We start from the raw sequence: 63518 nt of genomic DNA, 5'->3' as shown, positions 1-63518 counted from the left end.
CCAGGCTCGCCACGTTCCACAAACTCGTCGGCCCCACATCCCCGGCCACCAGCCACAAAACTTTTGCGACCATTTGCTGAAAGTGCAAGATCTGGAGATAAATCGACAACAAAATGCTCCGGCAGCGGGAGCTTTTCATTCGAAGGGGCTTCATTGACTGTTGCGGGAGAAGGAATACCACGGCTCCTTTGTGCCTCTCGTGGCCCACCTCCCTTCAGAATATCGGAATCGAACTTGCGGATTCCCGTCGGTGCTGGGCTCCTTACCTTTCCTGTGCGAATTTCTCCGTGGAGCGAAATAAATCAACCTAAAATCCACTTGTCATCAGAGAAACTTTTTGCCCCGGCTCGCCGTACGCTGCGGGACGCACGGAAGCCGGAACGGAAGGACGACGACGATGACGACGACGAGTTGGACCGGACGGGAGAGACTGCAAAGACATCGACGAGTAATTTATTTCATAAGCCATCATATCGATTCCCTCTCACTTCGGTTTGATTGATACCGACAGGATTTGGATCTTGACGGTCGCTGTCGTCTACGGCCGTACACTTGTCTCTCGGCTGCTCGGGCGAAACACTCCAAACGAAACTCCTCCAAAACTTCCAAATGAATTATTGCCTTCCGCCGAGCATTATCGTACCGGAGCATCCCACCAGGGTATCACCTTGACGCGGCCACTATAATGGTGCCCACCTTTCAATATTCAAGGTGAGTAGGTAAAATAAAAGCGACGAATTCAATGGCGATGGCGTCCGTGGGCAGCATGCTGTATCGGGCTGCTGAGATTCATCGGCGAGCTTTTGCTACTGCGGAAATGGAACCAATTACCGACACGTGTCAAAGCTGTCGAAGTCTCTCCAACACTTTAAGTGACCTTATCGTCACTGCAAGCCAATATCTTGGAATATTATGTAGCGAAATTAGTCCCACACACACACACGGGGCGAAATCTTACTGAAGAAAGAAGTCAGGACAGCTACAAAATTGCACCCCGAATCCTCTATTCTACATATAAATGGCATAGCAGGCGAATGGGGATTGCATTCAGGGCTGGTGCTGCCAAACAAGACCTGCAGCATCCCGTTTCTACGGTTAGTGGAAAATAACAATCATGGTTCAGCTTCTGTCAGCATAATCCACTTAAATCATACTCCGTCATCAGCAGCAGCACCAGCAGCAACAGCAGAAGCAGCAAAAACCTACACATCTGAATTGCATTGCTTCTCAGCTCATCCCGATTCCCCCCTGCTCAACATGCTCTCTCGCTCTCTCGCTCTCTCTCTCTCGCTCTCGTTCATATCTCCGGCAATGCACCGGGAGCGGACTAACGAAGGGTGACGCTAATTTCCGGCCATCCAAACCAGCCACCATTCCCAACCGCCTGTGTCTGTCGCGCGCTCGGCCAAATCCGGCATCTGAACAGCCTATCACAGCTTCCAGCGTAAGTAAAAAAAAAAACCCCACTCAAGAACACGAAGACTACAAGAAAATGCCGTTGTATTCAAACCGTTCGTTTGGGGCGCGTCCCGGCCTCGACAGCCCCGGTGAAGGTGAATAATTCTCTCCGCTTTTACATTCACATGCAGCCACGGTTTGCAGCACACGGGTTTTGCCGTGCGCCCGTCGAGTGGGCACTTGAACTGATTGCATAAACCAACGATACAACAGTTGTACAACAAGCGTATCTTTGCTGCAGGCCTCCGGCGATGCCAGCCCCGCGTGCCTGTGTCCTCCGGCTGTCCGCCGGGTAAAAGCCACAATAGTAATGCTTGAATGTGAACCAAGAAACATCCGGATGCAGAAAGGCAGGCCGACCGAAGCGAACAAGAAGAAGCAGTACGGTGTCGGATTTTGCCTATCTTACAAACATGCCACGCTGTGCACACGCCATGCACTTTATCAGCACGATCCAGCTGGGATTTTGTACATGCAAGCGGGAAGATCGAGCATTTCCTTTTTTTTCTATTTCTTCGCCCGTCTTAGGCATCCTCAAACGCAAACGAAACATCTTGCCAGACGAGAGGTGCTACTTCTACGTATGCCCACGGCCATGTGTGACGCTGCCGCTGCATACCACACGGCCACTGATTACATGCATAAGAGCAGATCTGAATAGGTGTATCGTGTGATGCTTGCCTCACTTCTTGCGTTAAATTTGCTGCAAAGCAGGTTTACAACGATGCAAAACTACGGAAAACCGAGAGCGGGACCACGGGCAGCAAGAAAAATGGTGCATGGCCAAATCCTAGGGCAGCTAAAACGGAAGGCTTTTAATCCTGTCATCCGTGTTTGCGCTACCTGTAAGCTTATCGTTTGATGGTTGTTGGGACACTGTTTTCCATCGCTTTTGATTCTTTGGCCTGGCAACAAGATTGCAAAACGCGTGCGAGTTCGTTATGAAAGCTTTAAAACCCCATCAACATCATTATCCAAATTCCGAGACCTTATTAATCCTGGTTCGGGTGTGGATTCCCGTCCCACCTTAATTCCCTTGACCTAAAGGCCTACAGCTCGAGCGGTGTTGAAGCGTCGTGTGTGTACGTTTTTTTTCTCACATGCCAGTGAATAATTAAATCACAATTACCACACGCTTAGCTTAAACCCTCGCTGTAAGCTACCGTTTTATGATGTTTAAACTTCCCACCTGATGGCAAGGTGGGCGAGATCGGTCCTCGTGGACCGTGCAAGCTCGCTTCACTGCCTTCCGAGTCGAGTCGAGCCGAGCTGGGGTAATAGTTCAAGTAGCAGAACAGCGCCAGCATTGCTGGTGACCAATGGCAACGATTCTGCCCCCGGTGTGTCGTTAGCGGCTGCACCAACATTAGTATTCAACAAGCGTTGCCGAATCAGCTAAAGTACCTTGACCAAACCCGCCATACCCGGCTTATCTTTGGGTCGGCGAAAAGGTGACCACCAGGACAGTAAACACCGCCATCTGTCTGTCTGTCCGTCCCTGCAGTGGGTCTCCTCTTCTGGTTGGATCCTTCCTGCTAGAGCCACTTGGTTGCTGGGTAATTATCAATTTGCAATCAAGGTGCTTTGGGAAGAGTCGTAAAATTAAATGACATTAGTATCTCTCAACGTGCGTGTGAGTCGTAACATCAGGCTGCGTATGTGTGCGAAGGACGAACGATGGCGTACGCGTGTATGCGTGTGTGTGTGTGTGTGTGTGTATTTTTCTCATTTCGTAATGCTTTTAATATGAATTCCCGTTTTTAAAGCGAAGTCTGTGTTAAACGAGCGGCCCGCTTTTTCCTACCATTATTGCCTATTAAAGCTGCTGATTGATCCACACACCTTTAAGCTTAACTTTAACTCGTTTCTAATGGATTGTACATGTTCATACAAAACAGCCCAATTCCAACGCACAGACTGAGAGAGAGAGAGAGAGAGAGAGAGAGAGAGAGAGATAAGCGACTTACTTGAAGGCTTCATTTACGAGGCGCATTGTTACACTCCACACAATTCTGCTGTACGCTACACGATGACTACAGTACACCGACAACAATGTTTAATTAATGCATCAAATGTCAGAAGCGCCGGTTCGCGACTAGAATTCATCGCACCGAACCGTGCGTTGCGCTGCTCATAACCATGTCGTCGTTTTAAAAACTCATCCCCAAACTAACCGCACCGTGGGGTGGGCCGCGTGTCTATCCGGGCGAGATAATGTACATTTTCCACTTCATTTTCATCATGCACGGGTACCATGTTGTTCAAGATTCCCGCCAACGGTACACTCTTGGCCGTAGTTTGTGAAAAATATGAAAACACCCATCCTACGGCTGCTGCTGCTACTGCTGATGATGATGATGATATGGGCCCTTGCATCTGGTGTAGCGGGTTTACTGGCATGACATCCGCGATGGGAACCTCTTTTTTATGTTGTCACTCTCGTAGCGTCGCTCAAGCGTTGCTCCGTCTCTAAACAAGGACAGGCCGCGCGAAGGATAAAGATGAATTTTGATTTTTATTTTGTTGCATACGATTTTCTGCTGATGTGACCATCATACGCCTCGTTGGGCACCGTTCGTTAGCAATTCCAATGCACTATGGATACGGTTCCGCTGAAGGGAGTACCGCTCGACAAGCAGCATTCAACTTTGACGTTTGATATGCGATCCTAGATGCGTGATGCCTGTCTCAAGCACACGGGTTTTCGGGCCGATGGATACCACAGTGGACAGTGGATACCTGCGAGCATTAAACGCGTGCACAAAAGACTCGACTCTGGAAGTCTTGCCACTCTGCGGGACCCCTTCAGCCCTGTCAGAAGACTACGCATCTTATCGCACTATGCTTCTAACGAAAGCTTGTTACAGCAAATTATTATCAACCTTCATTAGATGCTAGTTGCATTGCTTCCATTGCCCAAACGCAGTAATAGAACAGCTCCTGCGACACATCACAACTTCATCGAAATGAAGGCAAACATTATGTGTACCCCAGCCGAACGAACCTGATCCATATTCATCTGCCGGGTACTACTTTAAGCCGATGATTCCATCACATTTTCCGGCATGGATTATCATACATCCATTCTAGCACATTCTGCCGTTCGCTGGGCATTCATGACGTATGACATTCAATCGTAATGCCGGACACACGTTCGAGCGACGCTTCCGATTTTGATACGGGTGTTTTATTTTTTGGGATGACTACCCAAGACCCACAGCAATATGTCACCCGTGCGCAAGATGAATATTCGGTTAGTGTAACGAATACGGTAGACATTTCTGCACGAAACTCTTTTCTACCTACATAAGCTAGCTGGTATCTACCATGTTTAATAAATTGTTCAGAAAAAAAATAATTCAGAATTCAGTCCATCACAGTGTGTCTAAGCTTTATTCTCAACTCAACTGATCTCAACTCAACTGACATCTTGCCTTATGTAAATCTTTCCAATGCTTTACTATTCATTCTAAAACTTTGTTTGTTCTCTGTGAAAATTGGAATAACTTCGTGTAAAATGCATTTTTGCTAGACCATTCAGACCAGTTTTGGTTGTCCTTTTACTTTTCTTTTCCAATGAAGTTTCCTCAAATAGGCAGCTTTCAGCAGACTTTTTTCCTTTGAAAGCTTTCGGAGCTTTTCTCATAAGCTTCCAGCTTGTTGCGTCCCGTTCAAAGCTTTGCGTAAAAGCGTGCCACACCTTTGACTCTCGAACAACAGCCCATAAACTCGTGATACAGAGATATGTTGGCCCCCGAAACGCCCAAATAACCTCGAAACAACAGCTCACAATCATTGCAACGACAGCAAGCGCGGTTTGTGCATCAACCACTGATAATGGTTATTCAATGCGGCGACACATTTATTTTGCTCGTTTCGTTCATACACACACCATCATCAATCTCAGATGCCCGTCGTCGAGCTGATAAAGGTGCGAATGGCCGCGTTGCCCAGGTTGGTGTAGATAGCAGCTAGCGGGCCACCACATTTAGTCGATCCCCACGACACGATTCCGATCTGACGGCCACCGGAAACAAGCGGACCGCCACTATCACCGTTACACGAGTCCTTGCCAAACTCTCCGGCACAGATCATTCTGCAAAAATGGACGTACATCAGTAGTTAGCATACCGGTGGCTTACCGCTCGATAAGACACTGTGGCTCGGTCGAAGATACGCACTGTGGTGTCACCTGAACGCCGCTCCACTGTTCCATGCACTCCTCCTTATCTACGATGGGAATTTCCACTCCGGCCAGTGTCGTCGACTGCTTCGCCTCATCGCTCTGCAAGGTGTAAATAGTGGTGGTACTCGCGTTCGTGTGGTGTCTACTACTCGCTCATGACCTACCTGACGACCCCATCCGGTAACGATAGCGCGAACTCCAGCCATTGGCTCATAGCCCAGCGGGACCAATCCAATAAAGCCCATGTTAGGTCCAATGAAGTAAGAATCCACACGAATCACGGCCACGTCGTTGTCCATCGTGCTCGGGTTGTACATCGGGTGAATGATGATTTGGGATGCATTGTAGATACGGCCACCAATCGACTGATTGCTGGCTCCAGCTCGTAGCGAGATCTTGAAGCCAAATAGCTCGAATTAGTTCTGTTCTCCACCGACACGCGCCATACGCACTCTGCACAAAACTTACTGTTTTGGGATCCGGATTGGGGTACAGGCAATGGGCAGCAGTCAGCGACCAGACGCTCGATATGATCGATGCACCGCAGATGTGGTAGTCGTAATTGCGCAGCGACAACTGGTACGAGTGCGTCTCGATACTTACCGACGTTCCGCCGACGATCTTCTTCAGCGAACCGACACCTGCCACCTGACGGTCGTCGATCTGCTGTGCACCTTCCGGCAGCATGCGTCGGTCGAACCGCTTGCTTTCTACATTGTTTGCACTGACCACGGCAACTGCCACCGCACAAATTACTACAACAATCTTCATCACTGCACCGACGGACCCAACCGTTTGCTATAAGTGTTACCAGTCCCTCGGGTCCACATATTTATAGGTCATGCACGCCGGATGAACGAGATGCATTTTTTTCGCTGACGCTAACCATACCCGTCTACTCAATCATTGTACGCCCGCTGTCTTACAGCGACTCCTGCCAATTTCTTTAGTTGACACTATCATACTGCAATCAGGCGCCTGTCACCGGTACAAGTATCGCATTGCGAACTATACGCACATCGACACATGCAACAACCACTACATGGTTTCCGCGCTCGCGTCTAGCTCAGTGTAAACACACAGGACACAGCATGATAAAAGAAGGCAACGGCCACGTCAAGCAGAATAAACGCACGCCTGGAAGAGGATGTCGTGAGATCAGTGCAGTTACTCCGCGAGTGTCTTATTGTGGTGAGGTGCTAGCTATCGTTGTTACTTTATTCGGAGTAAACACATTGGAAATTACCGTTAGCAATAGAAAATGATTTATTTTTGCAGCATTTCGGCACATTCCAATTCCAAAAAGTCTTAGCCAGTCCTCCGATAGAGTTAAACACCAGCAAAGTCCGAAATGAAGCTGCGAATAGTTGGGAATGCAACTCGCGCGTACACACCAGGAGGCGATCCAACACAGTTCGGATCTCCCCACGAGACAATACCGATTTGCCGTCCTCCCACAACGAGTGGGCCACCGCTGTCACCGTTGCACGCATCACGACCGGCTTCACTGGCGCAAATCATGCTGAAAGAAAGAGTTGAAACAAGATCCATAAGCCATTGTCCATGCGCGCCACACTGCTCGCCTTAAACTTACTCCGGAGTGACCCATCCGCTAGGCCAGCCACCAGAACCGGAACATTCCGCTTCAGAAACGATCGGAATATCAACACGTTGCAGAATGACCGGCGAGTTTCCGGTACTCTGGAAGAGAAATAGGATGTTAAAGCATGCGGCTTGACCCGTTTCTTGTGCGGTTTGCTTACATCGAGACCCCATCCGCTGACAACTGCTCGAGATCCTGGCGCATGCGTCGCTCCGGACGGATCCATAGCAATCGGGACAATGTTCGCTCCGCTCAGGTCCGCCACCGTACGCAACACGCACACGTCGAACTCAATCGTCCAATCGTCATAGTTCGGGTGGTTGATGATTTCCTCCACATCGAACAGTACGCCTCCTGCTGTACGATCGGCAGTGCCGCCCCGCAGTTGCACCGAGCTTGCAGCCGGCAGCGGGAAAGTGCAGTGCGCAGCAGACAGAGCCCAGCGGGCAGCAATGACGGAAGCTCCACAGAAATGGCCGCCAAACCGACGCAGCGAAAGCTGGTACGGATAGTCGGCAATGTTGGCATCGACTCCTCCGACCACCCGCCCAAGGAATGGGGGCTGCTCAGGCATACCCAAGCTATGGTATGCACCTGGCATGTGCCGATGGGTGTATCCTAGCGCATTGGCTAGAACCGACGCGAATACCACTATCAGACAGAGTAGCTGCTTCATCCTCAGTGCTGTCGACCAAAGTGACTGTGACACAATCGAGTGGAAGGATTGCTTTTATAGGGTGAACCCTTAGCGTTTATCGACGCTAGACGTATTACTCCCCTATTTAAGGCGCTGGTATTATCAACATAACAAAGTGAAGATAACAGTGGATCAGATTCGGCTCAGACGTATTCTAGTACTTCCCAAATCAAATTTCCAACGTACATTCCAGTAAACAGTTTCCTAGAAACCCCCTTCATTTCCCTATCTGTTGCCCGGAAAATTGATATTGATGGCATCTAAGTATCAGCAGGACTTAAACACGCACTGCAATGCATTGCTGTATTCGTAGTACAGTTGATCTGATATAATATACTTCAGCTTAGAGTTCCTTACACTATGATTGTGCACAAATTATTATGAGATTAAGTATATATCATGTATCGCATTGTTATAGCTGCTCTAAATACTGATACTGAATGCGAATGATGAAGAGTACATCAGTAGAGGTCTTTAAACCTACATAATATGGGTCATGGATCGTTCGGTGTCGGTTCACCTACACGGAGCCTCTCTTACATAAGGTCGATTATCTTGCTAAACAGAGCATATGAGGCACAAACCTTGACCGATAAAGGCAGTTTGGTCACAAAGAAAAAAAACAGTCAACATCGATTTGTTTGTCGGACTACCTTTATTCTTCTGGTCGTTAGATATTGTCTCAAAAGAAAACAGTTAGGTCACAACATGATTGGATTAAAGACATAATAATGACGCACTACTTTCAGCAATTTTAGGCAATATAATGCAGTTGTTTCGTTTGATAAGAGCAAGGCCGAAGAGCCATAAAACCATAAACTGTGTCACTGTGTTTAACTTCAATGTCATCTAGAAGATTTAAAGCTTACATAATCCGTTCCCCAGTTGGGAGTTCTGTGGAGTAAGCCGGCGCGACCACGCAGGTCGTTGAGCAGAAGAAGCAGAAGAGGAAGACTGTTGTAGGACTCCACTAATTTATAGCCCGATCGATGTAAACATCCGAATAAATTCCGATTAAAGCGATCTAGTAACTCTGGCGCGAATAGGTTTTCTTTCTTGTTCATTTTTACATAGCGAGACAAACTCTTATGTTATATACAAGAATCTCAAAACTTTAATCCGAAACTTAATCTCCAGTCAAATCTCTTTAAACACCGGTAACCTGGTTGATCCAGTTGCGGATCAGTGGGAAGGCGACACGAGCAAACACTCCCGGGAAGGTAGCGACGCACTGAGAATCGCCCCACGAGACAATACCGATTTGCTGTCCGCCCACAACCAGAGGGCCACCGCTATCACCGTTGCATGCATCACGGCCGGGTTCGCTGGCGCAGATCATGCTGTAAGTAGATTGTGCATTGTTTAGTCAATTGTTCACCCGACACGCACCGGGCGCAGGAACACTTACTCATCGGTAACCCATCCTGGATTCCAGGCCGAGACACACTGAGCCTGATCAACCACAGGAATGTCGATACGGCGGAGAATTTGTGGGAGTACTCGGTTATCCTGGAAAATGGAGAATGGGAACAAACGATCGTTAACGTTAAGCCTCAATCGTGGCAATCTTCCATCACGGGTCACTTACATCAAGACCCCAGCCGCTGAGGACGGCACGGGAACCGGCAGCATGACTGGCACCAGCAGGATCCAGAGCAATCGGAGCAATGTTCAGGCCAACCAGATCGGCGGTGGTACGCAGGACGCACACATCGTTACGCAGATTCCAGTCATCGTAGTCCGGGTGGTTGATGATCTCCTCCACGGTGAAGATAACTCCTCCTGAGGTGCGGTTCGAGCTGCCGCCCTGCAGAGTGATTGCGGTCGGTGCCGGCAGTGGGAACGTGCAGTGAGCGGCGGACAGGGCCCACCGGGTCGCGATCACGGACGCACCGCAGCTGTGCGAGACACGGCGCAGCGACAGCTGGTACGGGTAGTTGGCAATGTCGGCCTCAACACCGCCGACGATTCTTCCCTGGTATGGCGGACTCGCCGGCATGCCCTTGGTGTGGAACTCTCCCGGCATGCGACGGTTGTACTGCAGCCAAACCTCCTCTTCGGTCAACGCCGCTACGGCGGCCACGCACAATGCCAACACTACGATCGCTTTCATGGTTGTCTTTCAACACGAACTACTGTCCTCTGGGACCATTTCTTTTTCTTTTATACCCAAAAGCTCGCCCTCCGCAATCAGCTGGAGTACGATAATAAATTCACCCAACAATTGCCTTTTACCTCGCACTATCACTCCGAGGTGTCCTTATCAAGAACCCCATTACGTGCGATTAACAGTTATCGGAAGTGCTTAGCAAAAACAGCGTCTCACGTTGCTCAATCTTTTTGCCATTGATCAGACATCGATTTCAAAACACAAGCCCAACCACAAACGTTCGCACGCTTCTCCACCATGCCGATCCTTGCTTCACGCCACTGAGGTAATCGTTAAGCCAGCTTTCCGGTTAGCTTCGGGCTGCGGTAATACTATGAATGGATTATTCACGTCCATCAGCACGTCAATAACCAGTATGGGAGCTTATCATGCTATTACGTTGGCAGACTTAGGGGTTACTGCAACCCTAGCCACTTTGTACTGGAAAAGCTTTCAGACAGGTTCGACCCACTACACGTATTAAACGAGTTTGACAATCCTGGATTCAGCACCCATTGCCAAAATCATCTGAAGGCATCTGTTCTAGCGACCAACTGTCCAAAGAAATGCGCACACTTACAAATGTATCTCTGGAAGGTGCTTAACCCTGAGCATAACATATATTATTCTACCACAAAAAAGACACGTGCCTTAACTTCGTGGAATATCGTTCATGATGAGATGGCGAAGCGGATATACTAAGCTTGAACACTCTTTAGGAGATCTAGTATTTTTGGGCGATCTTCACCTGACCGTTCTGATCATCATGTTTTGCTTTATTGTCCACATCACTAACAGCCAGTTGACTTTCGAAACGCACCAAAAGCATTCGTCTGCGTTGCAACATGAAGTTGAATAAACTCGAAAACATTTCCGATTCCGTGCCCTTCGCTCCAACAAACAACCAACGCTTGTGCTAGGGCTAGTTTGATCAGCGTCATCGTCCAAAATCTGTTTCCTTTTGGAATAATAACAAACATTCCTAGCAACGCGGAAGACTTTACCGTTTAGGTCTCCTCACGTACATCAAAACGGCGTACAGCTGTTCTAACACGGAATGTGTTTTTGTCATCAGCCTTCCGAGCTTCTATATTTTTCGCATCCCACCGATCTAGCTGATCAGTTTAGTGCCATTTGTCGAAAAAGATGGTGTCGTTCAAGATGGGGCCATTGTCACTGTTGCTGCTAGCGCTGTGTGTCGCCGGAGTGTGGAGTGATGAGGAGCAGTCGGCATGGGCCTCTCGGCAGAGGCGTGTGCGGATGGACTCGGGCAAAAATAAGGAGAAAAAATTCAGTGGCCGCATCGTCGGTGGTACGGAGCTGACGGAACCCTTGCCATACCTGCTGTCGTTGCGAGACAGTGGCAACCACATCTGCGGGGCATCGATTATCTCTGCCAAGCATGCACTGTCCGCTGCCCACTGTCAATCACCGCCGTCCGATGTCGAAAGGGTTAGTACCGCGTGGTAGCAGGACCCGGGTGGAACAACTCATACCCTTTGCTGTCGTCTCACTCCATTACAGCTGTCGCTTCTCGCCGGAACCGTTGAGCGGACGGACGATGCAAACGGCATTGTGTTCCTGGTGGAGAAGGTGACCACCCATGCTGGATTCGTGCAAAAGACTTACCTCAACGATGTTGCCATCATACGCATCACCACCTCCTTCCTGGATCATCCCAGCCTCGCCATCATTCCCATCGCTACCGAAGCCTACAAACTGCGCGTGAACAGCATTGCTACCGTCAGCGGATGGGGTCTTACTGCTCAGGATTCCAACCTGGCGCCCACGCTGCGTACGGTTAACATTCCCATTACCAGCTTTTCGAAGTGCGTCAACAAGTGGCGCCCCGTACGGATAGTTCGAACGTAAGTGATCTGCGATGCGAAAGCGCACCATGTGGCGATCCTCTTGTAAACCCCCTCCTTTGCCTTGCTTGCAGCGCCATCTGTGCCGGACATCCGGGACGCGATTCGTGCAACGGAGACAGCGGTGGCCCACTCGTCCAGGACGGTGTACAAATCGGGCTAGTGTCCTGGGGTGCCGATCGGTGCGGTAGCGAATATCCGGGCGTTTACACCTACATCGGTAACGACAATATCCGCAAGTTCATCAGAGAGAATAGCGATGTGTAAGTTGCGCCGGGCTCTGACGCGCGCTGCTTGTAAAGGCTTCAATAAATATAATGGGTTTTAATGGGCACGAGTTTAGCGTCAAACTTTACATTCCGAACACGAGCACCATGTGTCAGTCCGGTACACGTGGCGCTCTGAGTTCACCTTGTAGCGCAGGGTACATTTCGCTACCAGTGCTATTGTCGCAGGTACTTTACATTTGTGTAAACAACTGAGAGCAGCATCGAGTGAACGACGACGATTCGTTGTTCCGTTAGAAACAACATCAACATAGTAATTATAAGTTAAGAAATGAATCTTATTTTCTAAATCAAGGACCTTCGGTACAGCTTCTTGTTGCTCGTCAGTGCAAACTGTTACAATACATACGTGCTGGACACATTCGTGTGCTCCATTTGTTAAACAGAGTTAGTGCCTTGTGTCTCGTTGTTATGAACAGAGCTGGGAGAATTTCTGAGAGTTGCAGGTGCGGCAGCTGTGGGCCAATTGAGCAAACTGTAGCTTCCCTTCTTTAAAAACCTTCTAAAGAGTGTAAAATCGTTAATATTACATTATCTGTACCGGTGTGTTGGTGTTAAGGTATAAACTCATACTCATCACACTCTTCAGTGGCACTTCCATCTACTAACTCACACCAGACACTTTGTGATGTTCAGTAGTAGAGAGTGCGATAGAAAACAATGTTTGATTGAATTGAAACCTTCAACCGAAAGCCATTTAATGTTTGTTTATTTTGTACTGTTCTGGGGAAACATGAAAGTAACATGAATTCCACCGTCCACCACTCGCCTAGCCTGTCTCCCTCGTGCCTCTCTATTTCCCTGCCGCAGACGCTCGCCAGTAAGACCTACGGTTCCTCGGTCGGTACAGGCAGGTACTGGTTAATAAAGTTGGCAATATCTCTCGCTGGTATCGCTGTGTACACTCCCGGGAACGAGCTTCCACATTGAGTTGCGCCCCAGGACACTATGCCGTACAGTTTGTTGTTGCACACCAAGGGTCCTCCACTGTCACCGTTGCAGGCGTCCCGTCGTGGTTCTCCGGCGCACACCATCCTGCGAACAGTTTCAATACAAAGCCATTAGGCCCGGCCCGCGCTGACAGGACCAAGAGCCATCAACTTACGAGTTCGTAACAGGCGACGGACTCCACTTGCGACGGCATTCGGTATACGGCACCAGTGGAATGCGCACCATGCGCAAGATCTCCGGCAGAGCACTGGTGTACATGTTGGAAACTCCCCAGCCCGACACCATGCAGTACACCGGATGGAAGTTGGACGCAAAAATGAACGAAGTGTGAAATGCGATCGGGCTCACATTATCAATCCCGCTGAATGTCCCGTCGATCCGCAGCAATGCGACATCGTTATGGTAGGTGCTTGGATTGAACGTTGGGTGTACAATGATTTCGTTGACCACAAACGTTACGCCTTCCTCGGTGTCCGTCCGATTACTAGTGCCTCCCTTCAGTGTGATCTACAATGCAACGGACAAGTATTAGCGATGGGACGCAAAGCAACCGAAGCGCTCTCTATAGTTTACCACATACAAACTCGGGAGAAGAGTCAGCTGCCACACAGTGGGCCGCAGTTATGGCAAAGACCGTGTCCACAACCGCTGCTCCGCAAATGTGATAGCCATAGCGCCGCACCGACAGTTGAAACGGAACGGCACTAATGTCCGCCTCGAAGCCGCCGACGATCCGGCCCGACATTCGGGGCTCGGACGTTGGGACGTTTCGGCGCACCTGCATCGAGCGCCATAGTTGTAACTGCACACTGTCAGCGAATGTACCGGTTACGCATGAAAGCAAACCTACCACTAATAACAGCCCCATGCGTTGCGTTTACAAGAGCCTTCACCAAAGCACTGGGCCGAACTGGTTACGCGTGTACGTAACGGCCGTGTGGGGAAGGACAAAAAAGGCAACAGAAACCCTCGTGCGGCATTTCTTCACCAAGCTAAATCAGCATAACAACTGTGCAAACTTTTGAGCTGCGCACCGTTTTGCGGCCACCAGCACTGGGAAGATATTGAAATTGAAGTCCGCACATGCCAGCCTACCGTTGTGGACATTGAGCTACACGTTTAGAGCGTTGATCTTCCTGATCGTCAGCCTCAGTGATTGCCGGTTTTTAAGATCCGATAAACTGGAAGAAGTCTAGAACAGTCCGAGTTTTCCTGCAATGTTTGTAAAGCCTTTCATACTGGAATATTCAAACTGCTCTGCTTCGTACCTCTCCTTAGGAGCAGTATTAATCACAGCAATTCGAAAAAGAATTTCTTGGCGGAGAAATACTCGATATCGATTGTTCATACGGTAACAGCTCATCCCAAAATTTTGCTTTATTTTTCCTCAGAATTCTTCAAATGCAAATCTACGTCCCAGCAAAAAAGAAAAGTATGCTTAATTTTGAATCTCTTTTTCTTATCATATCCCCCCCCCCCCCACACCTTGTTCCTTCCGGAGTTCTCCCCGCTCCCTACCTCCCAGAATGTGATACGCTCGGGTTAAACCAAAACACTGGTAAGCAAGGTTCAAAACATATTTTTTCTTAACACCTTACTTCCATCGTCATCGAAATCAAAGATATTGCGCTAAAAAGCTTTGAACTTTTGCGGAAGCCACGCTCACATAAACGCCGGGATATTCGCTGCCACACGAAGCCGATCCCCAGGACACCATTCCGATCAGCACGAAGTAATTGTTAGACGGGACCGCCAGTGCACCACCGCTGTCACCCGTACAAGCGTCCTTTCCCTTCGAGCCGGCGCATATCATACTGCGAACACAGAGAGGACAATCGTTAGTTTGAGTTGTGCTAACCGCAGCCAGGAAAGTTAACAAAACCCTACTTCTCCGTGATCGCCGCAGCACTCCATAGCGATTGACACGTGCTGGTACTAACGATGGGGATTGCTACGGCGCGCAACGAAGGGGACAGTGATCCTCCGGACGATGTGCGACCCCAGCCAGTGACGGTGGGCAAGACCCGATCGGGGACAGTATACCCGACAGGGGCCAGCGGTATGGCCGCAATGTTCGTGTTGGGAGTGAACGCTGTCTTCACCCGCAGCACAGCCACATCGAAATCGAACGTGTCCGGATCATATTCCGGATGGATGAAGTTATTCGACACAACGAAGACTCTGCCACCGGTCGTGCGGCTAGTACTGCCTCCGTAGATGGTCACCTACAATTGGATAGAGAGAGGTGCGATTGATCCTACGGTAGGCCCTCTTTTGGGATTGAGCGAAAGCGTGCACACTCTACTTACGCCTGTTAACGATTTAAACGAGTACGTGCAGTGAGCGCTGGTGGCGGCGTGGAACGTCGAAATGACGGACACGGAGCAAATATGATTGGAGTAGCGGCGCAAGGACGCCACGAATGGATACCGCGCAATAGACACTGTGGAACCGCCGACGATACGCCCATTCTGCAGTCTGTTCTCCACGTCGAAGAAAAACTCGAAGAAGTTCCTTCGCGACTGTTGCCCAACCGACAGTCCAACTGCACAGAGCAAGCCCAAGGACAAGAAAACTGCCCGCATCTTACCTACTCTAGATCTTGGCCAGATCCAACTGATACCGTGTCGCGGTCTGTTCACGGCAAAAGCCTTCTTGCGCCGTCACATCCAGCATCCAGAGTGGAGCCCGCCGACGGCAGACAAACTGTCAGCTGAGTAAACGCGGGTGGATAAAACACTCCAAAAAGGCGAAATGCGCTGCAATACGTGGTAATAATTTGCCATACGCTGTGCTTGAACAGGGTAGTCGAGTTTTGCACTTGCTGCGATAGCGACTCGGTCCCGGTCTGCCCTGGCTGGCGGTTTCCTGTGCACGATCGCTTCCTCGATCCAGAGGTTGTAAGACACGATCTCTGCAGAATCGAAATGCTATCGAAACATCCCGATAACGACCGACAGAAAGTGTCCTCTGCACACTGACAATGACGAATGATACCATCTTTACATCGCGTTTTCTCGGCAGCAGCAAAAACAATTCCAATGTTTTCGGGTTCTAGGTGATATCGCAGGGCCCGTGCTGCGTTGCACGAGCGAAGGGTGGCGAAAACCCTCGGCACTGCTAATGCGTTTTACCAACAGGCTCCCAGCAGTTTACCAACCAGAAAAAAACAGGCCTAAGCGCACCGCAAAAAGGAACACATGCTGTCACTGATATGACGTCAAAAATAGTCCTCCACCGCTGCACCGAACGGTGAAGCAGCAGTTCTATCTGCCGCAGTCTCGCACTGTTTTACGACGCTTTCAAAATAACCCCGAGCGGTTGTAAATCCGTGACGGGGTGAGATTTCCCCAAAAATAACGACCGTTTACAGGAGCTGGTTTTGCCACCCGATAAGGGCCGCGTGATCCACAGCGTACGGCAAGACAATTTTATCTTATGTTTTTTACCGCGGCCTAATGCGCTGGAATAACCCGATTTTATTGATTTTCGCACCGTTATCGGGTTCGATCGATTAACTCACTCGCCACGATCAGATTGCCTGGTGCGAACACGGTGAACATGGGTACCGGACAGGGTATGATAAGAGTGACCATATAAAAGCTACCGTCCGGTGGCCAGAAAAGCGTATTACTTTCGGGTCCCAGTACGAGTTAACCATGAAGGCCTTCATCCTGTTGTCGCTGTTCGTTGCCGGCGCTCTGGCTGGTGTTGAGGAGAGCATCTGGCTGTCCAAGCAGATGCGCATCGATGCTGGCACCAGCGCCGAGTACAATGGCCGCATCGTCGGTGGCTCGACTGTGCCAATCGGCCAGTTCCCGTACCAGCTGTCGCTGCGCCAGAACGGCAACCACATCTGTGGTGCCTCGGTTATCTCCTCGAACTGGGCTCTGTCCGCTGCACACTGCACCTTCCCGATGCCGAACGTTAACGCGGTAAGCTCACGTCGATCGTACATCGTACAGACCAGCAATGCATTAACGCGATTCGCGCTGCCGTACTTTCGCAGATCACTTTCCGTGGTGGCAGTGCCAGCCGTCTTGAGGGTGGTACCATCTTCCAGGCCGCTCAGATCATCAACCACCCGCAGTACAACAGCAACAACCTGAACAACGATGTGTGCGTCATCCGTATCACCACCTCGTTCGTCGGATCCAACATTGCCTCGATCCGTCTGGTGAACAGCGGTACCAACTTCGCTGCCGGAACCAACAGCGTCGTCTCTGGATGGGGTCTGACCTCTCCCGGAGGAAGCCTCCCGGTCAACCTACACGCCGTCAACATCCCGGTCGTTGCCCAGGCTACCTGCAGCTCGCAGTGGGGAACTGGACGTATCACCGCCGCGTAAGTACTGCTGTTTGGATGCGCCCGACGGCGAATGCTGATCACTAATCTTGCGCACCTTGTCCGATTTCCGCAGCATGGTGTGCGCTGGCCAGCAGGGACGCGACTCGTGCAACGGTGACAGCGGTGGCCCGCTGGTCACTGGAGGACAGCAGTTCGGTATTGTCTCGTGGGGTGCCGTGCAGTGCGGAGGACCTCTGCCGGGTGTGTACGCCAACATTGGTAATGCCGCTATCCGCAGCTTCATCAGCCAGAACACTGGTGTCTAAGTACTCGCGCCGCTTTATGACATAGGAAAGCAGAATGGAAAATTAAAACAAAAAATCGCTAACGCAACACTCACCTTTTTCACTGTCTATCGATGCGGGACACCGTGATGACATCTCAATTGCGATGAAGAAATAGCAGATAGGTGATTCACCACGAGCTGCTGCATTGGTCAGCATCCGCCAGCACCACGCTATCTAATCATTTGGTTAGTGTGTCGGCCATTGATCAAAAATAAACCATCCGAGCTTTGCATACCATGCAATGGGTGTGATTAGTCTCGATCGTGCCACCGTACGGTGAATAACAATATGTGGTCACACCTTCAACTCCTATCGCTCTTCACACTCTGTACAATCCTCTTAGTTCAAGGCTCTGATGTGAGTGTGTGGAAGGCATACAACTCACGTCTGCCCGGTGGGGCCGCCAAAATAGCCCCGCTAGACAGGGGTAATGTTGACAAAAGTGCTAGAATCGTTGGCGGACGAGAAGCCAACATTGAGAATTTTCCCTACCAGCTCTCATTGCGCCGTAGCGGAGTGCATGCATGTGGAGCCTCCGCCATTGCGCTTCGGTGGGCTCTGTCCGCAGCTCACTGCACCTATCCAGTGCCGCAAATGAATGAGGTAAGTTGGTGACCAATGTCTCGCGGGCAATCATCTCAAAATCCTTCCTCACACTGTGCGCCAGATGAGTTTGCGAGCAGGCAGTGCCAATCGATTGCTCGGCGGCACTGTGATTAGCGTCGCCCAGATCATCAACCATCCTCGATTCAGCGAGTACACCATAGAGTACGATGTTAGTGTGTTACAAGCCGGGACAGACATTGTGGGGCAATTCATTGCACCGGTAACGCTACCGCCCGCAACTAGTGGATTCGCCCCAGGCACATACGGCAACGTTACCGGATGGGGTCTCCAATCTGTCCCGAACTCGCTGCCAGCTCAGCTACAGGTGGTCGAGGTGCCCTTGATCACCATGGAACAGTGTCGCAGTAGCTGGCCCGCCGAATGGATCACGGAAGAGTAAGTACAAACCTTCAGGGATATCATCGGACAATATCCCGCCATTAACCAACACGATTCATCCGGCAGAATGCTTTGCGCTGGACAACCCGGTCGCGACACGTGTGGCGGTGACAGCGGAGGTCCGCTGGTCATTAACGGCTACCAGATGGGCATCGCTTCCTGGGGTGTGTCCGATTGCTCCGGTGGCCTACCATCGGTATTCGCCAACACTGCTCACCCGGCCGTTAGAAACTTCATTCAAGAACATTCGGGAGTTTAGAGGTTCAAGTTCTTTAACGCGTAACTGCGTACCGTCGCTACTTACATCCATGGCACATCGGGCCCCTCTTCTCTTATCACGCACTGTGGGAAAACATGGAATTCCCACCAATGCCTCAACACGATGGCCACACGCCATCAGGCACCTGTTCCCTTCGCAGCGCCCGTCACGCTATCAGGTACAATGATAAATCTGTTCTGCCTTATCTTCTACTCTTTGCAGCAATAAAGTTCCCCACCAACTCTCCAATAGTTGGTGTGTGTGTGTATGTGTATGCCAAACCACAAAAAACCTACCGAAATTGTGCCACAAGTAAATGAGCGTGTCCGAGTCAACAGTCAGCAATATAGTAACTGATTCCTGACGATATGATCCTCTTCCTGTTTTTTTGCGTTTAAGAAGATCGACACAGACCTGCCCTTGCGGAGTTAAAAATAGCCACACCCTGCCGTACAGTGTATGTAATTGAGTGTATTCCTCTATTTTGTAAGGTGTAATTTATTTGCAAACGCAGACTCCCGGGAGAAAGTCCCCTCCTACACGTTAGCGTACATCTTAACGAACGCACGTACTTCATCGTGCTGGAGCGAGGTGTAAATGCCCGGAATGTTGAGGGCGCAGACATCCGAGCCAAACGACACTATTCCTATTTGCACTCCGTTTAGCACGAGCGGTCCGCCACTGTCACCGTGGCAGATTTCCTTCCCGTAGTCACCACCGCTGGCACATATCATGCTGTAAAAGACGGTCACCCAATTATCGCAACCGGAGGCAGGACTCCCCATCAAACATCCCTCGCTTACCGGTCGGTGTAATTCTCTATCCACGAGGTCCAACAGTAATGCTGCTGCTGCATGTACACGTTTAGCGATTGCAGTATCAGGGGGGTGTATCCGTCCGCATCGGCCGTCCCCCAACCGGACACGACAGCGACTGAAGGAATCGGATATACCGTGTAGGTGTTGCCCAAGCTAACCGGGCGTATCGGATCGATCAAGAAACTTTCCTTCACGTGCGTCACCGACACGTCGTAGTCCAGTATGGCTCGGTCAAACTTTGGATGTAGGAAGTATTGATCCGCGTGGAAGATGTATCCACCGGCCAATCGATGCGGAGTTCCGCCACGAAACGTAATCTGCGGAAGTGAACAGAAAACCACACACACACGCGCACACACTTAAATGCTGACCACAGAATGGGAAATCGAGATCTTGTCTTACAGCAGAAGCGTACATTGCCTCATCCAGACAGTGTGCCGCACTCAGTGCCCATCGTTCGGCGATCACCGAGGCACCACAAATGTGCGTTCCCTCGAGACGCAGCGACAGCTGGTACGGGAAGCTTTCGATCGAAACACTCTCGCCTCCGTAAATGAACGGCGTCGGCACGCTTAAATCCGGTGCCGGCCGCTGATACTCTGACGTTTCATTTCTCGGCCACAGGTTATACTTGCGCAGCAATCGGAACAGTGCGGGCTGCCGGGAGTAGTAGTACCGGTGATGATCTGCAAGCGATCAGAACACGCAACGAACATCAGCGAACGGTTACAGTCGATCCGCACCACAGCCCACAGTCAGCTCTTTACCGATGGTCATACACAGCACACCCCCTATCACACAGGCCAGCAGCAGTAGCAGCTGGCGCATTTTTGCTCACGTCTCTTATACACGTCGCCACCAGGGCCGTCCGTCGTCCGGTATCACCTGCAAACTCAAAGCCTTGATATCCTTCACCGATCATGCACGACTCAATGAAGGGTGGCCATGGAGCGTGATGCGACTTATATGAAAGAACTGACCAAAGTTGGGCGTTTATCTCTCGTCGTGCGTTTCGGCAAACAGAAGATAGCTTGGATGCTGGGGACAGGCCCGCCTCGGCACATCGGTCGCGCTGCCCGATAACTCTTCTCGCACGTCATGGTTCACGCCAGCATTCCTGGAGGGTAATGTTCCGCCCGTACCAACCGAGGACCTGTAGCCGAGCGAGACTCTCGATATCTGTAGAAACCTCCTACCGACAAACAAATTCATCTCGCCGTCACGTCACAACAAATCGTCCACATAAATTAGCGCTTATCGCCGGTCCGTTGCACAAAAAGAGATAAATCGCCTGAGCCCTGTTTGTACTGGCGTCTACCGAGCCTCTTTTCGGATGTGTAACAGATTGAGGACGTACAAAACATCAATGAAATTAAGCTCCCACACTTCCGTGGTGAGGCTTCCTGTTTAGGTGGGAATAGGTGATCGTAATGGGACCGTCGTTTTTATCCATTCGCCAACGCCATGCGCTGCTGATCGTTGGCAATCTGCGTTCTGATGAAGATCCTCACGTTTTGGTTGGACAGCCGGGTGTAAACTGCCGGGATCGTTCCTCCGCACTCGTTTATGATGAACGATACGATGCCTATTTGACGCTGGTCGTACACTAGCGGGCCTCCGCTATCTCCAACGCAGATAGAACTCCCCACGTTTCCGGCGCAGAACATGCTACAAAACGAGGACGCTTCATTCAGTTTCCAAGTTGCGTGATAAGCGATTATGCGCACCTTGCCGTTGGAGTGCCGTAGTTCTGTATCTGGCTGTGGCACTCTTTCGTCGTCCAAATCTTCACTCTCGTCGCGCGCAGATTCCGTACCGCGTTTCCGTTCGTTTCTACAGCGCCCCAGCCGGACACGGTTCCCAAACCGCCGGTAGGAATAACTCCACTGTTGGTTACTTGCACGACTTTGACGTTCGGTTTGCTCAAAAAATTTCCGATGATCCTCACGACACAAACGTCGTAGTTTAGGTTCGTATCATCGTACTCGGGATGCAGGAAAATTCGACTCACCATAAACACGGTGCCACCTTCGTCATGGGCTGTACTTCCCGCACGTATAGTGAGCTTGTTTCGGGGGTGAGAAATGGAGCGTTTTCAGTTGGTTGGAGCATCGCGTCGCGCGAAAAAACATCTTACATTCGACACATTCGTTCCGATGCAACAATGACCGGCAGTTAGTGCCAACCGGGCGGCCACTACCGATGCTCCACAGATGTGGTACCCATTGTTTTGCAGCGACAGTTGATATGGGAACTCGTCGATTGCTACGTCCCTTCCGCCAACGATACGTCCGACAGCACGTGGTGGAGTGTTCTGGATCGCGTTCGCCGCTGCGCTTAGAACGATTGTCACCGCGATCAGCCATGGCGCCATCTCACGCATGTCACACTACCACTCGATCGGATCACACATTAAAAGACACGGTCGGTTCGCAGGTAGATGTACTATTTTATATTGGTTATTGCTGGTGACGACCCGCTGCAGATCAGTATGCACGCACAACCCACTTAGCCCTCGCATCCGGGCCAGCTGTACAAATTGTGCTAAATATGTTACGCACTCGACGGTCCTGTTCAAGGTTAGTAAATAGCGAAACCAGGGTCCCAATCCATATGTGACCGCGTTGTACGCCCCACGTCGTACAAGCTTTATTTCGACAAATAATAGGTATTACAGTTTGATTCTGGTACGTAGCCACCGTTAGCTGCTACGGCGGCACACATCGTCACGCGGATGAGGCTAACACCGGACTAAGATCGATTCTTGAAATGCATCTGATTAAAGGGGGGTGGTGCAGGACATCCCGTAATACTTGGCCGTAAGTTCCACGTACGGCATACGGCCGACACCTGAGACTAAAATAAATAAATACGCCTAACTGACTGGCTGCCTTCGAACGGGGTCGATTCGCTTCGCAAATGATCATGATAAAGCCGATTTAAATACAAACATGCGCATGTGTGCGGTTGACTAAACACAAGGAAACTATATAACTTAACGTAGCACACACACACACAGACACAAATACATTTTCGCTTAAATTAAGAGTTCGATTATGATTCGAATTGCACGCCATGCTGCTGCTACTGCTGCTGCTACTGCTGCTGACTTTGCTGTTTACTTTCGCTTGGGTTTAAATATTAGCTGCGGTTCGGAGCGGAGTGAGTCCGTGAGATAGAGCGTTTTGGTCACCTGCTGAAAGTAGCGCTTTTCGTTCGGCGAATTTATTGTGTAAACAATAGGCCGAACGCCGACGTTCTTCCACAGGGTTGAGATTTGTCTGTAACAAGATGGCGAAAGGGGAAGAAGCGTCTATGAACTCGCTCAGCTCATGGGTGTTGCGATAGGGCATACTTACGCATTGAACTCATCCTTGTGGATAAAGACTAGACTAACACCGATCACGGGTGCTATTATGTTGCGATAGATGGCACCGACAATTGATAGCAGTATCGTAGAGGTATTCAGATAGCGTGGCAGTATCGTGAAGCAAGACCGTTCCATCCACAGCCCGCAAACCAGATCGGGACACTGCTGGCGAAGCTGAAGGAAATAAGGGCGTACGTTTTAATCCCATCTCTAGCATCGTGTCCGGTCGAGCTTGCCTACCTGATAGATTGCCAACGGTGAGGAACAGCAGAAAATGATCCGTTTCGTAAAAATGGGACGCTTTGCAGCTGTTTCGCGAACAATCTCCAACAGCGTGGAGTTGATCTGTGAGGCCAGCAGAAAGACGGTCATCTCCGAGGACTCCAACAGCTTCAGCAGCTTCTCGAACGTTAGCACCTTCTCCGGCTGGAACAATTGGCTGTGGAGTACGGACGAAAATGTAATGAAACTTCCGCTCCAAACCGAACCGACCGTCATCCTTACCCCAGCGGATGATGTTCGCTTATGTTAAAGTTGTCGAAAAAGTTAAAATTCAGCTTCTGCATCGGTTCGTTGACGTTCGCTTTCTCGAGCGTCGATTTGTGCAGTATGATCGCCTTCCCATCGCCGGTAATCCCGAGATCGAGCAGTATCTTTTGACATCGTTGCGCCACACACTGGTTAATGGCGGCGAGTGAGTTTTCCGGCGCATCGAAAGCCCCACCCCGGTTGACGATGGGCCAGAACAGTGCCTCGTTCGCATCCCGCTGCTTCTCGTTCTTCGACAGCATCGACAGCACCACATCGTCCGTGGGCGATTTCAGCTTCACAAACTTCGACCCAATGCAGACCAAGAAGAGAAGCAGCATCAGCCACGGAATGCCGACCGAGGCAAAGTTGCAGCAAAGCCAGAGCGCGTTCACCACGAACGTGCAGCATGTCGCCAGGAACCAAAACAATTGATAAAGCATTTTACAAACTTTAAAGATTGTCGCAAAATACATGTGACCCGATTATCGGGAAGGTTCGTCGTGTTATCCTTGCTAGGATCCCTTCCCGGAAAATCAGTTCCTTCGTACGTTTTCCTTCGCACACACACGCTCTCACTCTCCTGCACTCCTTTTCGCACTACATTTTCGTATTTCGTAACATTTTCTGATTCCACTCTGCCCGCAAATTGGTTTATTCTTATCACGAATGCACCAGGCAATTTGCTAATTTTACTGCAGCGATTCTCGAAAATGCAAGGGAAAACGACGAATGTTTACTCTTGTTTTCTTTTCGTTTTTGTGTTTGTGGACCCGCGAGAAAAACAGGCCCCGTCGTGGAAAACTTGTTTGACAGGGTGATTCCACTGCATCGCCGACACCCGACTAGCGCGATTGATTTAAAGCTGCATTATGATCTGCTTTTTTGCGAAATTTGATTGTTGATTACCTTTGAGAAACATTTCTACATTATTGCTTGTAATTATTTAGTTGAAAATTACATTAAATATGAAATAAATGTTACGATCCAATGGCGACTTTCGAACATGCGGGAATATTTCCATTCCGACATTTCGAACAGCAATGTCCGACACTTTTCCGACAGATTTTTTTCTTTGTTGCCTGACGCCAGCTCTACGGAGAAAAGGTCCGCTCATCCTTATCAAGCATTTTTTACGCAAAATTTGATTTGGGCAACGCTAGAGTGTACCATTTGCCTAATTTGTCGCTTCAAATATAAATTTGCATTTCATTAGGTTTTCTCGGTGAAAAATAGGTTCACAGTTGGTTTTATTCAAAAAACAAGCCCACACCAATCTGTCAAACGCGTCTCCAACATGGCGGCAGCTCAACGTGTTTGCCCTAGCCGCCCATGCTTGACCCCCGCCAGGGCTTGACATTTGACAAAATTTGACAAATTTCCAGAAAAAGTCGATTCCCTAGCGTTTCTTCGATTTTTCCTCGCAGAATATTCAATGTAAGCAGTGAAACGTGCGATTAAAACCCAGCAAACTTAGCATGATCCTCGGTGCAAGTGATTCTGCGTGTTGAAAGCGCCCGCGGCACCCTCCCAAACGATTTCCAAACTGCGCATTTTCGGTCGGGTCTGAAACGGGTCGCTTGCTTGCTCGGTTGGTCCCCGGGAGCTGCAGCTTCCGTCGAAAGAAATGTCTTCAGAGTTCGATAAGTTTAATGAGTGCTTGAAGGCGTCCTTCTGGAAGAATGTGAAAAACAACCGTGCCGAGCGGAAAGCGAACGGCACCGCACTGAAAGTAGAGCCAAAGCTCGAGACGAAAAATGAATCCGAACCAGGAACGCAAACGGCGGTGGTACAGCAGCAGCAGCAGCAGCTGCCCCAGCCCCTGCCCCAGCCCCAACCACAGCCACAGTCACAGCAGCAGCAGCAGATGCGACCCACGCCCGTTGTTTATAGCACAAAGTGTGAATCGGCGGTTAATGCATCGCTGCAGGAGTTGCTAGAGAAAGATCCGAAGTGTGACGAATATGATGACTATTTGCCTCCCCGGGCGCCGAAAACGCCACCGATCGAGGATTATGATGACATGATGCCGCGACCCCAGACGCCCATGGAAATTCCCAACATGGACGATGTTGTGGAAATTTCCGACTCTCCCGAGCGCTCGGGGCGGAGAGTAGTGATGGACAAGTCGTGCTCGAAAGAAAACAAAGCGGACGAGTTGCTGCTGGAAAAGCTGTGGCAATACTTCGGCCATCGTGATTTTAAAAGCCAGTTGCAAAAAGAAGCCATCGAAACCATCATTGCAAGTACGTACCATGAGCGACCGCAGGATAATGATGAGCATCACACACTAACCCATTTCCATTCTCTCTCTCTCTTTCTCTCGGTCTCTATTTTGTTCCTCTCGCTGACAGGAACGCGAGATGTGTACGTTTCCATGCCTACCGGGGCTGGGAAATCGCTCTGTTTCCAGCTGCCTGGGGTAATGCAGGACAACAAGGTAACGATAGTATTCTCCCCACTGCTAGCACTGATAAAGGATCAGCTAGACACATTAGCTCGAATTAAGATACCGGCGGACTCGATTAACTCCAAGATGGGTACCCGCGACCGGGAACGGGTAATCAACGACCTGAAGAGCGTCAAAACCGATATACGTTTTCTGTATATCACGCCCGAGCAAGCGAATACTGCCACGTTCAAGGACATTATGCAGCATCTGGTAAAGTTCCGGAAGGTCGCGTACGTGGTGGTTGACGAGGCGCACTGCGTTAGCGAGTGGGGCCACGATTTTCGGCCCGACTATTTGAAGCTCGGCAACTTGCGGGCGGAGTATCCTTCCGTGCCGTGGATCGCCCTGACGGCAACCGCTTCCAGGCACGTAGTGGAAGACATATTCCGTAATCTGCGCTTAAAGGAACCGGTGGCCAAGTTCAAAACCCCCTGCTTCCGGCACAATCTCTACTATGACGTAGTATTCAAAAACTCCATCCAAGACGATTTCCTGCATTTGAAGGACTACATCGAAAGCATCCTTGGGAAGCAGGATGAAGTGAAACCGGTAAGTGTGTAAACGTAACGATACGTTACTATGATACAGAGCGACTTGCTAGGGACGTTATTTGAACCGGTTTTTTTTTCTCCCATCTCTCTTTCTATCTCTCTGTCTCTCTCGTGGTAACAGAGCAAACGTGCTTGTGGTATTATATACTGCCGGACGCGCGAAAATACTGAACGTGTAGCGACAAACCTTACCAAGCTCGGTTTGCGCACAGTTCCCTATCACGCGGGTTTGAAACAATCCGAACGCGACCAGGTCCAGGAGGACTGGATGGAAGGGAAGTACGTGGCCATTGCGGCTACCATCAGCTTCGGTATGGGTGTCGATAAAGGTTCGGTACGGTTCGTGATTCACTGGGACAACCCGCAGAACGTGGCCGCCTACTACCAGGAATCGGGTCGGGCCGGCCGTGATGGCAAAAAGTCGTTTTGTCGCATTTATCACTGTCGCGAAGAGTGTAAGTCGATCGAGTTCCTGCTCCGGCAGGACTTGCAAAAGTGCAAAGACTCACCCAAGGAGGAAAGTGCCAAGCAGGCTGTGAAAAATTTCGAAAAAATGGTTGAATTTTGTGAAAGTGCGCGGTGCCGGCATCGGTTGTTTACCGACTACTTCGGGGACGATCCGCCCGACTGTCGGAACATGTGTGACGTGTGTTCCAATCCGAAGAAGGTGCAGAAAGCGATCGATTTCTTCCAGCAGCTGGCCTACACGGGCAAGCTGAAAACGATGACGGCCTACGACGAAGATCCGTCCGACATGTACGGTGGCGGTCGGAAGGGTTACGAGAACGATTACTACGATGGGTGCAGCAGTAGCTACAGTGATGGTCGCGAAAAGCGCAAACAAAGTGAATCTGCTCTGCTGATCCAGAAGCAGTTTATGCTGCGTAAGGCGGCCGCCGCCAAGGACATGACCATGCAGCGGTCGGCCACCATCGGGCGAGTAAAGTTTGCCATGCAAACGCCGGTGAAGGTGAGCGGGCTGACGATTGCGACGCGCGAAACGTACGTTACCTCGCTGGCGGACTTGATCAAGAAGAATGTGGAAATGTGTAAAGGAATCGACGAGCCGGACTACAGTCTAGTGTACAAAGACTTTGAAGATATTGCGGTCGAGCTGGAGTATGAGGCGTTCACGAAGAACACCGTCAAAAGTTTGTACCACCGAGCGATTGTTAAGCAGGTAAGTTCTCGCCACTTCTTTCGTACTCTGTGTTCCCGCAAAACCAAAAACCCGTGTCCGAGTTTTTAGCTTCCCCCCTAAAAACGCCTTAAACACCTGACTTCCTTGTTTACTATCGCGCCCATGTAAATAATGTGGAGCGCGTCTATTATATTGAGTTATCACACTGTTTTTCATAAGACTACTTTTGTTTTTTTGTTTCGCATACGTCCTAGGACATATGGCTCCTCTCTTAGTGCAATCAAAATGTCAATACTTATTTACCGTCATTCCTCCTATCAGTTCGGATGCTTTCAATCAATTTGCGTTTTTTCGCCTTATGGTGGATTCAGTTCCAAGTGCGAACGGTGTGTTATACAATCCATTTCAATCTACTACGACTATCAACGAAGGCCCCAATATTTCCAAACTGTTAAGCAAGCCCGTAGAACCAGTCGCAGCAGCGGAAGCAGCCACAGCACCAGCAGCAACAGCAGCAGCGTAACCATGCCAGAGCATCATCGTTTGGTGACAGCACCGTTTGGTGTTGGAGCATCTGCATCGTCCGCCCCGTAGGTCTTCTTATCTCAATCCAATCGACCACCAACAACAACAACACCGCTTCCGGTTGACCACACACCATCAGCATCAAACCAGTGGCCACAAATGGGGATTCCGTCTCAATCGTTCATCATCTCAACCACTTTCCACTCCTTCTGTTGCTCGTTTATGTTTGGCCTGCGGTGCGAACTCGTCCACTAATGTACTCAACGATCAGTTCAATCTGCCGGCATCTTGCCTGCCTGCACCTCACTATTCTACCAATCAATGAATGTCAAGAATGGCGCAGCTGGCACACAGACGAGCGTGTCAGGGCGAAGACACCTAACAGGTATTGTTGCTAGCTCACTGAGGGAAAGGCAAGACCCCTGTGTGCCATTCTACGGTGGGTCTGCTGCATATGTTTGCCTAACAGTCGATATTGGAGCGTAGTAGGCATGCCAAAGCAAAACGAACGATCTGGTTTGATAGCGCATGTGATTCAAAATTGATCATTCACAAACTTCAAAAGTAATTATGGGCTTTACAAACATAGAACATCATCTCACATTCACACAAACAATGTCTTTACTTGTATATGGAAGTCCTATATACTACGATCAATAGTTGCTAAGTAAGAATTTGAACGGTACGCGTCCTCGGTCGTCTAGCGACACCCGTACCAGCATCAACTCAAGCCACTCTAGCCGAGCGAATGATCAAAAAGTGTGACAACAACCACACAAACGACTTGGGCTTTTTGGGCAAGCATAAAACTCAATTAAAATTGTTGTGACCCATTCTACTGGGCAAAACTGACTAATGACTTCTATATCAACTATCAAACCTCATCGTTTAATTTGATTTGCTGTGCCAAGTACTCTCTAAAATCGCCATCTAGAGTAAAATATGCAGCCAGACGAATACTTGTGGGATGCACTGTACAAACATTGTAATTGCTTATGCTTTCCGAGCGAAGTAAAGGCGATTCAAAAAAGAAGGAAAAATATATCATTACCTTATCGATCGATCGACGAATGTATGGTAGAATGTGTAATGCGTTTGGAATGAGTCAAAATTGCAACCTTTTTGTTTTCTATCCGCGCCCCTAATTCTTTGATGCAGTGGCTTTGATACGTTTGCCAATGCACCAGAGAATGCTAGGCATGCTCGTTAACTGTAACGCGCTGTTTTGTGTTCTTCGTAGGTAACGTCACTAAAGTCGGCTATCGCTGAGAAACTGTTGCATCCCCGGGTGAAGGAGTACTGTCCGAAGCATCGGGCCAGCATGGGAGGCGACTATCGGACGATCGAGGCCGATCTGAAGCGTAAGTACGGTGACAGCATCGTAGAGGAGCTGCGCTCGGATGGGCACGATAAGAAGCACGACGGGCATCACCATCACCACCACCATCATCATCATCGTGCGGAGCGCAACGGGGATCGTAAGCGAGGCTCGAAGTTTGGGCCAAAAACGGGATCCTCCCGGGACCGGGACGGTCTCAACCAGTCGTCGATCAGTTCCTACTTCAGTGCGAAAAGCAACGCACCGTCCTCGTCCACAGTGCCGCCGCTTGCCAGTGGAAGTAATGCAGGCCTGATGACGATTGACGACGGGGACATGTGGGACGACGATCAGATGAAGGAAGGGGGTGGTGGTCGATCGAGCAACTCGAAGGTGGTTCCACCGGAACCAGCAACACTGCCGTTGATTCGTACACCACAATCACCGCCCGGTTCACCGATATCGCCACGATCGCCACGCTCACCACGGTCTCCCCGTTCGCCGCGCTCGCCACGCTCACCAACGACACCGCGATCGCCACGCTCACCGTCCGTCGAGTACGTCTCGAACGATCAGTACCCGGAGGTGGTACCAGGGCACGGCGAGCGACACCGACGATCGACGTCCCATTCGCGAACGGCGTCTAAAGATCGCACCTATCGCGATCGTTCCCGGTCCGGTTCGAGAGGCTATTCGAGTGAACGGTCGCGCAACAAACAGAAATCGTCCTCCTCCTACAAACGGTCACGGGAAAGCAGTCGATCTTACTCGCGGGAACGATCCTACTCCTACCGATCGGGTAGCTCCCGGTCAAGGGATTGGGAGGAGGACGAAATCGCCAGGCGTCGCAAGCGTAAGTACGAGGAGGAGGAGTACGATCGAGAGTACGAGCGCGTGCCGACAAAGTCGAGGGTTTACGACGATGAGTACGAAACTGGCAACATGCAGCAGCAGCACCACCACCATCATCCCACCCGGAGGCCTCCATCGCCCGAGGAGGAGTTCAGTTATGCTGCTCCCAAGAAGCGGATATCGCACTACGCCGAAAACAGTGGATCCGCCACAACCACCGGAGGGTACGGCAAAGCTTCGGTGTACGGATCCGTCGGTGGTGGGTCGTCGTTCGGGTACAAAAATTACGCTGGTAGTGGCGGTGGTGGTGGCGGCGCGGGGTCATCCCAAATGCTGAACAATGAAGATATGTGGGACGATGATCCGGAACCGTCCTCGTCCAATATGCGATCGAAGGATCAACCTCCGTCACCGCCCGCTTCCCCACCGCCACCTTCGTCACCGCCACCGCCGTCCTCCCCGCCACCGCCGTCCTCACCGCCACCAATGTCACCGTCGCCGGAGCCCGAATACTTGCGCACCACCACCAAGTACATACCCTCGTCGCCGCTCCCGCACCATCGTCCACCGTCACCCTCGTCCCCATCACCGCATACAGTGATACATCACGACAAGCATACGATGCGTACGTACGATCACCGTTCGCCGTACGATCCTTCGCTCGATCCACGCCTGGCGGCCACCCCGAAAAGTCCGCCCTACACGCAGAAACCGTCGGGCTCGGTACAGTTTACGACGGCCGCCCAGATGCATCTGGCGAACTCGCTAGCAAACAAGCCATCCTTACCAGTGAGCACGATTCAGGGCGGCGCTGCAGGTGGGCTGGTGGGTTCAATGGTCGGAAGCTGTGGACCGGTTGGACCGGGCGGCAAACCATCATCGTGCATGGGCACAGTTACCACCACGAACAGCGTGCTGGTGGTGGCGGCCGGTCCTTCCAGTGGAGGCGCGTCATCCAGTAGCAATGCTCAGCAGCTGATGGCGAATGCGTCGGGCCACACGCCGGGCGGTGCACCAGATTCGGCCGGCTCAACGCCCTCCGGTTCGCAGCTGGCGGAGATGGAGAAGAAGAAGAAGAATTTGGCCAGCTGCGTCATACACTACCTGATGCCGTACTACCGCGACCAGAAGATCGAAACGAAGGAACTGTTCAAAGGGCTGGCGAGAAAGATTTCGCACAAATTCTACGAAGCCGATGTTACTGGTAAGCAACCTGGTGTCTCCCCGCGACGGGGACGGGGGGGGGGGGGTTTCACGAACGATTGTTGAGTTCTCACTCTCACGCCCTTCTGTTTTCTTCCTGCACAGCTGAACGGAAGGTGAAGAAGTACATCGACGACATGATGGCCCACAAGGGTATCATCTCGAGCGAGGCCGACTTTCCCAAATAGAAACGACGCAAGGCGCGCTCGCGCGCATACAAATCACGCTCGTACCGGCGACGCTCGCGTTGACCCGTCCAGTAACACAACAGCACACGGTGGCAGTGTTTGATGTGGGTGAAATGCGCGTGGCGCGGCGCGTCGTTGACTATATTGTAATTTAACGAACGTCTCTGTACATACTAGCCATGTAAGCGAAACGGCCTCTGCGCTCTACACACTCACACCAACACACCTACATACCGCATCATGACTCCCCCAAGTAGTAGCTGTGCGCCCAAGAAGAACGCGACCTGCGCGCCTATATTCCATTGTTACTGTACGTGTACTTCTTAGGCAGGGCAATTGTTTGTGCATATGCGCATGTGCACCCACCAACGGAACGGCAAATATTCTGGTTTTTGTCCGGAGCGTTCTCCGTCGATCGTTCGGCGGCCGTACTTTGGATGGAGCGAGGTGAAGTGAATGTGTTTTGATTTTAAAGTTTTGAACCCATCCGCTAGGTGCTTGCATTAATTTGGATCTTTTTTGATCATTTCCTGATTTGGCCTTTGTATCCGGCGGCGGAATGCGTCGTTCCAACTTTGAATTTTCTACCAAAACGATCCTCAAAGGAAGGATCGATTCGCTACGTTTAAAGGCTTGTGATAGCTCCGTTAGAAAGGTTGTTGTGATGGGGATTCTCCTCGCCACAATGCGTAAGATTCTCATTTTCTCTTCGCGTTTGGAGAGGTCGCCATTCAAACTGACCTCCGACCCGAAAGATGCGACCTTCGATCGAGATTAATGCAAGCTACCTAGAGGATTCGGTGGTTCCATCCCCGGTTTCGTTCCGAGTGACCGTTTCATACTAAGAGCAGCGCCTAGATAAAGTGGCCACGCACACAGAGCATGCGAGCAAGTGTACAGAGCGACACGAAATACTTATAGTGCGCGGACGTTTCTTGTAAAAGTTTGTGTGGGAATAAAGATACATTCAGATGAGTAAAACGTTCGACGTCGTGCGTTCAGTAGTAGTTGTGCCGCACCGTTGCGGCACTGGGCCTCCGGCTTTTTATTACAATCGGTACAGTGTGGTAATTGAAATGCTTTTCGGGTGCTTTTGCAAAGCAAAGCTCGCTTCTTGCGTTCGTAATCGTAAAAACAAAACAGTCAAACAGAAAACACGTTTAAATGAGAAACAAAACCGATGAGAAGCTCGCACCGGTCTACTGTGACTTTTGCAGCGATTGATAGTACTCGGCCAGAATCTGCCACGCCTTCGGTTCCATGAACCCGTTCGGTGGATTTTCTCCGTTGCGTGCCAGCGTTCGCATTCGGGTGCCGGAAATGAAATCAAAGTCCTGTTTGCGGGCCGGATCGAAGAACGCCATCTGCGAGCATGATTTGTCGTAGGCGGCCACACGGAACGGAAGGATCTAGTGAACGGAGAACGGAGAAACGTTACTTCATTGGCTTATGTAGGGAAAACTCGCACACACACACACACACAACTACCTCTATACTGTCCAGGCCGGGTGCCATCTTGAGCACTCGCGATCCGTGCGTTCCGTCGTACAGATTGCCGTCGGGGTAGAGCGTCTTGTCCGGATGGGGCATACCGGCAGGATCGCGTCCAACGATGTAGTGATTCGCGCCCGCATTCATTCCTGAGCAAATAGAGAGAGCGGGTATAGATCGTAATCGTGACCGTTGGCGCACGAAGCTACTTACGGGCCTTTGCATGCCACTGTACTTCCGTCGGTCCGGCATACATCATGGGCGAGGGGAAGATGGCCAGCACGGTGTGCTCTCGATCGAGCACGCCCGAATCCAGCACCGCCTGATGCTGTGCCATCCGCACCGGCAGCGGCACGTCGTCGTCCTTCGTCCAACCACCGAGCGGATGCAGCAGCAGCACCGGGTTCTTGAACCCACGCTCCAACAGCTGCCGGCGACAGTCGCTCATCAGCAGCGCGTGCCCGTTGTGGATTGGATTGCGCAGCTGGAAGGCGAACACGGCGTCGGCCTTAATCTCGCGGAACTTCTTCCGCAGCTCGTTCGGCGTTAGTCGATAAGCGTCCAGCCCGTCGTGCCACTGGATGCGCTCCAGCACCTCGATCTCACCGCCCACCAGATAGTCGCCCGATTCGTAGATCATCTTGATGTACGGATGATCGCGGTTGGTCGTACCGAACTGCCGGGCGCATCGTTCCTCCTTGCGCTGGAAGAAAAACTCCGGCCGGCGCATAACCGCCACCGCGCGCCCACCGTAGTGGAGCGCAAGTGCACTGACCCCTTCCAGACGCTGCTTATCGGATTCGGTCGCCGACAGCACTATCGGGACGGACTGATTGACGCGCAGCGTTTCGTCCTCGTTCAGCAGACAGTTGAAGTGCAGCGCCTGCAGGTACTCCTGTTCGCGCATGAAGCCCTTCAGCGGCGAGGCCCACCCCTCGGCCAGTATCTGCAGCCACTGCAGCTCCACCTCGGTAATCGCCAGCGAGGGCAACGTTTTCGATTCCGCCTCGAGGGCTGCCCGCAGACTGTCGGCCACGTACAGCTCGGGCAGCGGTTCGTCCTCCTTGATAAACTTCGGTATGATCGCTTCGTCCTCCAGCAGCCTGATCAGTTTCAGCGTCGATTCACGCACCGTCACACCCTCGGTGCTGACGCGCAAATCCGGTGTGTCCGGCGCTTCGTACGCTTGCGTCACGCCCGTAAAGCCCTGGATCACACCCTGGCGGGCCTTCTTGTACAGGCCCTTGGTGTCGCGCGTCTCGCAAACCTCCAGCGGCGTGTCGATGTAGATCTCGAAGAACTTCAAGTCGGCGTCCTTGTGAATCTTGCGCGCCATCTCCCGATCCTCGGCGAACGGCGAGACGAAGCTGCAGATCGACACGACACCACTGTCGGCAAACAGTTTCGCCACCTCGGCCACGCGCCGAATGTTTTCCTCCCGGTCCACCTGCGAGAAGCCCAGGTTTTTGTTCAACCCGGTGCGAATGTTGTCGCCATCGAGCCCGTACGCAGGGATGCCTTTGGAGACGAGGTACGCTTCCAGCTCGAACGCGATCGACGTCTTGCCGGCACCGCTCAGCCCCGTCAGCCACACCGTGCAGCCGCGGAAGCCACGACACAGGCCAAGATTTTGGCCCCGCACTTCGCGTGACACATTGTGCTTCTGTTCCGTCACGTTCGTCGCCACCTGCAGACACTGGGAAGGAGAACAAAAGACGATCGTTCATTAGCTGCACGCTCGGTACCAGGTGAATCGGCTGTTCAAGGTTCAATTCAGCACCAAACATGTGCCACTGCTTGCTGGAAACGAGAAGAAGGGGCCAGTTGTATCGCGCTTCGGTACCTCCTGCATCATAGACGGGCTGTGATCTGGCTGGCAAACCCTCGCGCAAAGCAACACTGAACGGAATGACGTGAGACTTTTCGCGACACGACACTTAAGTACGGTTGCACGGGTGGAAGAAGCGGCGAACGACGATAATAAGCTTAATATAGATAAGTTATTTGTTCTGTTCCTGCAGTACCGGTCCGAGATGCAGTGCCTTGGTGCCTTGGCATCGTGTGCTCATCTTCGTCATCGTCCCCAGAGTAGGTTGTGTAGTAGGTGGAACACACCTAAGCTAGCAATGCCTGCAGGGTCGCTACACGTATATCCAATAGAAAGGTCTGTTTGTTCGGTGATTAGCTTGTGACAAAGATTTGCTCGGAATGCGCCCGAGGCAACAACATTGGAGCACGGGGGAAAGCTATGACCAATGCAGTCTGTAAGTCTCTGAAAGCTTGATAAAGGTCTATGTCTAGACTTTACCCATATCTCAGCGTCCATTGTGTCATTGGCTAATTGCTAGCTGATTTGTAGAGGCTTTTCGTAACCGTTGATTCTAGTCAATGGGGCCAGCCGCCCTTTGCCGTAATGAGCTGGGCACTGTAGTTTTGAAGCTGTATTAGGAGCTTTTTGGTATGCCGTCGTGATCTTCGTAATAGCTTATACTCCTTCTGCTTAGCAAGATTTTGTTATTTCAGCCTCTAATGAGGAAAGATCCAGGCTCTTCTTTGGCACTTCAACTTCAGAAGGTCCTCTTCGACAATACTGAGGCCTCTCGAGTTTAATTTGATTTTTAGCTGGCAAATCAATGTTGCTTACAGTATCTCGATCGATATCGATTCCAGAGTGTGAAAAAATGACCGCCGAGTCGCCCCGCATTGTATCAGGAGGTAAGCGTTGGCGTCGATTGTGGCTCCCATACCTCAAAAGATACCGAAGAAATCGTAAGCGATCTCCGGAGAGCCAGATTATCGATTAACCGTTCAAAGAGGTAATCAATTCTCCTACAGTTCTCTAGCACAGAGCCAAGATAAAGAAATACGTAAGGTAAAGCTTAATTCGCGGACCAAAAAACAGCCTAGCAGCTGATCTCAAGAGTTACGATCGAGCTGAAAAACGTTCATAAATATCTGCACTTGCATAGGTCATGCATTCAATTTCAGCTTACTGACCTTAAGACCACACGAAGCAGTATTGTGGAAGACCGTAATATGCACTACCAGCTCGGTAATCTTGGCCAGCGAGCGTGACTCCTTCACTCGCAGGAACATTGTCCAACGATAACAAGCAGCGGACCGACAACCATGTTACCCACAAGAGCGCCTTCTTTGCCTTCCTACAAAGTAATAGCCAGCCAGGCCCGACCAACACACTTCCTGCATCACAAAGTTCATTGGCCAGCCAACGAGCAGCCCTTACATAAGCACCACAACATCGCCCATCGTCTTTTGAAGCACACTCAAGACGACGGGCAGCAACTCAAGACGCGAGTGGCGAATGAAAAACGGTCCGCCATACCGCGCTATTCAAATCGCTCTTCCAAGCTCACCTTCTGGAAGATGCAAAAACCCGAACATCACCACCAATCGACAGGCGTTTTTAGTGAAAGTTTTCGCTGCCAGCCTCTTGCTTCCGATCCCTGCCTGGTGATGCTTCCCGTGCGGGTTTTGACGGTGCTCCTTTTTTTTCGCGGGAGCCTATTATTAAGAAAACGCTTTCGTAACAACAGTGTACGGCGGGCTTACCTCGGCGGAAACATTACCGGCACAGTCCTTATGCTTGCCGCAGCGTACCTTTGCCTTCGTCGTATCTCCATTTTCGTAGTTGGAGTTGCCCAGGAAGGAGTTGTTATTAAAGTTGGCCACTTTTCTGCGCTTCACAAACATTTTTTTTTGCTTCTGCTCACTGGTGTGTCCGTGGTGCTCGATTATCACTCAACTACTTCTCGAAATGTCCCAATGTGTACTAACTTTCGAGACACTGCACTGCGTCCACCGATCCGATCACGACGGTCGATCGATCTACAATGACGCTCGGTGAGGCTGCGCTGGCCGACGATACCCGTTTTTGCGACGATTATGCACCACCAACAGTGTCGTTGAAGATCATCGCTCTTATAGCTTCCCGCGCCGTGTCCAATGGCCGGGGAGAAAGTTTGTTGCGCCCCAACCGAGCTGCCGAACCGCGATCGCGACGCGCGTCGATCACACTTCACCGACGTTCTGTATTATTGTTGTGGCTTTAGGGGTTCCCGGTTGTGGTAAAGTTTGTTGTGGCACTTGCCTGGAATAACCTTTATTTACATTCCCACTTTTTTGCCCCGTCTATGTGAACACACAGCGTCACGTTTTCCGCACCAATCTATCGTCACTTCCGTAGAAAAACTAACACCAGCACGGCCGGCCCGATTGATCGAGACGTGGCAAGTTCGGGGCGAATGATGTGCGCGTAGTGAGCCCCTCGCGCAAATGATGGAGCGTATTTATGAAAGCCCACCGTTAGTTAGTACCGACCAAAACCCTTCTACGACTCCACACCAGATACGGCCAAAGCTCTCTCTCGCGCGCGCGCGCTCGCACACAAGCCGCAAGTGCGTACGCTTTCACGCTGCCCGACTGGAGTGCGATAATGCGCAAGCTCCAACGTACGAGTACGAGTTTCAATTATAATGGTGCCGGAATTTGCCACGGCAAATGCCCCTTACGGCAGCAATTCTACATCGGGCTTACTCGTGCAATTTGTTGTACGCTCGATGACCCTTCCCTCCCGGGCGTTGTTTAACGCGTCCCCTCCGCCTCCCTGCAAACCCTCCCCCTCCCCCCCCCAGGAGGGAGGTCAGTAAGCCAAGTCATGTCGCGTGATAATTAACAACCGGTTGTGTTCGCTCGGTAGAACTCGATCGTTTGCAACAGGCGCCTGTCGCAGCGATGTCAGCATAATGGTGGTACGGATCCAGAATTGCCGTCCCTAGACCTCGCTGCTTCAACTCTACTGCCATCGCACACTATCGTACTGCACGATTATCGTGTTTATCTTTTTTTTCCAATTGGGAACCGTTTAGAAACAGAATCGCCTTCCATGACAATGTGTATTGTTCCAAGTATGATCATTTGGGCATTTCTTATCAGCACTCTTGAGACATGACACCGGGTGCGCAGATTATTAGCATTCCATATGGTAGGAAGTTGTGTACGAGAGTAAAGTTCCATATGTGGTGTTTGCTGGAACATATTGTTGCTTGACCTAATTATGGTCGTACAAAATCACGATGGTCAAACGATGACCATGTGCCAGCCGGACGGCATATTATAAATCACGTGCTATTTGGGCGTCCATTCGGCGATCTTCACCGCGTGCTCCACGTTTCATGTTTCGACCCAAGTAGGCCTTGTCGCTGTAGAAGACTTGTTTCGAACGTTTGCTTAAAAGTAATGATGATTAATTTAAGGAACACTAAAGCAGATATCCCGCTCCTTTCTTTCGCACTTTACTCGCTTTCCACAGAAAATTGTTATCACATGCAGAACTATCGCTGTTTCTTACCGTTTTCTGCTTCTTCGTTGACTTTTCGGGCTCTCCGCTCATGGTGTACGCCGGTGCACTGTGCCGTTGCCTTCGATAAGAACGCTTTTTTGCACCTCTAATTTGTCGCACCACCCGTTTCGACGCTACTGAACACAATCGCCGGTGATTGCTAGCTAGTGCTATAGGAATGTTGCCGCAATTACCCGCAGTGAGAGGAACACTACACAAATCACTTCGCAGCCCCAGCGACAGCGACCCGCGGAACCGAGATTCTACCTCACACACAAACCCGCCGGAAGGTACGAACACGCACACACAATCCCTCGCAACCACGGTGAAAAAGCGGTGTCGGCTTAACTATTGCTTTCTACCATTTGTAGGCCACAATGTGCACCGGTACTTTGGGGTGACAACTACGGGGTGGAAAAAAAAACGGAGGACCGAAAATGAAACACCGCCACTGATTGGAATTTTGTAAACAACGGGTATTGAGGGCCTGTAAACAAAGAAATGTCATGCGTGAAAAATTTCCCAAACAACAAAGTTTGTCGTTTGCTCGAATACTGCTCGAATTTAGTTTAAGCGGTTTATTTCGAGCAGTAACGGGCAGCTGGGGCGTAACGCTTACCCGTGTTAGTGATCAATTTGCAACCTTTCAACGATTGTTATCTTCCAAACGTTCTGCAGAAAGATTTGTGGACCCTTCGTGTGTGGAAGAACAATCGAGAAGGAGTATTACGCGGTACGGTTACCTCCATGTAAATCAGTCGTGTTACCATTTTTTACACGTTTGTGATACGTTTATTCAAACATTCACTAGAACAGAAGCCACTAGCCACTGTTGTTGTTGTAAAAAACGCTTTTCTTTTAACGCAACGAAAATTCAACCTCTAAATAACCATGCAAAACTTACTCATTGTTCTATTAATTCCGATTCGAACCCTCTTTCCCTAATTGTGCTGCACTTATCGTTCAACGAAACAACCAAACATGAGAGCTTCCTATCCGTCTTTTGTGAAACATTGTTCGTCCGTTATGTATTCCATATTGCTTTTTTTCCTCCGTACTACAATCTACCTGCATATTCCCACCAACGTTAAAATAGTATGTTCCGCATGCTTCGCACACTTTGCGCTATGTTTGCTTCTCCTGAGTATCTTCCTACTGGCCTTGCCGCGTGCGCATTCACCCTAATGATCCAGAATGCGCATATTGCCGGACACGATCTTGTTCTCCAGGATTGCACCGGCCGGAATATCGATACGATCGCCATGGTTAGCAATGATGATGACCGTACCCCGCAACGAAACCCCTCGGCCGAACGTAACGTCACCGGACACGGTCAAATGGTCCAGCTCGATCAAGTCGGGAATATTCGCAAAGCGGCTCAGGAATTCCTTCACCTTGCTGAAATGATTGTCGCCCAGCTTGACCAGCGGCGTGGTAGGGAACATGCGCTGCGGGGACATTACCAGCGAGCCGTACTTCAGGCTGTACAGGTTGGACATAACAAGCAGCAGGTCGGAGGTCTTTTTCACCGGCAGGAACCGCGACCGCGGCACATTGATACCGATGCCACCGTCGAAACACTTCATCGCTGCACCGACGGCCGTCTCGAGCTGGATCACACGCATCCCATTGTCCAGCGTTTTGTTGTTGACGATGATTTCCATGTTCATCGTTTTCGCGTTCAGCACACGCTCGATCGACTCCAACCTGGCCCAGATGTTGTTGGTGTTGAAGAACTTGAACGTCTTCACCGACTTGAAGTCATCGACGTGCTCCTTCGGGACCTGGGCGATTTCCAGCAGCCGCAGCTTGTTCTCGTAGTTAATCAGCGTGCCACCTTTCACGTCGGCGCGCGTCTTATCCGTCACCTCCATCACGAACTCGATCGGTTTGTCACCCTGCCGGTCGTCTCCAATCAGGCGGTTCAGTATCTTTATGTCAACCGTCGCGCCCAGATTGTCGATGTTGGACAGGAAGCAATACTCGCGACCCTCCTCGATGAACTTTCTCAGCAGGCCCGAGTTCTGGAACGATTGGTAGAAATCGCCGTGACCCGGTGGGTACCATCTGCAAAGATAACGTTACAAAGGAGGCACGTTAAAATGAAGCCTCCTATCCTCCGCACGAGCAGCATGACTTACGCGTCGATGTCGTTCTCGATATCAAAGTCCTTCGCGATGGGCAGCAGCGAGTCTCGACTGATGCGAGGGTAGCAGCTTTGGTTAAATGTGTAGATCTGCACCTGGAAGCCTTTGTACTTTCGGATCACCTTCTCCGTGTCCACATCCGTGTTGAACGAGTTCATCAGCACCAGCGGCACGTTGGCGTTGTACTTTTTGTTCAAATGCTCGATCTGCTGCACCGTGAGGTCGAGGAACGTTAGGTCATTCCGCACCGGGATCACACTTTTCGGCCCGTGGCAGCCCATCGACGTGCCGAGACCACCGTTCAGCTTCACCACCACGAGCTTGTCGAGCATGTCGCGGATGTGCGCTTCCTGTGGCAGCTTGAGTGTGGAATAGTCCTTCACCGCGCCCTCTGGGAGCTTCTCGATGCGATCCCACTCGACCGAAGGGCCGTCCTCCTGCAGGAACCGATGGTACAGTGCCTCGAACCCGCACATTTCCTTCTGCACGCCCGTTTTGCGCGTTTCCTCGACCGTTTCCAGCAGGTGGTCGAGGTCCTTCTTGAGCCGCATCAGCGCATCGCGTTTCGTCGCTTCGTGGAACTCTTTCGTGTCGGACGGTATGCGCTGGTGACCGCGCACCTGCAAGCCCAAGTCAAAGAACCAGAAAACACAGAAACATTTAATTTTGCTGTGATCATGCAAACGAACGAATTACACGATCCTAGCACGATGCGCGACATTTGTCAAAGCAATTACTGATGGGTATGGGGATAGGGCACCGTCATAATTCCGCACATGACCTTCGAAGCGCACCAAATACGCCCAGTTATTAAGTCGTACCGTGGCGTGTCGTCCCGGAATGGAAGAGGAACAATAATGACAACTAAACCGCTGCTTTGATTGTTATTAGGGGGCAATCATTTTTGCTTATCACCCGCGAAACGATTGCAACGAGTCTAAACACCGTTTACAGCAACTTAGAACTTGACATTGGAATGAGACGCAATAATTCGCCAATGCCGGTGGGGTTCGCGATCGCGCTCCGCGAGCCAAGGTTGGCAGAAAATCTTAACATAATTATTCACGGACGATGTACGGTGGTAAGTAAACAGATCTCTCCACACGACGCCACCAACGAACGAACCTGCCCAATGCCGGCCGCCGCACATGGATTAAGCATTTTAAAATGCACTTTTCCACCGCCATCGGTCCCAACGCCACCGCCACTGTTGACTGCCTTGGCGTTCAGCACGATGCACGAATTCTGTAGCCCCAGCATCGCCACGGCTCGGTCCGGCGTTGATGATGGTTTCTGTCGACGATGTCCGCACTTCTCGACGTTTCCGCCGCCAGCTTTTTGAATTCGTTCTCCCGAGCGGGGTTACGGACGCTGCGTTCTTGAAACACGTGTACGGCAAAGCCCGTGGGAATAGTCCGTGGAAGCGTTATTGTTGCTCCAGAGCAGGCCGTCCAGTACAGCAGCAGACCCAACGATCTATACACAACGAAGCACACGATCGCCTAACGATACTGAAGCTGCGATAGCGTGTGCCTTTGGGTTTTATAGATGTTGAGCCATACCTCCCTCCATCGAAATCTTTTGAGGTTTCTCGACTCGGTTCCTTCATTCATTAGAACTGTGGACGATTTCGGTCCAAAAATCATTCTTAACCTAACCCAACAACGTTCTATTCGGGGCCGCGAAGGTGCAAATTTTAATCCGCGTAACATCGCGGGACTGTCCCACGAAGAACATTATTCAATCTGGCTAGCCGCGGTAATGATTGATGTGTTCTAGCAGGACAGTCAAAATACCTGTTTTGTGCTTTTGCCCACCTTCGGCAAAACTTGATCCCTCAGCTCCCGTAGTCCCTCTGTGCCTGTTCTTTGGGGTATGCGAGGGGACAAGGACAAATGGCATGACCTTTTTTTTTTTGTTTGGTGTCTGATGAGGATCAATATCATCAGAACCTGTTCGTAGCCTTTCTCGGTTATTCGATTTATGATATGTTGGTTTATGCGAGAGTTTGTATTATATTGCACCACTGATAACATTATCGCACCGTTTCATACAAGACAACTGTGGGTGCTGTAAAGCATCCTCATCCCACTCCTCCTCCTTCCCTTCATTGGAGCGGCACGTTGGCCGCGTGCTGGAGAAGGTAAAAGGTAATAATAAACCGCGTCACTCTTTGCGGGCGTGAGTAAACGTGATCGCCACTACGCCCCCCGATGATCGTGCACTATTCTCGTGCGGTAGAAAAACTGTAGTTTGTTCCACGCAAACGTATCTATCAAAAGCCACTCCAAGCTCCGGCTGTACAGCTATCGTCGGCATCTGACGATATCAGTTCGTTTCGCTACATCATCGGAGTATTACTTTACATACCCATCTCGTGGGGTTGCGCTAGACGAACTGGTCCATATTTCCGAAAAATAGATAGTATTCTCCAGGTATGCAGAGGCAGCTGATCAAACGGTTCGAATTCATGGCCAGATTCGGATCGATGAAGTATTACCTTACCGACAAGTTTAAGTTTGTCTCTCCGACTGACAACAGTTCTCCTACCATGCAGTCACACACTCGCTTGAATTGAAGCGTGACACCCGGGTGTTGCTTCTGGTGGCACATGTTGGCCCAAGATTAGCGCCATCCCAATAAGTTCTTCCCGTTATCTCAAACACTCTCCTCCCTTGCTTGTTTGACTTTCATTTGTTCTTCAACCGAGCCTGCAATATGATGCTGGCGCTTTCATCCGCTGTTCATCGCGTATTCTCTGTGCTAGAGGTCGTTTGTTTAACGCGGGAACACTACATAGTCGCGGCGCCACCACAGTTTTGTCAATTTGCGCCGCGACAATGGTGATCATCATGGTGTGGTGATGATCCTTCGAACCGTACTGTACTGTTCGATGGTTATCTGTTCGGTTGGGTTGGTGACACTTACGCTAAGCAGCAAATCGATAGCTCCGGTCATTCTGTACCCCGATGGATGTTCGCTGCCTAACAAGCTCTCTTCCCACAAGCAATGCCTTAACTGCTGTTCAAGCGCGACACACAACAATAATCACACAGCCTACAATGGTTTAAACTACAAACGCCCGCAAGCACGCAACGAAGCTGGACGAAAGCTGTGGCGCGGTGTGGTCTCTTCTTCGACCCGAACGGGACTGACACTGGGTTCCCTAGTGTGTGGTGCCTGACTTCCAGTAAGTGCGACCAAATCCAAACCTCCCTGTCCCGTACGTGTGCGACCAGCGATACGGTTTGCCCGTTTTTGAGAGAATGATAACGCATCAGCGTGTGCTGTAAAGGCTTTGCCAACAACTAATCATCGTCGTCGTGGTCGTCGCTTCCTCTCCCTTTTGCCCAGCCGGACCGCCAGGGTGGTAGATAGATAGGCACAGGACCGGGAAGTTGAGCGGTAGGTCCTTCTGTTTGTAAATACATCTCGTAAACTGTGTGCCGATAGTTTGCGAATGTGATTGCAATAGTAATCATCTTATCTGGACCGCCGCACGGGATGATGGCCCACGATACATGGGCAAGGCGCCGTGGGAGTGTATCGGATGGATTATTGCGAGTACGATTAAATCCAGATAACGAAAGGAAAAAATACGCTATTGCCATATTTGCCCCGTTGGAGGCGCAGAGTGTTATGCAAACATTGCTTCCTTCGATGGGGAAAATGTTTTTGAATGAAGCTTCTGATGGGATTGCAAGTAGGCTGGGACCGTATGCCGTCTGTTTATTTTTTTTTTAACTCAACCCCGCATACAACTTCATCGACCAATTTATTTCTTTATTCTGTGGTAAGATTTTAAAAACGACCCTGCTTACCGCTGAACCTTCGCTGACGGCCAAGGTCGATCAAGGTTACCGTACTGGCCTGACACGATCGGCGATAGATCAAATGCGACACTTGAGATGCAAATTCCGCACCATTGCTCCTTCTCGCAACCCGCGTTTCGCATCAGGTGATGGCTTATCTTATCAGCTTACCTTTTCATTTGGAATATTCAACATGTTTCGCGAATCTTGTAGTACGGTCGGTGGTCACTGCTCACACGCTTACTGGTGCCGGGTTTTCGGATCCTTTGCTCCCTAAGTACTTCCGCCAAACGCACCAAAACGCACTCAATCACACCGACGGATACGGGCAGATTGTTCTCCCACAGAGCTTCCTCGCACCTTTGAAATACGACCAGCGAGTTCAACCACTTCTTCCTGGGCCGATGGATATGGCTCGCACGCCCGCACAAACAATGAAGGAAACTGCAGAACTAAAACAAATTTGACAGCTCGCATTCAGACCGACGACGGGTGTCAAATCAGTGCTGTCCGATAAATTCATGACCATGTTTTGGAAACAGACCAATTCGAGGTGGATGTTTCTCTTGCACAATTCTTCATTGCTTGGTGGATGTTTCTCAGGAATTCGATTAGCAGTTGGGTCATTGTTTTTACGAGTTTATTTCAACGCAAACATAAATACACGCGATTCACGATACACACAAAATAACGGGCACAAATTTTTAAAAATTGGTTCTTCTGTTGTTCGACAGCAAAAAGGTAGGATCAGGAGCCACAGTTCCTGGTTAATCTTGCTGCCACTGAAAGATGGACAATGAATATGCGTTAAGAAATCTTTCCAAATTATCCAATTTCGCGGAGGGAAAGTTGGTTACCTTCAGTGTTGGTTGCTGTCCTCCCATTCGAGTGGCCTCCTGTTCACGCCGTTCTTGCTCCATCGCTCGTTGCTGCTGTCTGCGAACCTTGTCCGGATCCTTAATGCCTCGTGATTCCTGTTCTATTCGTCGTCGCTCTGCTGCTTCTCGCTGCTGCTGACGACGGACCTCCTACGGGAGAAGAGAACGCACAAATGATTGTAGTACAGCTTTCACTTTTGCGGTTCCAGCGAGATTTGTTCCTAAGCTCTAGCGGAACATCGAGGCGCCAAGTGTCGGTTACTTACTACGTCCGGTGTAAGTAGTTCCTCTGAAGATCCTTTAAAACACGACGAACACAATCCCATCACGAACAATTTGGATGAAAACTTGAAAGCCCAAAACACTTGTAGGCTTTCGCTGCCTTTGTGCAGGATGTAAACAAACAACGATGGCATTTTGACCCATCTGCGATTACACTACCAGATTGAGTGCTTCAAGCTCACTTTGATTTCTTTGTCCACGAAAGAAATCGTTTTTGTACAATTATTGATACAAGTTTTTGAATTCGAAACCTATTCTGTTTATTTAAATATTTTTGAAAGAATCTAATCTATTTGTTTAGTAAATTTACGAAGAGACTGTGCAAGGAGTATTTGCTATCTCGGCCCTGTTAAGTAACGACTAATTTCACGCCTTTTCAGCGTGCACTTTCATGTGCCGCTGCAGTCCATTCTTTTGCCGGAATGCTGCATTACAAATATCACAAACGTATGGCTTTTCCCCCGTATGTCGCCGAAGGTGTAGTTTCACCGATTTGCTTTGCGTAAATCGCTGACCACACACGTTGCACACGAACGGTTTTATGTTGAAATGTGTTAATTTGTGCGTTTTTAGCGTCCCGCTCTGTGTGAATCCTTTCTTGCAGATATCGCATTTGTACGGTTTTGAACCTCTGTGTGCGTGCTGGTGCCGGTACATATTCGTCCTGGACGCGAAACTTTTTCCACAGTCCGGGCAACAATGCCGCGTGGACTGTGCTTTGGTTGAGCTCGGTTCATCGTTCCGGACGACGATAGATACAGTTTTGTTGCTAGATTCTGGCCTTTTACTAACTTGGTCCAGTTCCTTGCATGCTTCCTCGAGATATTCCACCGTGTCATTGAAATCATGCTCTTCTACTTTTTCCTGATCTTCCATACTTTGCGTGTTATCCGACTCCCGGGCGTCCAACAGTGTAATTTCATCGGATTTATCAGAAACCGGCAGTAAGTAGCCGTCATCATCGGACAAAAGCTCGAATTCACAGATTTCATCCTGCTTTGTACCTTCCGGCTTCTTGGCGATGCACTCATCAAATTTTGATATATTTTCTAAAAAGGAATCAAAACACTCGTTGTCGGCCAGGATTACCTCCTCCACGATTTCCTCAGTTTTCATTTCGTACACTGATTCTGACTTATCATAGCCGTCCGACGAAACATTCTCTACCCGAGCAGCATTATTCTTTCCGGCTCGTAATTTTCTATCTGTACGGGTGCACACGAGTTTGAATTCGTAAGATATCGTCAGCATTTGCAAACATCTATTGCATATGTTCGAAGGGAGCCCATCGGGAGAAGAAACCTGAAGAATTGAAACAAAGATAAAATCCCTGCATAAACATTCCAACAGTAAAACGACGAAATCATATAAAGCTTACATCTATTGAAGTGCACCATTTAAATACATTCCCGTACACAGAGAGCGGTTTGATTGCATCCTTGCCTCCACACCCACGGCAAACATCGGATGCAATATTTCCATCACCTTCAATTGTTAACACACAATCCATTTAGCTTGAAGCTTTCATTCAACACGTTTTCCTTGAACTGGTGATCTTTCTGTATCACAATTACATTGCATTTGAAGTAGAAAATGATGTTTTATTTTAAATTTAATTAAAGATTTAGGAATCGAGAATACAAGCTGAGGAACTTTGTTTACTTTTAGCACAGCAATAACAACGATGGCCAAATCAGCTGTCAATGTGCATTTGCGTGGATATACCCTCGAGTTGGATTCTATGAAGATTCATCGATTGCATTTTCACAACAATCGACGAACGGGCGAAAGTTGGAAACGTTTGCAATCGGGGTACAGAAACGCTATTCAAAATTGGCGCAATTTTTTGGAATAAATGAGGTAAATGTGTAAGATGAAGGTAAATAGACCATAAATTGATATTACTCCTGAACAAACAATTTATAAAATGCTTTAAGAGCGTTGTATTTATTACTCGATGTAATAGAATTTGAAGTGATCACACACACATGCCACACATATGATCACATGCTACGTAAAGCAATCTATTTAATAACTGCCCTTTGACGGTACATACATCCTGAGAGTGGCCTTAGCCGGGAAGATATGAATGTTGGGGCATGTGATGACAAGGACTGCACCAGAAAAAAGCTCGTCAGCAACCCATTCGGCACGAGTTGTAAAGGAGAGCGAAGCGTTTGGTAGATCAAGTGGAGTTGAACCTCTGTGGAGATCGTTAGCAGTCTGGACCGAGTGTCTTGAAAAAGTTTGGAGGCCTTGCAATGTCTTATACACATGCTCATTATAGCAAACCAAAAAGAAGATACAATACCGTTCTTCACTTCATTCCTGGCTGGAATACCCAATCCTAAACAACCTTCTTTGATGATTTTGGAGTGCGTTCTTCCAATGCAGCTATCTCCCGAAAGAGCCCTAATCCTAATAAAGTCACAGCAGGACACTTGCGTTCGATTCATCCATCGACATCTGCATACAAATGAATACTCAGAGTTCAATGAAGAAAGCTACCCAGCAATGGTCGTCAGAGCTACCGCCACCGAAGCAACGTAGATGCTTCCGCCCATGTCGGCACTTTTGTGTTCCGCATCCTCTTTTAAGCCAGACCGAAGCCAACAAAACAGCGCGACACGTTCCCACAAGGGTGGAACGGACGGACACGAAAAAAGTGACACGAGTTACATTGTGTGTACACACACACACTCGCATATTGGTAGCTTAATCTCCTAATAACGAACCCACCCGACCGACCGCATGCGAGCTGCGCAACACAGGGACACTTTAATCCTTATTTAAGGTGCATAACGAGGGTCTAGGAGATTATCAAACAGACACAACACACTACTTAACTTTCATTCAGCTGTAAACTTGCAGCGGTGCGAGCGGTTGTCCTCTACGGAGGGAAATATAAAACCACGCAAAAGCGTACCAACGTCGGCATTTATTATTGTGGCAAACGGTACGGTCCCTTTGGTGGGTACGGTTTGATGAACTTGTAATACTTCGACCGGTGATCCTCTTGAACTTGACGACTCACTTTTATCCGGGTGAGAAGCGTTCCGACTGCCATTAATTCCTACCTTTACTAACCGGCTGGCGCACACACCGGTTGCTTTCGAATACAAATTAAAAGGCGGACATTTCATGCTCCGGAGGAGCCACACATACAGCCGCCCACCAGGAGGCCTATGCTTTTGAAATTCTAGGTGCGTTACTGTTATTTTATACACCAGTTTTATGTAAATTCTCTAAAGTAACTGGTAAAGATGCGGGCTTGAATGCGCTGCAATCCATTCCCTTCCTAGACTGATATAAATAAGAAAGGGGAGAAGCATATTCAACCTCCCGCTGATAAAAGTCACGTGCAGCGAAATTTTGTGACGGGTCGGGATATCCTGCAATGATTGCTACTCATTCTTTGCCAGCGGAAAAAGTTTCCTTACCCCAAAAAGTTTACTATAGCTGCCAATGCAACCACACAGGCCACAGATACTAGATATGAATTTAAATTTCCTTCTGGAAAATGCCACGGTTTTGGATTTGCTTTTGTCAACTTTTTGTGAAAACGACTTCCGTGCGCCACAAAGGAATGGTGTGAGGGTGCTGTTTGTGCAGCCTGAAGTAACTTATTATATACCCACAAATAGGCACAATTACAACACAATGCCCCTTTTGCGAGGTGAATGCCCTTGCATTGAAACGCATTAGCCCCAACCCCTTTCCACGGGAGAAAACTCCCAAAATCAACCACCAAAAACGTGACGGAAAGGAAAATCTTCTCCAAAACTGCCGGAAACTCCCGGAAGAATCTCCTGCCCCCGAGCCCTGCCCTAAAAGGTAGTCATTAGTGTTCCGTGACTCACGCCTCTCACGTGCTTTGAGAAGACCGACCAGCAAAGACGAACTAACTTTCTTCCCGTCGAAACATCGAACAAACCCAACAAACCCTCACCAACATTCGACGGCGGCATTTTCATGTTGTGCGGTTTTTCCGCATCGGAGTTTTCCTTTGTGTTCCCGGAGCAGTTTTCCCTTTCGTTTGGGGACGAGACCAGTTTTCCGAACCCCTTTTTTTGCTATCCGACCGCCGGGCGAGCGGCGTGGATTAAGATTTATAGGTTACGGGTAGGAGGACTCCCTTGCCGGGCCGGAGAAGAAGAAGGAGAACGAGGTTTTAAGCGCTACACAGGCGGCTTTGCTGGAATGATGAGTATTGTATTGGCCACTGAACTAGGGGTGAAAGCGGTATTCACCCTTGCACGAGAGAAAGAAAACATGTGTTGAACAGCTTTTCCAGTTGTCGGAGTTCGAAGTTCCCGAACGGATGTGATTATCGGTACAAGTTTGGTGTCAAAATCATTCTATTAGTGGTATTTTCCCGATCAGCTAATAATACCTTGGTGAACTCATTTAAGGCCTCGCATTATAACGGACAGTGCGCAGCAAATGACGGCAATGGACTCCACCATGTCCGTCCGTCCGCATGGCTGCAAGTTCAGTGTACGCATATCGCACCATCATCGTTGCACACCTCACTCCGTCATCGTCGCATGGTGTCATGTTTTTGGTTGGCAAACAAAAAAAGCCTTGCAAAATTTGAATTTGCGTATTTGTGAGACAACTACTGCGTCTGACGCGTCGAAAACACCCGTTACCGTACATTTCCACGTCCGTTCGGAGAAGAAGAAAAAAAACAGTTCCATCGCCACACAGCATTTGCAAAGCTTGCACACTTTTCTTGGTCGCTTTTCCTGTGCAGTGGCGTACAATTTCTCGCTTGTGCCCGAACGGACGCATCTAGCACATTCTTGTACGAAAAAGAAAAAACGGTTTAAAAAAGAATTGTCACACAAAAACTGTCCTTCCGCTGACCGTTTGATAACCTCCTCAAGATCATTTGACAGATCAGCAAACGGGACCAAACCCGAACGGACCGGCAGCCCCAGCCCAAGAGCAGGGTAGCGAGTGTACGGGAATGAGTCGGAGGCGACGTGCAACTATCGCGACTAATGCTGCTGCGTCCAGCGGTGTCCAGTGGCGGGTCGATGTCAAGTGCTTCCGTTGAGAAACGTTCCGCAAGCATTCGCACGAAAAATGAAACCGATTGTGCTGTTAAGCGTGCAACAATAAGGCTGGTACAAGGCATGGCAACAGCATATCGCTGCAGACCGCATATCGGATTCGTGCGTGATCGTAATCTGAGCATTTTCCAGCGAAACGTTACCCAGCGGTTAATGTATCCCATTTCCCCAACTGCTAGCCTGTTGGACCCACGAAGAACGAATCTTCTGCAAAACAAATGTCCCGTCTTGCTAATGATTTTGCAGGCTGTTTGCTAGAGTTTCAACATGACGCAGTTCTTTCTAACGTTCTATGCTCCCTCAACTACTCCCCGGTTCAATGGACAACAAAACTGAAACAAATTGTATTTACGCTGATAGTGAATTCTTGTCCCGCGGCCCTATTTTCGGAAGTCAACGTCAGTTTCCGTCTTCACCGCAGGGTGAAATCATAAGTCTTTGTTTTGATAATCGTCCACGTCCACGAGCTGATACCGGCGAGCGTCGGCAAGCGAACTATACGCAGCAGCATCAACGTGTAACGACGGTGGTTGGGAAGATTTTTAAAACCTTCTCCAAAACCTGGCACCAACCATCGGGCGGGATTACCACCCAACTCGCAGCATACGTACGGACTCCGGGACGCTTGTTTGGTGTAATAAAATTTATCACTAAGCATAAAAGAAAACATTACGTTGCCGGTGGTACCGCTGGTCGGTATATTGGCACGAGGCGACGCCTTTTTTTACTGAAAGGGGAAATCGAGGACCCTCCGTTTCAGAGATAAAACAACACACGAATGAACGAGACAAGGGAAGACAAGGGGGAGAGCGAGGTGAGACGTACAAAGTTAAATAGGAATCGAAAGACAAACAATAAACATAAAATGATTACTCACCTTAGCACTTTCGAGGTTGGTTCCTGGGCTGTAGAAACCATACCAAGAGCATAGGGCGATAAAGGTAGAAAAGTGTCGTCGCAAGGCATCCTCTTTGGAGTGGCGCTGGAAAATCCTGTTATCGGAACTGATGACGCCGGGTGAGCGATAGGACGCCTTGTCTGATTATTTTCTTATCCCTGCACGTGCAACCGATGGCCACACACACACACCGACAGCGCCTAATTTCCTTGGAGGCTTACCAGTCATATTTAGCCTTCCAGCAATTCCTAAGGAGGGTTGCATTAACTTTGAAAGATACAAAACAAATGTAATCAAGTTTAAGTTGTTTTTTCCTTCTCTTCTGTGATTGATTTACATGTATGCTAAACGTAATTTCGCCATGCAAACCGAACGACGAGCAACCGGACGGAAATGTGACACTGTAGGCCGTGAACGCTGTATCTACTTCCATTTCTAAAACGATACTTCCCTCGCCGCGATGTACTAACACTCTGCGCTCGTTCTCTTCACTATTTTTATTTCTTTTCCCTTATGCTTTTTATGCCTTTCCATTCTATGTTGGGATTCTTTCCATTCTAGGCCCGCCCGGTTCCCGGCTTTTATGTTGTACCTTCGCAGAATGGAAGGAAGGTCGTACGCAGCATAAAATCGACCACCAGCCTACCAGCCTACCTGCCTGCCTGCCTGCCAACCCTACCAAACTCCAACCGCGTCGGACTCCGTTCCAGTAGGATTTCCTTTCATGCGTATTTATGTTCTTTCCGTCCTTCCCCATTCGTCGTAAAGCCGACCGAACGCGTCGTGGTACAGTAAAGGACAAGATAAAGTGCACAAGCAAGAAAAGTGTTTAGCGCAAATAATTAATTATTTCTATTAGCCAACCAAATAACTGAAGAACCAAACATTTCCGTAAGAATATTATGGGCTGTGCATACGCGGGACAGACTGATGAACAATCTAACCTATATCCAGTCCTGCAGTAAAGATCGAATCACTGCACCTGATGTCGCTTGGGTTTAAACTCATGGCGGAAGGCAATTAAAAGAACCAGTATCAAACCATTTCCGGGATCGTTATGGGAAAACGCAGGGCTCAACGACCAGCCTTGAGTAATATTAAATCAATGAAGCCAGCAAAGACATCCCATGACGCCTAGTGATCATCGAGATTGTCGAGAAAGATGAACAAGTTTGCCTATACTTCCGTGATTAAACATTCATGGCGCATTAGTCGCAGGTTATCAAAACAAGAAGAGCAGTAATGCTCAAGCTCACGGTTTGTGTATTGACACTTTTTTGATGAGCTTAATGATTAATTTTTAACGTATAACCCAAGTGTAGCGCTCAATTTGGAACGCACCGTATCGGCCGGCCAGCGACAGCGTGCAGCCGACCGAACCGACGAAAGTACATGTGTTGCGCTTCTGCCGCCTAGCTCGGTCCCAGCTCGGCCAACGCCGAACCATTCCGCATTTGTTGCTCGTTGCAGTCGGTCGGAAAGTTTCCTTCGTGCCGGCGATTTTAAGGACACACGCAACGGTCGGTCGGTCGTGTTCCGCGTGTTTGTTGTGAAATGTGAATAGCTAGGATTATGTGTGGCGTATCTGTTGAACGTTACTTTAAAACAGAATTGAAGCAGCACATATTTCAGGATTGAGCAGCGGTGTTCGTAAGAGAAGGTGGCAAATATTTTATGTGAAAAAGGAAACGGTGAAAAATTGAGAAAAGCTTTAAGAAAATAGCACAATAGAGAAGCAATAAAAATTCATGCTTTTCCCATGGTTCGTCCTTGAACAAGTACGGGAAGACACTTTGAGTCACTCGATGCTGTAATTACCTGTGATACTTGTGTGTCGTAAAAGGTGCATTCACTTGACAAAAAGTCGGATACTGTGTGTGAGGGAGTGCGTTTGAGTGTCTGTGTGCAGCAGAAAGTGCTTCATCCCGACCGTGAGTCCTCGTTGTGCGTTCAATTATTGAAATCAGCATCGGATTGTGTATCTGTACCGGTGGGTGTCGAAACACGGCCAGCATGTTGCGCTTCGGAGGACTCAAGTATAAGAAATTGAATAACGCCGGTTGCCTCGGCGAAGAGCAGCAGGAAAGCGAACGGAGCCTCATCTCCGCCGAGGGAAATGGAAAGCGGGAAAAATCGGCACATTCCACACCGACGACAACGCCATCGAAGCAGCAGCAGCAGCAGCGCCGACTGCACAATCAGCTGAATGGAACCGCAATGAAAAATGTAAGAAGCTTTTCTTAGACCCCCCCCCCCTTTCCCTCTCTCCCCTGTGTCCTTTGCCCCATCCTCACCCGCAGCTATGTTATTCTTGGCTAGATACACCTTTTCTTCATTGCGCCCAGGACATTACTCCACGTCCGTGGCGATGGTGGTTTTGCAGCACTGTATTTATTCTGTCCTTCAGTAAGGACTTGCCTTCTTAGTTCCATGTTTTGTTGCTGCTCCAATTACACTTCTTCGCCCTTCGAGAGGTGCATTGCGACACACAGCCAACCTCCACGGTTTGTTCGCCGGAGAAGATTAACATCATCTCAAGCTCCCAGAAGAGCAACTTGAAGTACCGTGTGTAGTAAATTAAAAATTCATAATTATACGCCTGCCGGCAGCTGCGATAAGAATATGGACGCTGCTAGTGCGGTGGATGAGCATGTGCCACCAGATGCGAGCACAAAGTAGCTCAGCTGAGGCGTAAAGTGGTACGGTCTGTGCAGTCTACAGCAAAAGAGGGCGTAATTGAATTTGGGCAAAAATCGGACAAATAATTAACTAACTTTCTTCACACTTTGAGGGATGGAAAGGACACTGAGGTTGTGTCGATAGGAGAAACTTGCTACAGACACTGTCCAACTTTTTGTCCGTTGATGGATGAATCTGTATCACACACTCAGGAGCTCCAAGGACCTTGATTGGACAAACTTGCGACCGAACGATCGATCGGGCAGCTAGCTATCCGGCAAAAAAACTAATCAAGCGGCTGCTGCTTACCAAAAATTGGCAAAAGATGTATCGATTTAAACTGTGACGTCCTGAGTTCTCGCAATGATTCTTATTGGGGCGTGAAAGGATTACATAGTACGCCAAATGTTTCCAACTCAAGATAAACATCCTCGCCCTTTCCCCTTGGTCGCTTTTCCTTCGCCAAAAAGATCATTTGTCCGAATCAGGATGGTTTCAACCGTCAAAAGGGATCTCATAACAGCAACCAAACCAAGCCGAGCCGTCGTCACTGGACCGGCAACTGATTGCAGTCATTAAAAATGAGCATCATCATTTTTCGATGCCTGAATTTGCCTATCCCACGGTCTGCCCCTTTCGCCGGGAAAACCGAGTCCCGCGCGATGTTCCAAGGATCGGTTTTGTGGGCCAGCAAGCCCCGGGTACCCGTTTGATGTTTGTTTATTCTACGAATTCACTAACTCAGCAGCGATGAAAAGGATCTTCCTTTCGGCTTCCTCGTCGATGTGATTTATCATTTTTAACGAAAAGGTTTTCCTTTCGTTGTTTTGTAATGGAACAAGAAAAAACACACCCAAATGGGCTTTTTGTGTGAGGTTCCTCTTACAAGGAAGCGTCGCAAGAAAGCGAAAAGTGTCAAATCATCGTACAGATTGGGCGTTGAAAGCAGATCTGCCTCTGGCCTGCTGGCATCGACTTACAATATTCATTGATTTACCCCCTTGTCGCTTAACCACCTTCGTCGCTTGCGCTGGAGCATCGAGTCCGAAATGGGAATTTAATTCGATGCGTCCAATAAAACTCAATCCTCGGGGTTCGAGACCATCTTAACGACCCCCGACGAACTGGCCAAGAAGCCATCGTCGTCTGGGCAGGTTAATTGAATCAATTTCTCGATCGATCATGAATGCGTGCGCGCTGCTGTTTGGGTACGTCAGGAAGCCACGCGCACTCCAAGGCGATGTGGAAGCTTCGATGTGGATAAAATCACGCATCAATAAACAAATTTGTACGCCCGATGAATTGGAATGAAGGTCCAACGCGTACACGGTGTGTGGAATGGTGTGCTTGGAGGGCGCAATACCCGCCGACGTATAGCATTCCTTGGCGTGCTGCTGTACCGGAGCCTTCCGGGAAAAATAGAATTGCTGTCGATATGCTTTCCTCGCAATCGTCTGTTAGCCTTCCTGCACCGACCGACCGACCGGTGCGTGTTTTGGCGTGACAATATTTTTCTAATTTAATTTAATGGAAAAATTTAACGCTTCACCGTGCCCTCCATCCATGGCCATGGTGTCGTCTATATGTGTGCGGTGTACAAATTTACTTTCATATCGCAGACACGTGTGGTCGTCGCTTTTTGCCATGGTGCTCGGGCGCACTTCCAAGAAGATGCGAAGAACCAGAGCGGAAGAGTATGCGAGGGACTTATGCTTCGACATCATATTACGTAAAGCCAGCAAACACCGAGCACCACCACCTGAAGACCCAGGTGAAGGGTTGGCGAGTCATACTAGAAGACGTACAGCGCCTAGAAGGCAGGCGTAATAGAAGAAGCTCAATTTACATACTTGCACTGAGCTGGCTAGAGTCGTCCAAGTGCCTACCGAGTGTGGAGTTTTATTGTTTGGTGCCATTTGTATGTGTCCTAACCCTCGACAGAATTCCAATGTCCACAATGTCCAGAAGATGGACATACATGTTTTCTTTCACATGTAGACATGATTCCTTCCACATGATTCCTTTCTAACTCCTCACCAGAACAGACGAGAGAAAGCCCGTCGGTATCTTCATCCATAATGCCTAATCCGACGGACAAGCTCCAAGATGCATGAGTGGAACGGGCACAACAACAGAAAAATCGTCGATTAGCGTAACGAATTCTTTACGTATAATTTATAGCATCGAAACGTGCGCAGTTTTGTCGTAAAAGCGAAACAGTTTCAAATCAGCTCACAAGCTCAAAACCGATCGTGGCTTTTTCGATTTCAATTTTAAAAGGGTATAGTCATTTTTCCCTCCCATTTTCCAAAAAGGGATTGGTAACTTTGGAACAGGTTTTTGGGTTTGATTTTATAGCTCGTCCGAACGTCCTAGCTGTTCGAACAAGCCGCAGGGAAACAGGTACATCGTGCGCGGCCAGGGGGGCATTGAAGGAAAGCGTAATGGTGAAATAATCCATAAAATTTAACGATCGTCCTTTTTTCCCCGATTCGATGAGGTGTCCTTTTTTGGACTTTAGAACGCTGGGTATCGAAGGTTCTCAAACAGAGCATGGGGAGACACGGAAAGCTCGGGGATCGAATCCGGGATCTGATTGGGTGCCACTTTTCCAGCTCAATTCAGATTCGATAGGATTACAATGCAGCGCAGCACGACGAAGTGAATGCTTAGTCAGCTTGGGGTACAGCATAAAAGCAACGGATAGTTCCCGATAGCCATTCAAAAGGCCCTCTCAAAAGCCGTCCCGACGATGCTACAATCATCGTTTCCCATCTTCCGAGATCAAACATTCTCATCTACTTATGGCACGTTGAAGACACCTTCGCACAATCAAATTGTTCTGTATGAGCGTGTGTGTGAGTGTGTGTGTGTGCAGTTGACTCATGCTCGCAGTGGACCGTAAAAGATAAGCCCTGAAGATGCGTTTTCCATCCCGTAGCTGTTGTGTTGGTTGGCAAACACGATGATGCACTTTGGGTTATGGGGTGTTTGATGGTTGACAAATTGTTCTATCGGTTACGTCGTAGGTGACAGTTTACGACTTCGCATAATTAAAATTCTTAGATAACGCTCACTCGTCTCGCCAGTCTGCGTCTATCTATTGGACGGCCTTGGTTTGTTAGGCAGGATCGGAACAAGTTGATTAGATCTTCGTTAGACGGCAATAGATGCGAAGGGCTGCGGAGAACGAAGGAAGCGAAGACCCTTCGATCTCGGGCCGCCGGCCGTAGGACACATCCCATCGCGCTACGTTTTTCATGCGTTTTCCGAACCGGGATATATTTTACGACCCTGTGAGCTTCAAATGGAATCCCAAAACGGACCGGACCTCACGCGCCAGTATCTCGATATTGTGGTTGTCACCTCGGGCTCGGGGACCCTTTTCATGTCCTCCCATCTACTGCTTCGTTCTGCCTCTATCGCTCGTCCGTAGCTTGTACCGCGTGTGGAGTGATAATGCCTGTTTTTTGGGAGCTAATTTATAGCTCAACTTGTCCGTTGACACTTTCTTTTTACTGTACGGAAAAGCCTGCCTAACCTGCTGCTGCTGTTGCTGCCCTCAATCAATCTGAAGCACGCTGTAACTTATCGTAGACTTTTAGTATACATTTTTGTCCTCCGTCCGCGTAGGTTCCCTGCTCCGTTGGAAGTTGTGCATCTTCGCTGTGCTGCATGCCCTTTTAAACAGTTCGCGGTGGAAAGGACAGGGTGTCGAAGAAATTGTTTATCTTCACGATGCAATAAATTATTCGATTTGGTTCCAAGAGTTGGGCCAATCTAATAGACCGCAAGCCCGGCATGATCCACATTCTACGCGCAGAACGCGCCGAACGTCAGTCAGTCATGCCCCGCTTTGTTCTGTGTCTGCGATTAGACATTGGGCGAGGCGTATGAATTTATGGTGCAGGAATTAAGATAACCACTTAACATCGTACACACGCTTCGAAGACCATCAGAAGATGCTTCTCCGGACTGAAAACAAAAAAGCCAAAACATTCGTCCAGATCTCGATTGGGTCGCTTTTTTAATTGACTGGCAGACTGAAGCTCGAGCCGGCAAGCGATAAAGCCGACGGCTCCAATATAGCTCCCCTTTTCAACATGCCAATCGAGCGGCTCTAAATTGGAACAAGTGTTTTAACGCCCTTCGTGTGTGTTTGGGGATGATTTATTAAATAATTTCAAGAAGCGTTTTTATTGAAGTACGTGATGGAACTATTTTTAAAAAGGCGATTCAATCTGATCGAAAAAATGAGGTTATTTTCGAATCCAACGCACCCTAAACTTGGTACCACTTAAAACACTTTGACAGCACTCTACTTCGGGCGCTTCGGGCCGGTAACATCTTCGACGCCTTCGAACGACGCGATCATCAAAGAAATGCGGCACTGAATGTAAACAGTGTTTGATCGTTTCTTGGTGGTTTTAGCACCGCCAGAAGGAACACCAATAAACCCCGGAAGCACATTCGAATTGGAGCACGATTAGTCTCCGTCGCTCTGGAAGAGATGGAAGTGAAAATAAACAAATAATGTAATCGGCACATGCACGACATGAATAAATGCAAGCCAGCAAGCGCACGCCCTGGGAAATTGGTAACAGGGTAAATGAATTGGCATATTTCCACGCTCGCACGTTCTCGCACAACTTCTACCAGCAAAGAACCGACCGGGACCAGGGGATTGAACCGAGAATGTAATTTGAAGTCCATTTCTCTTGGGAACCGCCCAATTCCGGACGTGAAATCACATCGACACGTGGCAAGTCGCAGCCCGGAGTTCATCATCAAATATGCACGATGCGGGAGAAGCGATTGTACTGGTGGCCGATGGATGTAATGCCTTCCAACCAGTGGATACAATTTGTATCGCGCCTGCCCTAACTTCTACACAACCGTCTCTCGGATATGCCACAAAACCTCGACAGTTGATGATGGTGGAGCGATGGTGACTTGTCGAAAAATCTGTGGTTCTGGCGTGCGCCAAATTAAACCAACCGAAGCCGAAAAAATGCTGATGCTGTTGTGTGTGTGTGTGTGTGTGTGTGTGTGTGTGTGTGTGTGTGTGTGTGTGTGCGTTTGCTGCTGACATTCAGTCACTCAAAAGTCCGACATCCCAAAGACACCGAGGCCGCAGTTTTCTCGATCTCCCAAGAGACCGTGCACAAATTTCCTTGGTGACGGCGAACCTACAGACTGTGGTTTGTGCGTGGAAAACGGGAGGGCGTCCAGAAAAAAACAACAATGCGAACAGTGCAGACGGAACAGGAAATGTTTTGAAAACAGTACTTAATTGTATTAGCCATTCGATTAACTCGTGGCCAAACACCGCACCGCACTACCAACCGCGGCCCGACCATCCATGATGCATTTAATTTAAGAATAACATTTTATCCGGGGTCATTATTAGCTGCTTATTGCCCTTGCTTGCGCTGTTGCTTTTGGATTTTGGGACGCTGTTTTGGTGAAATATCGGCTTCCCCCTTTAGCCACTGTCCCGCTGTGCCGACCCAAGCGCAGTGACGTTTCGGCTCATTTCAAACTGCGGCGATGAGGTGATGTGGGACACGATTTGAAAATTGTTGGAATAACAACGAGAGCTCGGCAGCAGTTTGTACCTCCTCTCCTAGGGGTTCGTTCCTATTCCGCAGACCCTCGAGAAGGGTTTGCATTTCCAGCTCAAGTACCCCAGCGGCACACACCGTACCAGCTGTGCCCACGGAACAATGGAGAAACCACTTGAAGGATTCGTGGCAGCGGAAAGCGGACCATTCTTCTTCAATTATCGTACGCATTTTCGAATCGATTCGATTCGGAATTTCGGGACTTTTTCTATGCTTTGTGCTCGCTCCATTTCGCCATTTGTGCAGCATCTAGCATTGGCACATGGCGATGTACCGAAAAGGACTAGAATTAAATGGTCGTGAATTTGATACGATACGGTTCGTGTGGTACGAGGCTCTTTGTACCGCACACCACGTAATACAACCTTTCCAACCTTCGGTTTGAGCCGGGCACAGGCGTTTCCTCGCCAGACTTGTCAACCGTCTCCGTTTTCTAGCGCGTCAGAAGTATCGTCCGGAATATTGTTATTTATTTACCACGGCCACGCACAGATGGGCCTACCCATTTTAGTTGAACAAACAAGCGACCGAATTCACCTCCGCAGAAGACGCCACCGTCATCAAATATCGTTCGATATGCATTTCACGTACAGCGTTGTGGGTTGTGCGGTAGGAATTTCTCCGCCTTGTGGCTGAGTTCTTCAGTTTCCTGCATTTACACTTTCACATTCGAAGACCCCCGAACATGGTTGATTGTTTCGAGTGTTTTTTTTTCTCTCCATCTTCTTGTTCCTTTATTTGGTTCTCATGCTCGTTAAAATCATGCCACGATGCCTACAGAACATAGAAACGTCTCATTTCTAGTCCTAACTCTAATACACACATTTAGCGGAGGGTCTTGTCTGTCTGCCAATGCTTCAATTTCAGGGGACACACTTCAGAAACATTTCGGATCTGGTTTCGGAAGTGCGGGCCAGTAAGAAAACAACAACAGTTTACAGCGCCCTAGCTGCCAACATCTCTACGGCTGCGTCCTGACTGAGCCGTTGACAAGACCCAGGGGATATCTGTGTATGGGAAGAAATGCATCCGGAAACATCTTCAATGCGGATGTTGCCCTTTTCTACTCTTGAATTGCGAAAACATTTCTTTTCCTGTGGTCGTCACATAGGACGGACGACGCCTTGTTTATCCTTTCCCAAACCGAAAAAGGGACCCTTCTACGGGGACGATGTTGTGACAGTTTAAGTCTAACAGAGGATCCTTTTTCAAGTCAAAAGATTGGTCTGGTTACCTTTTCGGGACGAGTCGATGTCACTTCCCGTTTCTTTACATGGACTGTCCAATTGCTGAAAGCCGCTTATAAAGTGTTGATCCATTTCGCAAATATTCCCGCGATTGCTCTATTCCCATTCGGCAACGTGCACAAAAATAAGGTGTCTAATCATACAAAACCTTGTCTGCCCTTTTCGCCAACAGGTCAACACATCGTCAACCGAACAGAAACGTCAGCGAAGCAATTTTATGCTCATAGTTGGTGGTCTGGCGGGAAAATCTCATCCCGAGTCCAATCCGTCCAAATCGCCTTCCCATCATGCTGCAGCCGTCCAGCCGTCATCGCCTTCGTCTAACTTTAAGCTTCTCAGTGGAAAATTTGCCATCGACAGCAAGCGAAAGATCAACTGCAAGACGAGGATCTACAAATGCATCAAGCGCATCCTGAAACGCAACTCTTTCCACACCGGCGCATCAAAGGATCACGCAGCAGTCCAGCAGTCGCCCAAAGGACAGCGTACGCACACCGCTCATCGGTCGCCCAATGCCGCGGACTATCGCGAGATCAAGTCGCTTCTGGAGAAGCAGCACCGTGATCTCGAGTACGATGTGAATCTAGCGAAATGCGTCGAAAAACCTGCCTTTGTAAGTGATCTTTCGCTACTTCAACTAGTCTGTCTGATTATCGCTCCAAAGTCCTTTACTAATCTCGAAACTCTTCTGCTCTAGATCAAAAAGATCGCCATCAACATGCTGCAAAGTGCCGTTTCGGACGAGAAAGACGACGATAGCACGTTGGTTCTACATCGCGAACAAACCGCCTGCGTTACCGGCACGATCCAGAGTGATCTCGAGCGGGAACGCGAGTATCAGCGATTGCTGGATGAATGTTGGTACCACGAGAACCTGCCCCGAAGTCTTTCCCTGCAGCTGCTCATCGACAAACCTCCCGGAAGCTTCCTGGTGCGTAAAAGCACATCCCAGCCCGACTGTTACGCACTATCCCTGCGGGTCCCGCCAGGCTCGGGACCAAGGATCGCACACTACCTCATCGTCCGAACGGCCACCGATGGGTACAAGATCAAAGGATTCCAGAAGGAGTTCAGCTCGCTCCGTGCCCTGATTGTGCATCATTCGGTGATGCCGGAAGCGCTGCCCGTACCACTGGCCGTGCCCCGTCCCGTGAATCTCGTCGTCAAGACAAAGTTCGAGGACGATTACGAGACCGTGTTCGATCTGGCCAAAGCGGTGCCGCAAGCCTAGCCGCAACAGGCTGTTGGAAGCCAAGGTGGAAGCAGCGATTACCAAAACACTGTGCTAGGTTAAGTTCAGTCACTTTTCAATGCTATTTTGTTATCCCTTTTCTTTCCCCAACCCGGTAAGACTATAATTATGAGATGAGAAATAAATTATTCTACAAACGTTACAACTCACAAGCGCATATTCGTTTCTGGGAGTGTCTGCTCTTCACCGTCGACGGTCGCCATCGAAAGGCGCACGCATCGACTCATAATTGTAGGTTATGAATCCGAAAAATGGATAAAAGGTCATTCTCAAATCCCAAACAGTTCTTCAACTCGGCGATCCTCATTAAGAACGCGAGCGAGATGAACGCCTGTCAGGCGGTTCTCCAACGCCGGAACCAAGCCCACGCACACAAAACTGCACCGTTGCCTAGACCTTTTAAACGCCTGTTCCTGGTCCGATCAGATCGTTGTTATCGGGCCAGCCGCCCATCCTTCACGCAAACTTCACAGCATGCAGCGGCCCCTATAGACGAGCAATAAAAATCAACAACACGAACCATGTCATTAAAGTGCGGTGTGTCTAGCGACCCCGGAGCGACCCTTGCTCAGTGCTAGTCTTCTATCGACTAATCATTTCTAGGTGCTGGCGAAACGGCAAGGCCTCGGTCCAGTTTCCGGTACGACCAATCGAGGAGAAAAGCAGCAACGGCAGGTAGGGATGAGCCGCAAGCATCCTGCCGAATGCACGACGGATCTAATTGGGCG

General features: G+C 49.5%; 16 protein-coding genes across 24 annotated transcripts; 5 read left to right on the top strand and 11 right to left on the bottom strand.

Moving 5' to 3' along the window:
* Window positions 1-5273: 5273 nt before the first annotated feature.
* Window positions 5274-6459, bottom strand: LOC118508248 (trypsin alpha-4-like). The gene is made up of 4 exons (XM_036047862.1): window positions 6113-6459; window positions 5809-6039; window positions 5640-5743; window positions 5274-5554 (listed from the first exon to the last, which is right to left on the bottom strand). Exons 1-4 carry the CDS (start codon window positions 6413-6415, stop codon window positions 5362-5364), a joined length of 831 nt encoding a protein of 276 aa, XP_035903755.1. The 5' UTR covers window positions 6416-6459; the 3' UTR covers window positions 5274-5361.
* A 371-nt stretch (window positions 6460-6830) lies between these two features.
* LOC118508247 (trypsin beta-like) lies at window positions 6831-7970 on the bottom strand. Its single transcript, XM_036047861.1, has 3 exons — window positions 7408-7970; window positions 7239-7345; window positions 6831-7166 (listed from the first exon to the last, which is right to left on the bottom strand). The coding sequence occupies exons 1-3, from the start codon at window positions 7921-7923 to the stop codon at window positions 6974-6976; spliced, it is 816 nt and encodes a 271-aa protein (XP_035903754.1). The 5' UTR covers window positions 7924-7970; the 3' UTR covers window positions 6831-6973.
* A 1060-nt stretch (window positions 7971-9030) lies between these two features.
* LOC118508246 (trypsin-7-like) lies at window positions 9031-10093 on the bottom strand. Its single transcript, XM_036047859.1, has 3 exons — window positions 9533-10093; window positions 9353-9453; window positions 9031-9284 (listed from the first exon to the last, which is right to left on the bottom strand). Exons 1-3 carry the CDS (start codon window positions 10055-10057, stop codon window positions 9092-9094), a joined length of 819 nt encoding a protein of 272 aa, XP_035903752.1. The 5' UTR covers window positions 10058-10093; the 3' UTR covers window positions 9031-9091.
* A 1108-nt stretch (window positions 10094-11201) lies between these two features.
* Window positions 11202-12295, top strand: LOC118506249 (trypsin alpha-3-like). Its single transcript, XM_036043126.1, has 3 exons — window positions 11202-11545; window positions 11618-11961; window positions 12036-12295. The coding sequence occupies exons 1-3, from the start codon at window positions 11240-11242 to the stop codon at window positions 12226-12228; spliced, it is 843 nt and encodes a 280-aa protein (XP_035899019.1). The 5' UTR covers window positions 11202-11239; the 3' UTR covers window positions 12229-12295.
* A 614-nt stretch (window positions 12296-12909) lies between these two features.
* LOC118502494 (ovochymase-2-like) lies at window positions 12910-16706 on the bottom strand. The gene is made up of 6 exons (XM_036034725.1): window positions 15509-16706; window positions 15087-15424; window positions 14818-15013; window positions 13780-14070; window positions 13354-13706; window positions 12910-13283 (listed from the first exon to the last, which is right to left on the bottom strand). The coding sequence occupies exons 1-6, from the start codon at window positions 15782-15784 to the stop codon at window positions 13076-13078; spliced, it is 1662 nt and encodes a 553-aa protein (XP_035890618.1). The 5' UTR covers window positions 15785-16706; the 3' UTR covers window positions 12910-13075.
* Window positions 16707-16813: 107 nt separating this feature from the next.
* On the top strand, window positions 16814-17879 carry LOC118506252 (trypsin alpha-3-like). Its single transcript, XM_036043130.1, has 3 exons — window positions 16814-17134; window positions 17209-17543; window positions 17620-17879. Exons 1-3 carry the CDS (start codon window positions 16859-16861, stop codon window positions 17810-17812), a joined length of 804 nt encoding a protein of 267 aa, XP_035899023.1. The 5' UTR covers window positions 16814-16858; the 3' UTR covers window positions 17813-17879.
* A 118-nt stretch (window positions 17880-17997) lies between these two features.
* Window positions 17998-19362, top strand: LOC118506250 (trypsin-7-like). The gene is made up of 3 exons (XM_036043128.1): window positions 17998-18436; window positions 18501-18835; window positions 18905-19362. The coding sequence occupies exons 1-3, from the start codon at window positions 18122-18124 to the stop codon at window positions 19095-19097; spliced, it is 843 nt and encodes a 280-aa protein (XP_035899021.1). The 5' UTR covers window positions 17998-18121; the 3' UTR covers window positions 19098-19362.
* Window positions 19363-19575: 213 nt separating this feature from the next.
* LOC118506248 (chymotrypsin-1-like) lies at window positions 19576-21067 on the bottom strand. The gene is made up of 4 exons (XM_036043125.1): window positions 20683-21067; window positions 20318-20601; window positions 19901-20232; window positions 19576-19832 (listed from the first exon to the last, which is right to left on the bottom strand). Exons 1-4 carry the CDS (start codon window positions 20741-20743, stop codon window positions 19634-19636), a joined length of 876 nt encoding a protein of 291 aa, XP_035899018.1. The 5' UTR covers window positions 20744-21067; the 3' UTR covers window positions 19576-19633.
* A 215-nt stretch (window positions 21068-21282) lies between these two features.
* Window positions 21283-22379, bottom strand: LOC118506251 (trypsin-1-like). Its single transcript, XM_036043129.1, has 3 exons — window positions 22053-22379; window positions 21643-21980; window positions 21283-21583 (listed from the first exon to the last, which is right to left on the bottom strand). Exons 1-3 carry the CDS (start codon window positions 22296-22298, stop codon window positions 21361-21363), a joined length of 807 nt encoding a protein of 268 aa, XP_035899022.1. The 5' UTR covers window positions 22299-22379; the 3' UTR covers window positions 21283-21360.
* A 138-nt stretch (window positions 22380-22517) lies between these two features.
* LOC118506247 (glycerophosphodiester phosphodiesterase 1) lies at window positions 22518-24777 on the bottom strand. The gene is made up of 4 exons (XM_036043124.1): window positions 23790-24777; window positions 23526-23724; window positions 23275-23459; window positions 22518-23196 (listed from the first exon to the last, which is right to left on the bottom strand). Exons 1-4 carry the CDS (start codon window positions 24287-24289, stop codon window positions 23034-23036), a joined length of 1047 nt encoding a protein of 348 aa, XP_035899017.1. The 5' UTR covers window positions 24290-24777; the 3' UTR covers window positions 22518-23033.
* Window positions 24778-25157: 380 nt separating this feature from the next.
* LOC118504741 (ATP-dependent DNA helicase Q5) lies at window positions 25158-33024 on the top strand. 3 transcript variants are annotated; one of them, XM_036039622.1, is made up of 5 exons: window positions 25162-26059; window positions 26168-26814; window positions 26938-27996; window positions 29723-31856; window positions 31961-33024. In XM_036039622.1, the coding sequence occupies exons 1-5, from the start codon at window positions 25441-25443 to the stop codon at window positions 32041-32043; spliced, it is 4542 nt and encodes a 1513-aa protein (XP_035895515.1). In that variant the 5' UTR covers window positions 25162-25440; the 3' UTR covers window positions 32044-33024. The 3 variants fall into 3 exon arrangements, with proteins under 3 accessions (XP_035895516.1, XP_035895517.1, XP_035895515.1); XM_036039623.1 differs by lacking the exons at window positions 29723-31856; window positions 31961-33024 and adding an exon at window positions 28279-28748 and having other exon boundaries at window positions 25158-26059; XM_036039624.1 differs by lacking the exons at window positions 29723-31856; window positions 31961-33024 and adding an exon at window positions 28212-28417 and having other exon boundaries at window positions 25159-26059.
* A 12-nt stretch (window positions 33025-33036) lies between these two features.
* LOC118504742 (bifunctional 3'-phosphoadenosine 5'-phosphosulfate synthase) lies at window positions 33037-39393 on the bottom strand. Of its 5 annotated transcripts, none has more exons than XM_036039629.1 (4): window positions 38903-39393; window positions 33748-35230; window positions 33532-33683; window positions 33037-33452 (listed from the first exon to the last, which is right to left on the bottom strand). In XM_036039629.1, exons 1-4 carry the CDS (start codon window positions 38942-38944, stop codon window positions 33243-33245), a joined length of 1887 nt encoding a protein of 628 aa, XP_035895522.1. In that variant the 5' UTR covers window positions 38945-39393; the 3' UTR covers window positions 33037-33242. The 5 variants fall into 5 exon arrangements, with proteins under 5 accessions (XP_035895522.1, XP_035895519.1, XP_035895520.1 ...); XM_036039626.1 differs by lacking the exon at window positions 38903-39393 and adding an exon at window positions 37105-38014; XM_036039627.1 differs by lacking the exon at window positions 38903-39393 and adding an exon at window positions 37153-37868.
* Window positions 39394-39637: 244 nt separating this feature from the next.
* Window positions 39638-45352, bottom strand: LOC118504743 (UTP--glucose-1-phosphate uridylyltransferase). 3 transcript variants are annotated; one of them, XM_036039633.1, is made up of 3 exons: window positions 45024-45352; window positions 41035-41660; window positions 39638-40960 (listed from the first exon to the last, which is right to left on the bottom strand). In XM_036039633.1, exons 1-3 carry the CDS (start codon window positions 45045-45047, stop codon window positions 40075-40077), a joined length of 1536 nt encoding a protein of 511 aa, XP_035895526.1. In that variant the 5' UTR covers window positions 45048-45352; the 3' UTR covers window positions 39638-40074. The 3 variants fall into 3 exon arrangements, with proteins under 3 accessions (XP_035895526.1, XP_035895525.1, XP_035895524.1); XM_036039632.1 differs by lacking the exon at window positions 45024-45352 and adding an exon at window positions 43969-44348; XM_036039631.1 differs by lacking the exon at window positions 45024-45352 and adding an exon at window positions 42166-42568.
* A 123-nt stretch (window positions 45353-45475) lies between these two features.
* Window positions 45476-46176, bottom strand: LOC118504746 (small VCP/p97-interacting protein). Its single transcript, XM_036039635.1, has 3 exons — window positions 45997-46176; window positions 45710-45880; window positions 45476-45634 (listed from the first exon to the last, which is right to left on the bottom strand). The coding sequence occupies exons 1-3, from the start codon at window positions 46144-46146 to the stop codon at window positions 45620-45622; spliced, it is 336 nt and encodes a 111-aa protein (XP_035895528.1). The 5' UTR covers window positions 46147-46176; the 3' UTR covers window positions 45476-45619.
* Window positions 46177-46247: 71 nt separating this feature from the next.
* On the bottom strand, window positions 46248-52216 carry LOC118502493 (zinc finger protein 624-like). Its single transcript, XM_036034724.1, has 3 exons — window positions 52210-52216; window positions 51968-52128; window positions 46248-47314 (listed from the first exon to the last, which is right to left on the bottom strand). Exons 1-3 carry the CDS (start codon window positions 52214-52216, stop codon window positions 46379-46381), a joined length of 1104 nt encoding a protein of 367 aa, XP_035890617.1. The 3' UTR covers window positions 46248-46378.
* A 1205-nt stretch (window positions 52217-53421) lies between these two features.
* On the top strand, window positions 53422-62942 carry LOC118504744. Its single transcript, XM_036039634.1, has 3 exons — window positions 53422-54214; window positions 61711-62151; window positions 62236-62942. The coding sequence occupies exons 1-3, from the start codon at window positions 54002-54004 to the stop codon at window positions 62767-62769; spliced, it is 1188 nt and encodes a 395-aa protein (XP_035895527.1). The 5' UTR covers window positions 53422-54001; the 3' UTR covers window positions 62770-62942.
* The last annotated feature ends 576 nt before the right edge of the window (window positions 62943-63518 follow it).

The sequence above is a fragment of the Anopheles stephensi genome, chromosome 2, assembly GCF_013141755.1.
Source record: "Anopheles stephensi strain Indian chromosome 2, UCI_ANSTEP_V1.0, whole genome shotgun sequence".
Classification (NCBI taxonomy): Eukaryota; Metazoa; Arthropoda; class Insecta; order Diptera; family Culicidae; genus Anopheles; species Anopheles stephensi.
Note: the sequence above shows the minus strand (reverse complement) of the source record. Positions and strands in the feature narration are given on the sequence as shown.

Excerpts from the sequence above, each read along its gene's own strand:
- LOC118508247 (XM_036047861.1), bottom strand. The coding sequence starts at position 7,923 with ATGAAGCAGCTACTCTGTCTGATAGTGGTATTCGCGTCGGTTCTAGCC. Across the intron at positions 7,346-7,407 it reads TCAGCGGATGGGGTCTCGAT|AGTACCGGAAACTCGCCGGT; the intron begins GTAAGCAAACCG and ends TTTCTCTTCCAG. Across the intron at positions 7,167-7,238 it reads AGCGGATGGGTCACTCCGGA|CATGATTTGCGCCAGTGAAG; the intron begins GTAAGTTTAAGG and ends TCTTTCTTTCAG.
- LOC118504744 (XM_036039634.1), top strand. The coding sequence starts at position 54,002 with ATGTTGCGCTTCGGAGGACTCAAGTATAAGAAATTGAATAACGCCGGT. Across the intron at positions 54,215-61,710 it reads ATGGAACCGCAATGAAAAAT|GTCAACACATCGTCAACCGA; the intron begins GTAAGAAGCTTT and ends TTTCGCCAACAG. Across the intron at positions 62,152-62,235 it reads GCGTCGAAAAACCTGCCTTT|ATCAAAAAGATCGCCATCAA; the intron begins GTAAGTGATCTT and ends CTTCTGCTCTAG.
- LOC118502494 (XM_036034725.1), bottom strand. The coding sequence starts at position 15,784 with ATGCGGGCAGTTTTCTTGTCCTTGGGCTTGCTCTGTGCAGTTGGACTG. Across the intron at positions 15,014-15,086 it reads GCTGCGGCGATCACGGAGAA|TATGATATGCGCCGGCTCGA; the intron begins GTAGGGTTTTGT and ends CTGTGTTCGCAG. Across the intron at positions 13,707-13,779 it reads CTGACTCTTCTCCCGAGTTT|ATCACACTGAAGGGAGGCAC; the intron begins GTATGTGGTAAA and ends GTTGCATTGTAG.
- LOC118504746 (XM_036039635.1), bottom strand. The coding sequence starts at position 46,146 with ATGCCATCGTTGTTTGTTTACATCCTGCACAAAGGCAGCGAAAGCCTA. Across the intron at positions 45,881-45,996 it reads AACTACTTACACCGGACGTA|GAGGTCCGTCGTCAGCAGCA; the intron begins GTAAGTAACCGA and ends CTTCTCCCGTAG.
- LOC118506250 (XM_036043128.1), top strand. The coding sequence starts at position 18,122 with ATGTGGTCACACCTTCAACTCCTATCGCTCTTCACACTCTGTACAATC. Across the intron at positions 18,437-18,500 it reads CAGTGCCGCAAATGAATGAG|ATGAGTTTGCGAGCAGGCAG; the intron begins GTAAGTTGGTGA and ends ACTGTGCGCCAG. Across the intron at positions 18,836-18,904 it reads GCCGAATGGATCACGGAAGA|AATGCTTTGCGCTGGACAAC; the intron begins GTAAGTACAAAC and ends TTCATCCGGCAG.
- LOC118506249 (XM_036043126.1), top strand. The coding sequence starts at position 11,240 with ATGGTGTCGTTCAAGATGGGGCCATTGTCACTGTTGCTGCTAGCGCTG. Across the intron at positions 11,546-11,617 it reads CGCCGTCCGATGTCGAAAGG|CTGTCGCTTCTCGCCGGAAC; the intron begins GTTAGTACCGCG and ends ACTCCATTACAG. Across the intron at positions 11,962-12,035 it reads CCCGTACGGATAGTTCGAAC|CGCCATCTGTGCCGGACATC; the intron begins GTAAGTGATCTG and ends CCTTGCTTGCAG.
- LOC118506247 (XM_036043124.1), bottom strand. The coding sequence starts at position 24,289 with ATGTATTTTGCGACAATCTTTAAAGTTTGTAAAATGCTTTATCAATTG. Across the intron at positions 23,725-23,789 it reads AGCGAACATCATCCGCTGGG|CCAATTGTTCCAGCCGGAGA; the intron begins GTAAGGATGACG and ends CGTACTCCACAG. Across the intron at positions 23,460-23,525 it reads CACCGTTGGCAATCTATCAG|CTTCGCCAGCAGTGTCCCGA; the intron begins GTAGGCAAGCTC and ends TATTTCCTTCAG.
- LOC118506252 (XM_036043130.1), top strand. The coding sequence starts at position 16,859 with ATGAAGGCCTTCATCCTGTTGTCGCTGTTCGTTGCCGGCGCTCTGGCT. Across the intron at positions 17,135-17,208 it reads CGATGCCGAACGTTAACGCG|ATCACTTTCCGTGGTGGCAG; the intron begins GTAAGCTCACGT and ends GTACTTTCGCAG. Across the intron at positions 17,544-17,619 it reads ACTGGACGTATCACCGCCGC|CATGGTGTGCGCTGGCCAGC; the intron begins GTAAGTACTGCT and ends CGATTTCCGCAG.
- LOC118506251 (XM_036043129.1), bottom strand. The coding sequence starts at position 22,298 with ATGCGTGAGATGGCGCCATGGCTGATCGCGGTGACAATCGTTCTAAGC. Across the intron at positions 21,981-22,052 it reads TCGGAACGAATGTGTCGAAT|CTCACTATACGTGCGGGAAG; the intron begins GTAAGATGTTTT and ends CCCCGAAACAAG. Across the intron at positions 21,584-21,642 it reads TACGGCACTCCAACGGCAAG|CATGTTCTGCGCCGGAAACG; the intron begins GTGCGCATAATC and ends CTCGTTTTGTAG.
- LOC118504742 (XM_036039626.1), bottom strand. The coding sequence starts at position 37,245 with ATGTTTGTGAAGCGCAGAAAAGTGGCCAACTTTAATAACAACTCCTTC. Across the intron at positions 35,231-37,104 it reads CCGGTAATGTTTCCGCCGAG|TGTCTGCAGGTGGCGACGAA; the intron begins GTAAGCCCGCCG and ends TCTCCTTCCCAG. Across the intron at positions 33,684-33,747 it reads ACAGTGGCATGCAAAGGCCC|GAATGAATGCGGGCGCGAAT; the intron begins GTAAGTAGCTTC and ends CTATTTGCTCAG.
- LOC118502493 (XM_036034724.1), bottom strand. Across the intron at positions 47,315-51,967 it reads CCAACCTCGAAAGTGCTAAG|GTTTCTTCTCCCGATGGGCT; the intron begins GTGAGTAATCAT and ends TCAATTCTTCAG.
- LOC118508248 (XM_036047862.1), bottom strand. The coding sequence starts at position 6,415 with ATGAAGATTGTTGTAGTAATTTGTGCGGTGGCAGTTGCCGTGGTCAGT. Across the intron at positions 6,040-6,112 it reads CCAATCCGGATCCCAAAACA|ATCTCGCTACGAGCTGGAGC; the intron begins GTAAGTTTTGTG and ends TTTGGCTTCAAG. Across the intron at positions 5,744-5,808 it reads TTACCGGATGGGGTCGTCAG|AGCGATGAGGCGAAGCAGTC; the intron begins GTAGGTCATGAG and ends TACACCTTGCAG.
- LOC118506248 (XM_036043125.1), bottom strand. The coding sequence starts at position 20,743 with ATGCGCCAGCTGCTACTGCTGCTGGCCTGTGTGATAGGGGGTGTGCTG. Across the intron at positions 20,602-20,682 it reads TGTGCTGTGTATGACCATCG|ATCATCACCGGTACTACTAC; the intron begins GTAAAGAGCTGA and ends GATCGCTTGCAG. Across the intron at positions 19,833-19,900 it reads ATAGAGAATTACACCGACCG|CATGATATGTGCCAGCGGTG; the intron begins GTAAGCGAGGGA and ends CGTCTTTTACAG.
- LOC118504743 (XM_036039631.1), bottom strand. The coding sequence starts at position 42,300 with ATGCTGGGGCTACAGAATTCGTGCATCGTGCTGAACGCCAAGGCAGTC. Across the intron at positions 41,661-42,165 it reads CGGCGGCCGGCATTGGGCAG|GTGCGCGGTCACCAGCGCAT; the intron begins GTTCGTTCGTTG and ends TTGGGCTTGCAG. Across the intron at positions 40,961-41,034 it reads ATCGAGAACGACATCGACGC|ATGGTACCCACCGGGTCACG; the intron begins GTAAGTCATGCT and ends TTATCTTTGCAG.
- LOC118508246 (XM_036047859.1), bottom strand. The coding sequence starts at position 10,057 with ATGAAAGCGATCGTAGTGTTGGCATTGTGCGTGGCCGCCGTAGCGGCG. Across the intron at positions 9,454-9,532 it reads TCAGCGGCTGGGGTCTTGAT|GATAACCGAGTACTCCCACA; the intron begins GTAAGTGACCCG and ends TCCATTTTCCAG. Across the intron at positions 9,285-9,352 it reads CCAGGATGGGTTACCGATGA|CATGATCTGCGCCAGCGAAC; the intron begins GTAAGTGTTCCT and ends ATCTACTTACAG.
- LOC118504741 (XM_036039622.1), top strand. The coding sequence starts at position 25,441 with ATGTCTTCAGAGTTCGATAAGTTTAATGAGTGCTTGAAGGCGTCCTTC. Across the intron at positions 26,815-26,937 it reads AGCAGGATGAAGTGAAACCG|AGCAAACGTGCTTGTGGTAT; the intron begins GTAAGTGTGTAA and ends TCGTGGTAACAG. Across the intron at positions 27,997-29,722 it reads ACCGAGCGATTGTTAAGCAG|GTAACGTCACTAAAGTCGGC; the intron begins GTAAGTTCTCGC and ends TGTTCTTCGTAG.